The sequence below is a fragment of the Lissotriton vulgaris genome, chromosome 4_1 (assembly GCF_964263255.1).
Source record: "Lissotriton vulgaris chromosome 4_1, aLisVul1.2, whole genome shotgun sequence".
NCBI classification, from domain to species: domain Eukaryota; kingdom Metazoa; phylum Chordata; class Amphibia; order Caudata; family Salamandridae; genus Lissotriton; species Lissotriton vulgaris.
This window is the reverse complement of record NC_141691.1, coordinates 229501549-229573637: the sequence shown is the minus strand read 5'-3', so window position 1 is coordinate 229573637 and position 72089 is coordinate 229501549. Positions and strand designations below refer to the sequence as shown.

At 42.9% G+C, this 72089-nt stretch overlaps 1 protein-coding gene across 1 annotated transcript; it reads left to right on the top strand.

Annotated features, from left to right (window-relative positions):
• The first annotated feature begins 18273 nt into the window (after positions 1 to 18273).
• Positions 18274 to 63407, top strand: LOC147718608 (LON peptidase N-terminal domain and RING finger protein 3-like). Its single transcript, XM_086918570.1, has 12 exons — positions 18274 to 19251; positions 21610 to 21728; positions 22628 to 22750; positions 24847 to 25002; positions 27343 to 27574; positions 28359 to 28449; positions 30708 to 30822; positions 34244 to 34365; positions 38839 to 38997; positions 48134 to 48296; positions 50771 to 50920; positions 59578 to 63407. The coding sequence occupies exons 1-12, from the start codon at positions 18402 to 18404 to the stop codon at positions 59734 to 59736; spliced, it is 2439 nt and encodes an 812-aa protein (XP_086774696.1). The 5' UTR covers positions 18274 to 18401; the 3' UTR covers positions 59737 to 63407.
• Positions 63408 to 72089: the final 8682 nt, after the last annotated feature.

Below are 72089 nucleotides of genomic sequence, written 5' to 3'. Positions count from 1 at the left end.
GGGTGGTCACTAGGCATAGTACCGTACTGTGATTTTTCTGCTAGCTACCTACGTCCCCGCGTGAATTACACTTTTCTCAGAAAGTTTTTGTTTGAAGTTACTGGGGATGTAGAGGGGAGAGTGTGGGGTTTTGCAGGGGTGGGGAGATACCTGCGGCCTAGTTGGGGTAGGGCAGGCGTGGGAGGGCGATGGGAGGGGGGAGTTGCGGCAATTTCGAGTGCCACTTGAACAACAGGGGTGGGACAATATATTGTTTTTGGGGGGTTTTGTTGTTTTTTTGGCATAGGTGTGGCAAGGCATGGCGGGATCGCATACGTTCAGGACACATTGCTGGGGCCCATACACCGGTTACTAACATACAGATGACACCATCTGGGGAGCCCCCAGACACACTGGTGCTGATGACCTGGAATGTCAGGGGTCTCAATGACCATCGTAAGGTCAGTAAGGTCCTACAATATCTCTCCAGACACAGAATTGACGTTGAGCTCTTACAGGAGACTCACCTCCACCCAGACAGCCCTATATTACTATCCAGGGGTTTAATGGGTAATGTACACACTGCGGGATTCACATCACATGCTAGGGGGGTTCTGTCGTGGATTAACCCTGAGGCACCACTGAAGTTGACACCACTGGAGACGGATAGGGAGGGACGGTACACTATCTCGAAATGCTGTGGGAAAGGCATGGAGATCTGTATAGTGAATACCTACGGCCCTAACTACGACCACCGGGAAACAACCTTTACAACGCAACTTTTACTACGCACTACCATTACAACGCAACTTTTACAACACAACATCAATTACAACGCAACCATTACAATGCATGACACTACAACGCATACCACTACAACGCATGTCATTACAACGCAGTCATTACAACGCATACCATTACAACGCATAGCATTACAACATATAGTACCCTTACACTATACAACACTTACCCTACTGTTGCACCCCCTGGAGTTAGAATAGTAATTTTTACCCCTACACTATCCAACACTTACCCTACTATTGCACCCCCTAGAGTTAGAATAGTAATTTTTGCCCCTACACTATCCAACACTTACCCTGCTGTTGCACCCCCTGGAGTTAGAATAGTAATTTTTACCCCTACACTATCCAACACTTACCCTACTATTGCACCCCCTGGAGGTAGAATAGTAATTTTTACCCCTACACTATCCAACACTTACCCTACTGTTGCACCCCCCTGGAGTTACAATAGTAATTTTTACACTTACCTTACATACAATGTAATGTTAGCGTTGTAATGGTATGCTTTGTAAAGGTAGTATGCGATGTAATGGAATGCGTTGTAAAGGTAGTTTTTAAAAATTCATTGTAATGGCATGCGTTGGAATGGAATGCGTTGTAATGGATGTTGCGTTGTAAAAAATGTGTTGTAAAGTTATGCGTTGTAAAAGTATATGTTGTGACATCATACATTCACGACCACCCTGCCTTTTATTCAGATTTGACAGATACGGTGCTGGAGCGCTCGGGGGGTGCCCTTGGGGGGGGCGATTTTAATATGACAAGGCAACCCAATATAGACAGATCGGACGGCCCTGAAAGATGCCCCTCGGCTTCCGCCAGGTCGCTAGTGACTTCTATGACACGACTGGATATGTGTAGAGACACCAACACCCAACTCAGGGAAATTATACTCACTACTCTGCACCACATAATATCCACACTAGGATTGACTATTGGCTAGCCACTACTCACTTAACCCACAATGTGCAGGCTTGCACTATATTGCCACGCACATACTCGGACCATTCACCTCTACTGCTGACAATTTCCACACCTAAGAAGCACCTCCTACCGTTTGCTTTACACTTCCCACCTTATTCCCTGCTGGACGACTCCTTTAAGGTGTAGTGTAGTTCCTAGTTTCCCACTAGGCCCTGCGCATTGGAATAACATAAACAGTAGTATCGACGTGGAACTGCTTATATTCCAGGCCTCCACTGACTATGCTAAACTTAATTGGGTTGTGTTACCAACTAGCTCAGAGGTCACTGGAAACTTTCTTCTCTGCATAGGAAGTGATCAGCTTGCCTGGCACAGACAAGAAGGGATTCAGTTTTCCAACAACCGTGCAACATGACAACTTTGCTCCTCAGATCAAGAGTCGATCTCTAGGGTCGTGTGAAACAATAGACATGTATTTCACTCAGTCAGTCTAGTGCAGTTTACTTTCACGAGATGTAGAGAATAGAGAGACGGGCGTTTGTCAATAAAAGGTTAACATTTATTGAACAGTCTTTCTTCTCGTACAAGAGAAATGTATTGCCACAATTGCAATAATTGTTATTATGAAAAGTACGTACAGTAAGATAAGTATTGCGAAATAGAACTGTAAAAGCATTGATATGGTTTCTTAGCCATACAATGGTTTAAAAGTAATAAAACATATATACAGTCATATATACATTAGGCTAACATACTCAACTGGTGCTTCTAACTAAGCCTACCCCAGTGTGCCTGACCTAAGCCTAACACGTGAAAAGGGGAGTAAGTAAGTAGCTTTAAGTTAAGTTGGTTTTGCCAAGGTTTGTTTCAAGAATTCTCGTCTAAGGGTTTAGTCAACACCATACCTCTGAATAGAATGATGGAGGATTGGTATCTCCTTCAGGGGTCTCTCTCGATATCCCAGTCACCCGCGAGGGTAAACCGGAAGCGCCGGGACTGGATTTCTCTGTACGAGAAAGGCAGCGGCTTCTCTTCAGCGCGTCGAGGAAGGAGGGGGGACAGCGTCCGCGGGCAGCTGGAATCTGCTGGATGTCTTCGCAGAGGACGGCTGTTCAGCTCCTTAAGCGTACTGCACCATAGGTCGCGCTTTAGCGGCGATAATGGTATCAGCAGCTTCACCACCACAGGATAGCAGGCTGCAGCGACAGAGTGCTAGATTTACCAACACAGGGTCATGCAGGCAGCTGGCATCAGCAACAGGCAACGAACATTGCTTAAGGCAACGTTGGTAATATTTATACCTGACAGGTGCCGGGTTTGACGCAAGTTTGCTGGACATAAGACGTCAATTAAAGATGTCACTAGGAAGTGATAGTTATCAGTTGCTCATTAGAGTTCCATTACTAATCAAAACATAGCAAGCGGGAATTTCCAGGTTTGCTAAGTTTTTATCTTGTTGAAGAACTCGGAGTGTTATCTAGGAATATCAGATAGTGACTGCTGCTCTGTCATTGCACTAATTGGTCGCAAAGGAAGTAGCAGAGAGTCATGCTGGAATGTGGCTCTGTTCGTGTGAGGCCAGAGATGACTTTTCAGAAAATCGCACTTGAACGGTTATGCCAATATAGGGAATAAAGGGATTTATAGCCGAATAGGGGCATAAGGTCACAGTATCGATCAGGAACCTAGATTAACACGCAACACCCACTCCACGGGTTAATGTCCATCAAAATTACTAAAACTAAGCAATTAGATACATGTGTAACATTGCCCACCCCAAAATACATAAATGCATTCGAAATAGGCGTACTAGTAATACATGGAATTTAGGTACTGTACGTTTTTTTTTTAAAGCATAGTAATCATTCAAAAAATTATTGCATATGAAATCAATGAACGATTATGCATAAAGAATTACACATGAAGTATCTCTGACAGAAGAAATGCGAGATAAATCATCACATAAAAATGCATTGTAATAACATGTGTGCTAGAGGCTGGTGTAATGTTGTTATGTCTCTAGATGTGTTTAGAAATAGAAGTGTGAAGCTTCTGTTCTCTAAGAATAGTTTTTACGTTAAGCAAAGAATTGTTCGTGCCAAAAAAAGGTCAATATTAATAAAATTGTCCAATTCAAAGAAAATAGATTTCCAAAGCTCTTGGCAGTTATTGTTGCTCAAAACTGAAGGCCGAATTCAGAGTTCATGGGAACACTGTGTGTCGGAAAGCTTCTAAAAGTTATTGTTTCTCTGTGGGTGAGAACATCGTATCAGACAGGCTCTCAAAGAAATTGGTCTACAAATTCAGGTGATAGTTCAACCAAATTAGATAGCGCTGTAACTTGGCAGGTGTGAGAATGATTGCTGTCATCATATTCGGGAGCAGCAATGCTCATAGCTCGCTGTACCTGGGTGATGTTGCTTTTGTCACTCGCTCCACTGTTACCACTTGGCTGTAGTACAGGAGTCTCCACAAATGCCGTCATCAGGATTGGTAGCCGCTGGGGACAACACAATGCGTGAGCCGTTATTGGACTGAGCAAAGTATCGACGTCCATTGGTACTGCTGATGGAAGTGAAAGACAGATGTCCAACACGCATTCATCGCCGCAAAGCATACACCGTAGCACAGGTAAAATGCAATTTTGCCATATCGGTCTGAATGAAAGGAACCAGGTCATGTTTAGATCTCTCAGCCTGGCCAATCCAAGGACGTTAGTTATCCTGTCCCGGTAGTGCATTGCTAGGATTGTCTCTTCCATTCCCATGGGAGCTATGTCTGAGCCGAGGCTTGCCATAACGTAGCAGGAGGGTCAAAAATAGAATCCCTGCGACGAGTCCCAAAAATAATGGTATGCCGCCAAAAATGGAGTGCACAAAATTAGGAAAGATTCCCAAAATTGCCTGGAAGGGTGTTAGCAGTCCCGTAAAGACTGTCTTAAATATGCCTGGGATGCTTGTTGCACTAGACATGTTAAGGAGTTGGCTGAACATTTCTACGAAATGCACGGGGCAATTTGTTGATAAAAGGTCATGAACTTCAGTAGCCGTCCTTGCGACTAGAAGATCATACGTCTCTTTAGATGACGTTATAGGCACTGTTGTCTGTAAAAGTACAGATTTCACTTTGCTTAATGTATCAATTTGTATAGAATAGAGATTCAGACGAGGCCAGAGGGGAGTCACTATGTCTGGAGGCCCGCTCGGGAACAATGCTTGCATACAACATTTGACCATGGACGTTACTTCTATTAGATAACTTTTTCCTGGCGTCAGGCCACAACATCTGTGATCCGTTATAAGAATGTAACTCCCGTTTGCGAGTTGCATAAAGAAGGGCTCTATCTGAGTTGCAGATGTGACTAGCTGGTGGCATGAAAGGTTGTTTGAATTTCCATCACATGCTCCGTGTAAATTAATACCCTGACACAAAAGTATACCGCTTAGTGAATGTTTACAGTTGTCACCACTAAGAAATACATTTTTGTTGCTGTCACTATAGCAAGAATGAGTGTATGGTAATTTCCATTCGGATTTTACATATCCTTTACCCAATTGTTCATATTGGCCAGCAGGTATGTACTCAAGGCATTTTTTAAATCGGAAAGTTGTTATCGGAATTGTGATAATTCCGTGTATTATCCATTCAATGACAGGACTCTCTGACATTGTCAATGGTAATCTCTCGAGTTTTTCGATGCTCAGGATTGTATAGTCTGCTCCTTTCTGCGCCAAACTGATCTGTTTATCAGTAAGGTTAAAACTGGAAAATAATGACGTTGTGTTGATTAAACGCCAAGGCACATAGCCTGAACGAAGATTTTGCAGCGTCCAGCCTAATTCTATAATAGAGCGTAATTGAGACTGGCCATGTTGTAACATTAGCATGTCTCTGTCTATCACATCAAAGGCAGTGGATACAATATTGTCCAACGAATATATTCTGGAAGACAGAGTCGTTAACCCATTGTCTACCACAGAAAGTGATTTCTCCAAATTAATACGATCAATTTCTCGTATTTTTTCAGCAGTTTCAATTTGCTTTACTTTCCAAGCCTCGTTGTAAGCAGCATAGATGCTGGTCGCTATGAAACGCTTTTGACACTGTTTGCGTGGTCCAAGAATGAAATCGCGCAAATCAGCACCATCTTTTAATAAAGACAAGTGTTGCTTAATTTCAGCCAGTGTGGATGTAGTTAGCCATTCTAGGCAGAGTTTCCCTACACTGTATGTGGTTATAATCCCTGGATGTTGTCTCTGGGAGTATCTAGGGTCTAATCTGGTCATTTTTAACCCCTGTGTTTTATTCAGGAATCTATCTTGACAGCTATTTGTGTCTGTAGGCCAGATTAACCACTTTTTCCAATCAGGATGTGTTCTGTTGAAATGTAAAATTTGTGACACGTCTAACTCAATATATGTGGTTGTGTTCTCATCTATTGGCTTTGGTATAGACGGTGTTTTAAGGTCTTTGATCTTAGCTAGGCCAAGACAAGATGTTTGGTGTATTGTGTCATTTAAAAACAACATTTGTTCTGGTATCATGCAGGTTCTAAATAGTGCTTCTATGCCTTGCACCTGCCAATCTTTTGTACCCCAGATTGTTTTCGTTTCAATATTATTTTTCCAATAATCAAAACCAAATGTCATCATTTTGTCATAAAATGCTTCTGAATATATCAATTTAGAATTTGTCAGCATTGTTTTCATTCCGGTTTTATCTAACAGTTTGTAATAAAACGTTTCTGCATCACTGGTGTTAAACCCTGAAAAATATTTGAATTTCTCAAAAAATGCTTTAGAACTGCTTTTAGGTGGTGTAGAACAATGTTCCCATTGATTGTACATAAAAACATTTCTAGGCTGTGCAGATTTATGCAAGTAATGATCCCCATAGTGGGTGTAACAGAATAACTGCTCATAACTAGATGAACCTTGTAAATAATCATGATCTGTGAATCTAGCTGACATTACTAAATCAGACATCATGTCATTAATACTGTTAAAGTCCCAATCATCAGAGAATGTACTTGGTGTCACAAAGTCACTTAAGGAAACCTTTAGTTGATGAGGATACTTCAGGATTTCGACCGGACCATAGATCTCATAGTCTGTTTTCTCCCATACTACCCCACCAGGTATTGGAATTGCTGTGACATTTACTGTTGACAGTTCTCTTTTCTTCACGTGGGATGATCTGTGTGGTTTCAGGACTAGGTTGATGTTCTGACTTGCTGTGTCCATTGTAATATATTTTCCCTCAATGAATTTTCCCAAACACAGTACCATGATGAGCCAAAGCAGGAGGAAAAATACACCTAGACCGAACCAGAACTCTAGCCAAGGGGAAATAAGGTAGATTTCCTTCAGTTGATGAAAGAGTTCCGTTGCTTTTTCTTTAAAAGTCTTTTTTGTTTCTGGCATCACTTCGGGGTCGTTTTGATCTTCAGAGAAGTTGTCGAAGTTGATGAAATAACCAGAGGCAGTTCTGTCAATTGATGGGATTGTTCTTTCAATCTGTCTCTCGGTAGCACTTTCTGATGCCACATCATTGTAGACTGGTGTTGTTTCTTGACGAACTGTTTCAATCTGTGTTTCAAGAGGCACGAGTTCCATGGCATTATTGCATAGTCCTTCATTGTGCACTGCAGGCTGATCGAATGTGATTAGTCTTTCAGTTTGAACCTCTTGGATTGTTGCAAGTTTGGGTATTCTGTTGTTTCTTGGGAGTCCACTGGGCCTACTGTTGATTATAGGCCACATGCTTGTGGTTTTACCAGATCGATAGACACGACTCTGTTCTCCTTTTTACCAGCAAGGGGCGGTAGCACAACTGATCTTGTTCCGGTGACTGCCAAGACAGGTACTGCTTTTCTGTAAGAAGGCCCAAATTCCTTCTTAACCGCGATCTTTTCTCTGACTAGATCCCCAATCTTTGGAATCCAGACAGGCCTTGCTGGGGCTGTTGCGGGTGGTGCCTCGTCAGTGGTACTTGGCTGTTGCTTTAACTTTATGTTGCTTAATGATTTTCTTGTTTCATTCAGTTCCTGTAAAACAGCCAAACGATCCTTTACATCAAAGTGCGTTGTTTCTTCTTGTACCACTGACATCTGACTATCGAGGTCCTGAACTCGCATTCTAATTCCGAACAATAGTTCGTATGGGCTGAAACCTTTTCGAGAATTTCTTGGCATGTTGTTAAGACTAGTCTGGACACTTATTAAATGTTTGACCCACCCAGCGCCTGAACCTAATACCTTCGCTGTTATAGATTGCTTTATGTCCCGGTTTTTTCTTTCTACCACACTATTCCCTTCCGGGGTATGACGGACAAGAATACCGCAACCCAATTCCCATGCTAGCCATGGCCTCCTTATAAGCTCGAGAGCTGAAAGCAGGACCCTGGTCAGAATGGAACGTGGTAATTGCGTATGTGCCGATATGGACTCGCAAATCTTTTATAACCGTTCTAGCGTCAGCCGAGCGCTGGGGGCCTCATTTTTTTTAAGTGCTTTTCGTCTTAACTAATTAATAGGACGCAGGTTGGGGTGCAGGCAGCGTTACGCTCTTTCTGACTGGTAGCCGGTAGCAAGGTTCGCTACTGCGATCCCTATTGCAGTTTTCACAGTTGTTTGCATATATTTGGTGTTCTACACTCATTCCCGGCCACCAGTATACTGATTGTAATTCAGTCAGAGAAGCCTTAATTGTTTGGTGTCTCAGACCCAAACCCATATGTGCGTCTGCTATTAAAAATATTCTCCTGTTCGTGTTTGGAATTACTCTGTCCCCCACTCCAGGGATTCGAGCAAAAGGAACGGAGTTTGCATCGATTATGTATGCATAATTGAGTGGATAGTTTATGGGTAGTGCTGCACAGTCGCCTTTTACGGTCGTTTTTACTGCCAGCATGGTTTCCCCGTCTATGTATTTATCTGTACGCTTTTTTGTGGCTACGGAAGCCGGGTTAGTTGCTTCCGCGGTGGCTGTATTAGCCAATGAATTCCCTGCAACGTGAACGCCATCACGTTGAAGACTCTGTGCGTGAATCACGTGAGTCTTTTGTAGTTCTTTACTTAAAAGAGCTACCTCGTTCCAGAGCATTTTATGCTTTATTGTGGCACCAGTGTCATCTTTGTAGTCGTTTTCGATCCAACTCTGCAGTTTATTGTTGTAAGAATTGACGCAAAAATGAGAATCGCACACTATAAGTGTGGGGAATTCGCGTTCTGCATTTTCGAGCGCCATCTTTAAACATCTAATTTCAGTTCTCTGAACCGAACAGTACTTTACTGATTCAGTTTTTGTTATTTTCGGTTTGATTTTACCGCACCGCCAACGACATTTAATGATCGCACATGCTGCGTCGTAGGATTTTCTCTCTACGTTGAAATGCTGTACAGAGCTATCTGTATAGATTATACAGGCATATAGTGGGAGAGGCAGAATTTCGATTGGCAGAGGATATTCTTCTTCATACTCTAAATCATTCAGTTCTTCGTATTGCGGGGCGAAATAGTATTTCACGTCTTCCGCTCCTAGAGAATCTATGCACTGTATCCATTTTGGATCCAGTGACACTGTAGGCAGGTTTACTGGGCTGAATAGCGCCTCGAAGGCGGATTCCGCTGTGAGGATGTTAATCCTTTTGCCGTGTGCTAGTTCTGGTTCATTTGCTAATGCGATTTGCACTGCGTTCACAGTTCTTTCTGTGTGACTGAATGTTTTTTCTGCTTGTGTGTACAAGTGAGATTTAATTGAAATTGGTACCTTTTCTCCCTCATTAGAGGTTAGGTATGTGAATCCGCATCTTCCTGGGATGACTCGGATTACAATATCACGTGTGTTGTCACGTGTATCTAATTTTGTTTTTGCTAACATGTCTGTTTGCAGTGATCTCAAAATTTCTGTGTGTTTTTGAGTCCAATTGATTTGTTTAAAATCAGGTTTTATTAGTTCGTAGAGAGGTTTAACCCTCTCTGCGTAATTTAGGATGTAAGTTCTTCCGAAATTCAGAAAACCTAGAATGGATTGTAAATTCTTCAGCGTTTTTGGAGCTTGGAGTACAGCGCACTTCTCTAAGAAGTTGTCCGCTAGGCTTTTCCCTTCACTTGATAATTCGTACCCTAAAAACAGTACTGTCAGATGGGCAATTCGGGACTTTTTAAAGTTGAATTTGTAACCCTCTGCTGCGAACCCAAGTATAATGGTGTTCACTCTTTTCAAGTGAGTATCCAAGTCATCATCTGTGAGATAAATATCATCTACGTAAGATAATGCTTCATCATCATAGATTTGTAGTAACTCTGTTACCCTAGCTGAGAATAGTCCTGGGCTGTTCTTGAACCCCTGTGGGAGTCGACAGAATTTTTTCTGCGACCCAAATGCGGAGAAAGCGGTCAAATATCTGCTTTCTGGTGCAATGTTTTGACAAAAGAACCCATTAGATATGTCTAATGTCGTTTTATATTTTTTCCTAACTATGTTATTCATTAGGGCTGCACTATGCGAGTTTTGTACTGCAAAAGTTTTGCAACATGTATTAAGATGTCTGTAGTCCAAAACTAGACGATATGAATTGTCTGGCTTGGAGACAGGAAACAAAGGATTGTTCATTTGAGAGGTGCATGTTTCAATCACCCCCTGGTATTCAAGTTGATCTAAGATCTCCCTGACCTGTTTTTTAGCTTCTTGCTTTATGGGATACTGCCGTTGGGCAGTTGGTTCACTTTTTAGTTGGATTTTGTGAGGAGAGTCCTCATCCCATCCTACATGATTTTTATACAATGCAGGTGCCTGGGCTACTGCCCATTTCCGTGCATATGTATATTTTTTGTGAATCGGTATGTGATTCGAGAAGGCAGGCATAATCACTTCTTCGCCACGAGGGCACTCCCTGACAAACTCTGGGGGCCAATCTTTTTCAGCTAACAGAATATCATAGCCTTTTGAGAGCTTATCCCAAAATAGACCCTTAATTTTCCTAGTCTTATCACCCTCCATACGCAATGTTATTTCGTATATTTTATGGGGCTCGCTAAGTCTGGTGTCGGCAGTTTCAACCTGAATGTACTCATTCGTGTCCACTGTCTCCAGATGACTCATCAAGTTCTTGCGCGCTATACTGATTTCTGCTGCACTGTCCAACATTGTCAATGCCCACTCCCCGTTTTTCAACTGTGTCCTCAGTATTCTCGGCATGGTTGATTACTCTAATACTGGCTACCTTCTTTTTAGGAAATTGAGATTTTTTACTCTGAGCAGGTTCCTTGTCTTTGGACTTGGTGTGCTCTCCTGGGTCTGACCGTCCTCTTCTTTCCGAATTCTGTGGAGAAGATCGAGAGGGACGTGTATCAATACTTTGATATCTATCAGGTTTTTTCAGATTATCCCTATTTCTAAGGTTATATCTTTTCTCAGAGGGCTCCCTCTGGGGAGACTGGCGTTCTCGAGTCGGAGTTCTTTCCCTCCGTCGAGGAGACCTTCCTCTGGACTGGAAAACTTTTTCCTTGGGAGTGGATTGTTTATTTCCATCCCAGCTCTTTTTAGGAGTGTTTAAATTATTTTTAATAAATAATTTTTCAGGACTTTCGAGCAGTTGGGGTTTTACTGGTTTCCCACCCAAGCTGTCTCTACCTAATTCTTCATAGCATTTTTCTATGATTTTTGCAAGCTCAACAGGATCTTTTATATCTGTTTCCCTTACCTTCTGGCGAATCGCCACAGATGCTGCTTCTCCTCTAATGTTGGCTAATAATATAGCCGAGACCTGCTTGAAGTCTTTCAGTAATTTCATACCTAGATTTAAAGCGGGCTCTGGACCGAATTCATTTTGAATCTGTTTTAACACTTCTGGTATTACCGCCATAGACGGAACACCGTGTGTTTTTGTATAAATGGAAGCAAAGACTGTACCCCAAGTGTCGCAGTCCTCCACGTGTGGTGCGATTCCCATAGGAAGGCAGATGGTCAAGATTCTGTGTTTCTCTATAGGGGTAGTATCAGGAAATACTGCCTCTATTTGAGTGATTTTCTGTGCTAACCAGAAAGGAATTTGTTCCCGTTTTACGGGTGTTTTACCAAGACATGACTGTATGTTCTGTGGTGTAATTTTATTTGTGTTCCCCTGGTGAGGGGTCAGCTGGTGTGAATTAACAGCTGGCTGGATTGTTGCAGTCCGCATTACATATTGGACTAATTGCCTATGTATTTTTATTAATGTGTTTAGCTGTACTAACAGCTCTTCCTTAGACATTCTTGCAATGTCAGGATGTGGTGTGTAGCTGGCTAGAACCGGCCACGTTGCTCCTGGTCTACTTAGTGGACCGAGCCTAGTTATGTGATTATTGTGTTTTAGGGCGCCATTAAACCAGAGCAGGTGCTCTTGAAATTTAAGTGGGATTTCAATCTCCTCGAAAGGAGCGTACTCTCCCGGAGGTTCCTCTATTTTGTAATAGTGAAACTCTTGTGTTGCAGCGTTTGCCGCTGGAAAGTTTATCCATGAATAGAATACCTCTGTCTGCCGATACTCGTGAGCCTCTATTACGAAAATTACTGTACCACCTTGAGGTGTCAGTCCATTTTCTATAAGTTTTAAAGTTATAGATCTTCTTAAGTGAACCGGGATGATAATAGCATCCGGGTCTGCTTGTTCGGGACCTTGCTGAGTCGCATCTACTGTGGCCCCAGAGGTTCCGTTGTTTTCTACTGACATTTAAAAAAATGCAGGTTTGCAGAGTAGGTCTCCAAGGAGACAAAGATTAGGTGCACAATATTTTGGAACACTGTATCCTTCAACGTTGAATAAACCAGAGCTTTACATAGGAATCTCTTCCTACTAAGGTCGGGCGGATTTTAACCTTTCACCCACTCCAGACGTCTATTGGAGTATTTACGGGAGAAAGGGGTCTGTGAAATATGCACGACTGAGTTACTCTATAAGTCTTGCGTTAGTTTATCGCCTTACCAAACGTTGGGCGCCATTTAGTGTAGTTCCTAGTTTCCCACTAGGCCCTGCGCATTGGAATAACATAAACAGTAGTATCGACGTGGAACTGCTTATATTCCAGGCCTCCACTGACTATGCTAAACTTAATTGGGTTGTGTTACCAACTAGCTCAGAGGTCACTGGAAACTTTCTTCTCTGCATAGGAAGTGATCAGCTTCCCTGGCACAGACAAGAAGGGATTCAGTTTTCCAACAACCGTGCAACATGACAACTTTGCTCCTCAGATCAAGAGTCGATCTCTAGGGTCGTGTGAAACAATAGACATGTATTTCACTCAGTCAGTCTAGTGCAGTTTACTTTCACGAGATGTAGAGAATAGAGAGACGGGCGTTTGTCAATAAAAGGTTAACATTTATTGAACAGTCTTTCTTCTCGTACAAGAGAAATGTATTGCCACAATTGCAATAATTGTTATTATGAAAAGTACGTACAGTAAGATAAGTATTGCGAAATAGAACTGTAAAAGCATTGATATGGTTTCTTAGCCATACAATGGTTTAAAAGTAATAAAACATATATACAGTCATATATACATTAGGCTAACATACTCAACTGGTGCTTCTAACTAAGCCTACCCCAGTGTGCCTGACCTAAGCCTAACACGTGAAAAGGGGAGTAAGTAAGTAGCTTTAAGTTAAGTTGGTTTTGCCAAGGTTTGTTTCAAGAATTCTCGTCTAAGGGTTTAGTCAACACCATACCTCTGAATAGAATGATGGAGGATTGGTATCTCCTTCAGGGGTCTCTCTCGATATCCCAGTCACCCGCGAGGGTAAACCGGAAGCGCCGGGACTGGATTTCTCTGTACGAGAAAGGCAGCGGCTTCTCTTCAGCGCATCGAGGAAGGAGGGGGGACAGCGTCCGCGGGCAGCTGGAATCTGCTGGATGTCTTCGCAGAGGACGGCTGTTCAGCTCCTTAAGCGTACTGCACCATAGGTCGCGCTTTAGCGGCGATAATGGTATCAGCAGCTTCACCACCACAGGATAGCAGGCTGCAGCGACAGAGTGCTAGATTTACCAACACAGGGTCATGCAGGCAGCTGGCATCAGCAACAGGCAACGAACATTGCTTAAGGCAACGTTGGTAATATTTATACCTGACAGGTGCCGGGTTTGACGCAAGTTTGCTGGACATAAGACGTCAATTAAAGATGTCACTAGGAAGTGATAGTTATCAGTTGCTCATTAGAGTTCCATTACTAATCAAAACATAGCAAGCGGGGATTTCCAGGTTTGCTAAGTTTTTATCTTGTTGAAGAACTCGGAGTGTTATCTAGGAATATCAGATAGTGACTGCTGCTCTGTCATTGCACTAATTGGTCACAAAGGAAGTAGCAGAGAGTCATGCTGGAATGTGGCTCTGTTCGTGTGAGGCCAGAGATGACTTTTCAGAAAATCGCACTTGAACGGTTATGCCAATATAGGGAATAAAGGGATTTATAGCCGAATAGGGGCATAAGGTCACAGTATCGATCAGGAACCTAGATTAACACGCAACAAAGGAGGAGCTGGCCACGTCCATTGAGCTGTTTTTCAACACCAACGTGGGTACAGTCGACTCGTTCTGGACCGTATGGGGAGCCTTTAGGTCATACAACAGGGGGATCGCCATTTCCAAGCATGCGGTGTTGCTCCAATCGATCCGGGGTCGGCTGGAGACCCTGGAGAAAAAGCTAAAAGAACTGGAGGCTCGGCGCCTAACAGACTGTAGTGATGCACTCACGCAGGAACTTGCCCGTACATTGCGCGAATATCATGAAGAGGCAGACTTTGTAGTAAAACACCTGAGAAAGTACGCCTCTGCGAGAACCTACGGGGAGGGGGGGAGCCCCGGATCGGTTCTGGCGCAGTTGGCCAAACAACGCAGAAACAGAGTAGTGATCCCGGACACAAGGTCCTCACCGATGGACGACCCGCTCTTCAAGGATCAGGTAGTAGAAAAGTTCCCTGAGTATTACGCAGCTCTGTATGCCTCCATTGGGTCCGCCCCGGAGGAACGAATACTAGACTGCCTCTCCCACATTGAACTGCCATGGCTGTCTAACCTACACCGGGAATTTTTGGTGCGTCTGATCAAGTGGGAGGAAGTCGTTTGGGCGCTATCTGCTATGAGGGCTGGGAGCGCGCCGGGGAGCGACAGCTTAACCGTAGCCTTCTATAAGGCATATGCTGACCTTTTGATACCTGGGTTGCTCACGCTGTTTGAGGACATAGCAGACTCCGGAGCAATGCCCCTCACTATGCGATAGGCGATATTAGTTGCCATTCTTAAACCGGGGAAACCCCCGGGAGATTGCTCCTCGTACCATCCACTGTCGTTACTAAACGTCGATGCGAAGATATTTGCCAAGTTGATAGCAAGCCTTCTCAGTCCCATAGTTAACTTGATGGTTGCCCCTGAACAGGCAGGCTTCGTGCCCAGTCGCAACCTCACTTGTAATCTCAGGACGGTGTTCGCAGCTCTCTAGCATACGTGCCCTGAGGTCCTTGCAGTAGCAGTCTTTTTAGATATGGAAAAGGCCTTCAACTCTGTCGAATGGCCTTTTATGAGACAGGTCTTAGACCGAATGGTTGTGGGTGCATTGTTCCTTCAGCTTTTAGTGGCACTGTATACTTCACGCACGGCCCGCATCCGGATAGGAACGCTGACCACAGACCCCATACAAATCAGCTGTGGCACGAGACAAGGATGCCCCCTATCCCCTATACTCTATGCACTCACGGCCGAGCCTCTTGCATGTGCCCTACGTGAATACCACGGGCCCAGGGGCATACTAATCCCCACATACAACCTGATTGTGTCCACGTATGCGGACGATACCCTCTTATATGTTCGGGACCCGGAGGCGCATCTTTCTGCGGTGCTACGCAAGGTGGTCCTGTTCAGTTCTCTATCGGGTATCCATGTGAATTGGAACAAATCTATTATATTCCCACTGACACCGGCTACGAGGAGGGTTGAGCCGGAATACCCACTTCAGTGGACTACTGAAGCAGTGCGATACCTGGGGATTCGTCTGCATACAGACTCGGATGTAGTCTTGAGGGCGAACTACAGCGTGGCCATCTCCAAAATGGAGGATGATATTGAAAAGTGGATCACTCTGCCATTGTCACTGATGGGACAGGTTTCTCTCATGAAAATGATGGTATTATCTTGTTTCCTGTTCCTGTTTAGCAATACTCCTATGGTGCTGTCCAATTCATTCTTCCAGCAATTACACTTAATGATTCGTCTGGCTTGGGCCGGGATACAGCCAAGGGTGGCGTGGAAAATTCTTACTCATCCGTATGCAGAGGGCGGCCAGAATTCCCCAGACCTGGAACTTTATTATCGGGCTGCACAAAGCGCGCATGCCTACCACTGGATTCACGGCCCAGCGGACATCCCGCATATACGCATAGAATCTATAGTTGCGACCCCTGTCCCCCTCCTTGCGTTGCTGTCCTGACCACAGGATCTCCGTACTGGTATTTTAGACTCGCTGAATACAATCACACATGCTTGGCACCATATGATGGGCGAACAGTCTTGCAGCCTGCTGTATGCCCCGAAGGCTCCCCTCGCCTGTTGCTCTTGGCTGGCCCCATGTAGGGACAAGGGGGTGCTGGCTGCGATGGGTTCATTGAATATACACAATATGGGGCACCTTTTCTCGGAAGGCACCGCACGTTCATGGGAAGAGTTCGAGACGGAGGATGTTCCCCATCTGCTGATGCCGCGTTTTCAGTTTCACAGGATGAGGCATGCGCTTTAGGACCTGCTAGGGGAGGAAATGACGGAGCCCCCGGTGGTTACGGCATTAGCTTACATTATAAACGCTAAGTCCCCTGCTAAATTGGTAACCAATCTGTATCGCATTGCCCTCTCAGAAAGAACAGCGGAGTATGCTAAACCTCGCTAGGCATGGCAGAGTGACTTGGCTATAGACTTGACAGACGGTAAATGGCAATACTGCTGCTCAAGCACGAAGAGAATATCACTCAATGGCCGTCACAGGTTGATAGATTTTAAATTCCTAAACAGGGTTTACTATACCTCGGAAAGACTTCACAGATACGGTCTACGAGAGAGCCCTCACTGTGATAGATGCAGAGCGCGGATAGCATATTTCCTACATGTGACATGTTTCTTGCCCGGGGATCACATCCTTTTGGCGCAAGGTATATGAGGAAGTGAATAGGGTCACGGATTCAACTCTGTCTCAGGATCCCCTGTTGGCTATTCTGGATTATTCTAAACCTCTCCAGAAGGATCGTAGAAGTCTGGTCGATATGGCCTTCCTCCTACCCAGAAGGTGTGTAGCGTTCTCTCGGATGCGAGGCCCTGTACCGACACTGTCGCAATGGGCTAATGAAATGATGTATTGCGGCACGCAAACCGAACTATACAGCGAACTGTTGCCCCCACGTAACAGACCTAAGAACTTTTGGTCTCTGTTTCTAAACAAGAGGCCCACACAGGACACTTCAGATGAGGAGGGTGCAGACACATATACACGGGTGGATGTTTTGACTGGGGACACATCATTTCTTTAGTGGAGGAACTACACCAAGTGCTCCTTTCGCAATGTGGACAGGTAGCATATATGGAGATTGACTGGACAGGCCCAGGGTAGGGTCCAACGATTGAGATGCTCTGACCTCTGTGGGTCTTTCATTGTCATGCTAGGATGGTCTACACTATTATTGTGTTTATGCAATGGGTGCTTTCTGTTGAAAGTTTGCTTTAATACTCAAACGATATATGCATTATCCAATGTCACGGTTTGATGCCAATGTCTTCTATGCCTGTTTATTTTCTGAAATGCCAATAAATAAATGTTTTAAAAACATAAAGTAGGAAAGATGTGAATGTCCCCTACTGCTCCACAAGTCTGTGAGCATGCCATGTATTACTGTTTCCAACAAGCCACGTGCCATGCCTTTCCTGAAGGCGCAATTCACAGGCAGGATGGCAAAGGTAAGTATGTGGCTTTTCAAGAGGCAGCTATTGTGTTCCACGCTTTCATTTAGGGCTGGCAGCTCGGATAACACCGGGCAAGACAATTGTCTGCAGCTGGATAGCCTAAGGAAAACTGATGATGCAAAATGACACAAGAAATGTTATATTTCACAAAACCCTTTGTTATTTAAAACCTATGTGGGGTTCTCCCGACTTGATAATGGCTATAAGGTAGGGCTTTGTAAACGCCGTCACCAGTACTCCATAAAGTTTCATATATTTTTGAGATTTCCATACATAAAGTGTGTTACTCTACATCAATTCTTGTATAATCTATAAAACCCCTGCCCAAAACATGAGCCTGCTCATTCTGGCAAAGGTGTGATATGTAAGGACAGGCAGCCCACTGATGCCTGTAGCGCTTACCTCACCGGTTACCTAAACAGCTCGCACAGCAGTCAGGTGGGTCTGAATGCTTACGTTCTCAGCCCAGCCTGGCTTACAAAACAGCAGTGAAGCCATCACCACCTTTTGTTGCTAAACCGCCAGCGGTTTTATAACCTGTCGCGCGCGGCTCCTAGCTGCCCAATGAGGAGCGCCGCCGCTGGTCACGTGGACGTGTTTTATGTAACTCTTCCACAAGCGACGGTTATTTAGAAGCCCGGTGCGATGCTGCTCGGCAAAGAGCACGGGTGGCCGCGCGATAGGAGAACAGGCGATCCCCCACACCTCCCGCAGCCCTGACGATGAGTCAGGAAGACGGCCAGCTCATGCTGGAGTTCGCCGCCGAGGCTTTCCAAGCGGGCAACTTCGAGTTGGCGGCCGAGATCTACGAGTGCCACTGGAGGGAGCGCGGAGACGCAGCCGGCTGGGACTGGGAGCTGCTGCTGCGTACGGCCGATGCCCTTTGCGGGGCGGGCAGGGTATCTGAGGCCTTGACCCTGTACCAGAGGGCCGCGGCGTGTGGGGAGGTGGGAGCCGGCCGCCTGGAGGCGGTGGTGCGGGCCCTGGCTGAGAGCGTACGGAGCCGTGAGGGCGTGTGCGGAGAGCGGCTGGAGGGCGCAGCTGAGTTCCTCTGCCCGCACTGCGGGGGCTTCTTATGCGACCCGGTGTCCCTGCCCTGCGGGCACACTTTTTGCCGATGCTGCCTGGAGAAGGACCCTGCGATGGTGGAGGTCGACCCTACGAGATGTGGCCCCTCCGCAGCAGCGCAAGACCTATCCGTGAGTCACACTGTCAACTGTCAACCTGGCGATGGAGGCCACACCCCCGCAGAAGAGCAGGTCAATCATGAAATGGACTGTGAGGGGAGTAACGCCCCCGCGGGGCAGGAGAGCTCGCGAGGGCTCCTGGCCGAGGACTCTGAAGAGGGAGCTCCCCCAAATTCCCATCAGACTGTGTGTCCTCTGTGCGGGGAGCCCGTAAACCCGAACACTGTCCGCGCCTACCGCACCAATGTGGTCCTCACCCATCTGCTGACCAAGTGGTACCCCTCTCGGGTGAAGGCCCAGCATCTCAGGCACGAAGGAAACGCTCTCTATAAGCGGAAGGAGTTGGCAGCAGCCCTACGAAAGTACGACGAGGCCCTGTGTTTAGGTAAATGCAGGGGACATTTATACTAGAATTTGCAGCTCAGTGGTGCTTTTACATGCGTTACCCGTTATATATGATGGTGCTAGGCAGCAATAACCTCCATTTCACACTGGAGTTGTTCAGTCTGGCCAAAAATACTTTGAGCTTCCCTGAAGCATCCACGAAATGTGGGAGGTGTTCCTACATAAGAGGGATATCCAATGTTTGTGCACGAATTCAGAATCCAATACCAAAGGACTACACACGATTGAAATTTAGAATAATTGCATGCAAAGTGATTCGATGTGGGTGTTGTGAAAATAAGACATTAATGGAGGTATGTTGGACGTCTCAGTTCTATACCACTCAGCAAGTGCTTAACTGTAAGGCTATACGACCTGGGCTGTAGTATTTCTCACAGAGGTGGCACAAGTTATCACATATTGAGCGTGCAATAAATGCAATAGTTTCTTGTCAGTACAATAGCAAAAGAAAACCCGTACTACTGATGTGAATTTGAAATCATACAGTAATTCAATTGCCGTATTTTATAGTTTACTGAAAGGCAATTTTCTCACATCCCCTGTGACAAAGAAATATGTGAAATAGTTACAATTGTTGCGAGTAAGAGGGCTGTAAATATATTTTGGGGGAGGTAAATCTGACATTAACTTATTTGGCCTATGACTGGTAGAAATCTATGTTCTACTTTGGAAAGAATGGATGTGCTTGTTGGTTGAACGTTTTCTACTATAGTGATAACATTTGACTGCTCCCTTCCCTTTCCTACCCTCTTTTTCCGTACACACATTTTCTGGTTCACACCTCTCCTTATGCACCCGACATCACCGTGCGTGTGCACAAAGTACCATATGCGGGCACAAGACCCTGGTTAAGAGAGAGGACTATTTTGACACATTTATGTTCTCATCTTATAAATGTGACAATTTTTTCTAGCATGGCATATTTTTCTCCCGCTGGCCTTTGGGTTATGTGGTGGGGACATGAATGTACACTGGGAAAGAAAAGTGGGTTCCCATTTCAATGTGAACATATTGTTCATAAACCTTCCCAGTTGTTTCCCGACCCAATTTGCTCACGCGCGCCTAGTACCAGAAAGAATCGAGTTAGCGCGCAGGCTGGATGTGAATATAGCACTCAAAGCACATATTTTCTGGCCCGATTTTCTTGCATTTAAGTCCGTACACCTAGAGATGTTTGTGCGTCTCCAAAAAGTACTGACTTCAAGAACATGGTAAGCATAAACTTGGACTCATAAAGAGTGCATTCTGTGTGAAGCTACCCTGCGCCTGCTGTCAGGTCAGATCCCAGGGTCGAGTGTCCGTGTCCAGGGATGCTCCATGCTCGGCACAGTACTTCCAGAGCCTAGGTGATGTGAGGTCGTGTGCCAGGTAACGACGGTGGCTCTAAAAATAGATGTGATAACCGAGAGGGACAATAGGAGCTCGCAGTGATAACTTTTCAGTGAGGTGAAACTAGGTCAGCAGCCCAGTTGCGTAAGCAGCTGCTCTGGATTCCCTGCCCGCATGTGAACTCGTTGTGTAACTCGCATGCTAACAAAGACATCACATGGGCCAGGCTCAGGAAACTGCCGAATTTTAATGACCACTAACCCGCATCTTCTGCGCTGCTTGTCGAGCAGTCGTCATTTCCATAGAATGACTACAGAACAGTACTATGTATCAGGGCCCAAAGTAACATTGATATATTTATAGTGGGCTGCGGAAATCATTACGTTGCCCACTTCTCTCTTGAAAACATGGCCACTGCTTGCTGTGTAAGATCGCTGAATATCACCGACGAGGCCATTTCCACGGATAATGGGAAGGCAGGGTGCTTCGTGGGTTAATGATCTGGTGTGAAACAAGGCAGGCCCAAGTTGTAAACTCGACTTCTCAAGATCATGGAATGGTGGATCCTGATAACAAACTCTCTCTCCCTGTGCTTCTGTACTTCTGTTTGCACGGATTATTGGGACTTAACAATAGGATGCTCTATGAAATAATGGACGTTTACATGGACAGTTTAAACCCCCTATTGATTCAGTATGTGTGCTCACGGACCAACTTCTGCACCGTATGATACTTATTGTATAGTAAGCCGCAGCAGTACATTGTTTTGGATTACTAAAAAGCATTTTGATTTCGTAAACTTTGAACGTTAACTGGTAAGGATGTCTGGTAATTCATTAGCATTGTTTATATTGAAGCTTTTAAACCGTAGTGTGCGAGCTGTGACTGTCAGCAGAAAAGGCACATTGTCTTTTCTAGAGATTATATGTTTAGAGGAAATTACGTTATTTGCTGTTCTTAGTATTGTAAAGGCAAACTTTCTCCTTTTCATGTTTTCTATTTATTACAGCACCATATGACCACGTGCTCCACAGCAACCGTTCTCAGATCAATATGAGTCTGAAGTGTATTGAAGCTGCATTGCATGATGCTGAAACTGTGTGCAGAATCCAGCCATTGTGGTTAAAGGTGAGCCCATGAAGAAGGCAAAGGTTGTGTTCATGCCATCACTTGCCACCTTCATTAGTCTCTGCGCCTTTGCACTTTTCATTGTATGACCTGTTTTTTCCCCTTCCTCCACATTTTTAGTTTTAGTTGTGTCCTACCATTAAACTATTCTGTGTGGAATGTGTTTAGTAGTTTTTGAATTTGGCAAACTAGAATGAAAATGAGGGACTTGGAATCTTTGTGTAGAGATGACTCCATGCCAGACTGTGACTCTAAATATTTGTTGAGGTCCCTGCTTACTTTGTTGAATGTACTTTTAACCGTTTGGGATTGCCCTCATTATTTGGTAATTTTGGTCACCACGTTTTTCAATATGGGTCAAATCATGAGTCGTGATCACATGTTGTTTTGGGAGTATCCCAATTTTATAGTAATTAGTCAGAAAGTAGGTCAGTTTTTTTTTACTAAGTAAATGCAATATATAATTATCTGTTTCTAAGGGTTTTCTTAATCATTTGGTAGACAAACTATGCTATATTTGTTGCGTGCTACTTGTATAACATTATTTTACTTCCTATTTAATGAAAGAGGGACCACACCAAAGGCTACCTTTAATCACCAATTAAATTCAGTGCTTGGGGATCTCCTGTACTAAGCATTGAAACACTGTATACATATAGTAACTTTAAGACTTAAAGAAGAAAATTCTGCAAGTAGTCACACATGTGTGACTGATTTGAAAGCATTAATTTGCACTCATTGTAAAAGTAATGGACAGAACTTTAATTGCAATTCCAGCTTAATATCTGTGCTGAACCCAAAAAACGACAGCATATTTGGATCCACGTATTTCATCTTTTCCACTGCTGAAAACTCCGTCTAGTGGAATGTAAATTTGAATTGTGTATTATTATTTTTAGGGTCATCTGAGAAAAGGCCATGCATTAGCCAAACTTGGGAAGACTGAAGAAGCTCTAAGAGAGTATTTGTTTTGCCTTGCCTTAGACATGAGTAACAAGACTGCTAAAATGGAGGCCCAGAAGGTGAGTTTTCACTGTCCCTTTTGTAGTGAAAAAGTTAAAGAAATTGATACTAACTCCTAGCATTTTGTTATTTAGTCTGTTTATGAGGATTTATTAGCCCAGGGCTTTCAGTAGGCAGTTGGAACATACACTGATAATACGATTTTTGATATTTATATGTGTAAGTCTACCAACCTTCTTTAAACACTCTCTGGGCACCTCTGTTGCAGGCTACCTTTATTCAAAGTGTATGATAAGAAATATCCTCGCATGTTCAATCACTTTTGAAATAAATGTGTATCTAGATGAAAGTTAATACATAGACGATTACATGATATAATGAAAATAAAAAATAGGGAAAATATTAATCTTACAGACAAAAACCCCAACACGCTATTGTTTAATATTGGACCCAGAATTCCAACATGCAAGTGTTGGTCATACAAAAATATATGACTGTGAATAATACAACACAGTATTTGAGCTAGACATCTTTGTTCAGCAGTCTTATTGTAGGATAATTGACCATGAGTAATTTGGATTTGCTGATTAGCTGCTCATGGGTTCTTACAAAACATTCAGGAAGTAGTTCTCTAGCAAGAGTGAAGTCAACATTTATTGCTGCTCTGCCATTGTCTCCTTGATGTACTTTTCAGACTGTAGCTAATAGTGCAGGCCTGGATACTTTCTGATGGTGTCAATGTCTTTTTTGAATTCAGTGCTTTTTTTTGCTGTTTTGGGTTGCCAGTTCGTTGTGGTCGGATTTGTTGGGGCCACACAGACCACAGGCTTCAGCAATGTTTAAAAGTATGTTTTTTTTACTGTTAACTGCTGTCCTACTCTGCCATGGTTTCCCTGTTGCGTTTCTTCTGTTTACGGTGTAAATAAAAACATTTGTATGTGGCTGCTCCATGTTTCTGTTATTGTATGAAAAGTCGTTTAACACTGAAATGGTATGAACTTTTTAAAAATCCTTTTGTACCACCCTTTTTACCAGTATAAAATCTGCCCAAAGCACTGTTTTATGATGAAGAGAATGTGATTCAGGGGTAAAGCATAATTGATACTTTGCTTGGTTGTTTTTTGTGTGTTAGATGCTGCATCACCCATATAACACTTATAACGTAAGAAACTAGGGGTCTCATGTATGTAACTCTTTTGCAAAGAAAAGTCTGGAAACCGCAAAATAACAAGCTTTGCCACCACAAATTACTATTTTCTTATATACAGAACCCATCATTAAAAGTTAGAAAAGTCTGTCTGACTTGTATAAGGGGATTAGTGACCAGATACAAATCGTAAATATGAGGGGGCATGAATTAGGCGTTCTATTTGGGAGTTGCAGCGGAATTTATAAATTCTTTGTGATATTTAGGCAGCACCGTTGAAAGCGGTTGGCAAGCAGTCATCTAGTGTCCCACTCCCACACCTCCCCGCCTTCCTCTTGATGTGTTGCCAAATGGAAATTTTTTTTTTAAATGAAAAGGAAACCAAATAATTGCACCTATCCTTTTAATGTACATGGGCAGTTTTTATTTTACTTTATTTTTTGAAGATGTTTCTTGAATGTAAGGGCAAAAGGGCAAATGCAAGGATGGTTGGTGGCATGCTGACCCTTGGATGCCACCATCCCTACATTTACAACCATTCATAGGAATTCACAAATTTGAACCAGCCTCAATCAATACTCACTAGACATGTCTTTTTATGACCTTCCTGCAATTGTACAATTTGAAAGGCTAGCTATTAATACCTAGGTCTCTTCGCTGTTTTTATGGCCATTTACAAACCAGTCAGTGTGCAAACTGTACACACTAGTTTGCAAATGAGTTTTGTACATTGAACCCCTAGTTTGCTAGCTGAGAGGCTTCACGTTGGCAAATACCAAGATTTAAGAAGGAACTTATCTTTGTGGTATTAACAGCGATAGGCGAAGGAATTGATTGCATTGATGGTCTGCTTCATGGCATGCCTTAATATTGATTAATGAAGCAGCATTGGTGCGTCAAGTCGACATTTTCAGCGTCTTTGAACATATGTTTGCTTCTATTGTGACAAAAACGTGCAATTATATGCTGGAACCAAGTAAATGTGTTTTCCTTTTTTCTTTACAACAGCTCCTTCTAAACTTATTTTCACTCCTGTCTGGAACGTCTCAAGGACAGATACCAGATATCCTGCAGGTGTTGTCACATCATTCGAGGTTAAAAGGAAATATTCTGAATTCATGGTCACTGGGTGGTGCCAGCAATTACCCACATAGTTCGTTAAAGGTAAATCACAGCTTGTTAGCCATTTTCTATTTTTTTGCTATTTTTGTCGTCAGTTAAAATGAATGGGGGCGGGTGCGGCTTAAAGGAAAATAGGTGTTATATATTGTCTGTGACAAAGAACAAATATTTGTCATGCAGAATCCTCATTGGGTAGCACTAGTTTGTTATAATATTTGAATTTGTAACAGGAATGAAGATGTGCGTGTTATATTGTTGCCCATTTATCTGCTATTTATTTTGTCGTGGGGAAATATCTCCGCTTTTCTAAAACGGAGGATCACTTTATTCTCTTTTCTACTTTGAGCAAGAGAGCTCCATTATTCTCTTATTGCAGAACTGTGGCTATTTTATTTTTGGTAGAACATCATTTAGCTTCATGTCATCAAGTTCCTAACACTATAGTAGACGGATTTTGTAGCGGTCTTCCATTTAGTACTTTGACAATGATAGCCAACATAAGCTAGGGGGTTACATATGCAAACACATTATGAAAATAATGAGAACCCTAGCAAGGACTTGCTTTACATTGTCTCTGATTCAGTAGATAATATACACATTACATGTCAGAATGCATGTTTTATTTGTGGTTGTATTTTGATACAATTATTTCTCCAGACTTCATACTCAGAGTAACTCGCATGTTAGGTGTGAGAAGCATAAAATTAAGGATGAGACTTTCTTACTCTATAGTTAAAACTCTGGGTGTTAGGCTAACATGCCTTTTAGATTCTTGAGAAATCTGCCTTACTTTCTTACCCTATGCAGTTTATACTTGTGTGTTTTATAAATCTGTTTCCTTTTTTTAACGTCCCAGTATTACTCTACACAGACGATGCCGTGATCTTGTCCAGGACCCCCATAGGTCTACAACGCCTGAAGGACAGGTTCTCGCTGTTCATCAAGGATAGAAAGTTGTTGATCAATAAATCCAAAACCTACATTATGGAATGTGGAACAGGGCGAGGGAAACCCCATTCCTATTTTATCAATGGGCACAAGGTGCAAACGGTGGATACCTTTAGCTATCTTGGCACCACATTTTTTAAGAACTGTAGCTGGACTAGTGAGCTTACCAATGTTCGGGCCAAGATGGCGAAATGCGCCCATGGGGTACCAAATTAGGGGACAAACGGATTAAAGACATGCTAAAAATCTATCAATTGAGATGCCTTTCCATTGCCCTCTATGGTGCTGGGGTTTGGGGACACGTCACGGCAGAGAGCCTACAGGTGGAGGAAAATCTCTTTTTAAAGAGACTCCTGTGTTTGCCCAAATCAGCCTCCAACGACCTGGTGCAAAGAGAGATTGGGATCCAATATCTTTCAGATCTGATTGCTTTAAGACCATTAATGTTATGGCGTGCTATTTGGTTGAAGGAGGAGACTTCCCTAAATAGAGCCATCATAAGAGATTGTCTCTCTACCGATAACCATTTAAAGATTCCTTGGATTAAATTTGTCATCAATAGTTTTTCAGAGATTTATGGTCTCGATATAAGAGAGGATAGCTATGTTGCTTCTAGTCTGTCCAAATCCGAGATGAAGACTGCCTTCATGAGCTATAAGTCAGAGAGGCGGGGGAGGGACTGTGGCAATCTCCCCACCTGTGTGCACTATGGAAGATATTGCGAGAATGTGGGCTACCAACCGTATTTGAGTCATGTCACCAGAGCTTCCCTCCAGTTTGTCTTAACGAGACTAAGGTTTGGGATCGTGCACCACCTGGTGGCCTTCCCCTGCAACAAAAAACATCCGACTGGTCCGTGCCCATGTGACAATATTTCAGCACAAAGCACTATGCACTTTCTATTGCTGTGTAAACTTTACGGTAACTTTCGTTCAGCCTTTTTAAAACCCATCTTCATCAAGTTTGGAGTTAAAAATGTACATGATACCATGAAGTTGCTTTTTAACATGCCCCACCCCGACGTTTCCTTTTTTACCACTACTTTCCTTCTTCATGCTATTAAGGCAATGACTAGTATGATTTTTTAACTGTTTTTAACCATGTATTCTGTACTGCATTTTCTACCATGTTTTTGATTGATTATTGTTTATGTAATGTAAATGTATGTGCTTTTATGGACATTGTCTTTATGCTCCGAATAAAGCCTTATGAAATTAAATGAAATGAACTGATGCTTTCAGAGGCAGTATTACCTATTGTTGCCGCTTTGCATTGTATCAGTTGATCCAATGGATAGTAGAATGTTGCATTTCTTATTCATAACCCCGTGATAGGAGGACTCAGTGTTTGATGCATTATTTAGGGACCACACAGTCGCAGTGTCTCTGTATCCCAAGTACCATCTCCTAAAGATAAAATGTTTATTTCATCTAGGTGATCATGGAGCAGAAAAGGGATTCGAAAATCCAAGAAAATCCAGTATCTACCAGTTGTGATCTAATGAATTCTGTACCTAAGGAAAATAAGATGAGCTTTCTGTGCGTTGAAAACAAACAGTCTTTTCTACTGGAGTCTGCGAGCCACAACGTCTTAAAAAGGAAACACTGTTCCTATAATACAAATGACACAAGGAGCTCAGAAATACCCAGCAAGCATATGAGAAAAGGTAACTATGTGATATGCATGGTGCTTTCTTGGTACTTGCCTCATCCTTTCTTCCCTCATTATCTTGCACCCAACCGGTCATCTGACATTGTTTTCCTCATCTCCCCGTCCGTGTCTCCTTCCCTCCCCCTCCTTCTCCCTCTGTGTTTCTTTGATTCAAACTGATGTAACTATGTAACCGATAATTCGCTGATTTAAATGATAACTATGTATCCTGTAACTCACTGATACTCATGTAAAGCGCTCTGATACCTCCGGGTCTAGCCCTTTTATGTATTTACCAGAACAATGGCATTTGAATGCAAATTTTTAGCACGTCCCAAGATGATGTATATCTGAAAGGTAGTAAGCATTTGAAAGCTACAATTGACTAACATGGCGTTCATATATGTACAGTTAACCCCTCCCCTGCTGGTGACGGAACCACTCCGTCATCAGCCACGGTCGTGCTGTGCTGATGACGGAGCGGTTCCGTCACGGCCCGCTCAGAACGCCTGCGCGGCGCGGATTCCGAGCCTGCACTAAACGTTCTATTGAGCGGGCGGGGCCGCGACGAAACCGCGCCGTCATAACCACAGCGCAACCGCGGCTGGTGACGGAGCGGTTCCGTCACCAGCATGCGCCCACCGCTTTTCCGCCCGCCCCCTTAGCACTGCGGCGGAATAGCCGCCGCAGTGAAGGGGTTAAGAGACTGCAGCCTTGTTTAAATGTCAATTGGAAAATATTGATTTGTTGGGCCTATTCAAATATTGTTATTGAAACGGTTTGTCAATTTTGCATTTTAGACGTACCTGGTACTCAAAGCTCCGAGACAGAACAATCCATGCCAGCAGAATGTATTGACCCAGCCGACCTGGACTGTTCATTGTGCATGAGGTATCAATATCTGCCTGCTGAGCGCCCTGACCTGTATTTTACACTTGGCACAGTTGATTTCCTTGTTTGTTAATTATGGATTCGAGACTAGTTTTTCTTTACAACCATTACTCAATGAATATGGTGTAAAACTAATTCAGCAAATATGCACTGTAATGTTTGAAATAATTGTGCAACAGTTAATTGTGTCCCGGAAAGCGCAGATTACTGAGCATTTTAAATCAATTTCTTTTACCGATATGTAGGGTCGCATTTTCTGTTTATTATTATTGTGATCGTTTTTTCAGCCTACAAGTATATAGATCATCACCTCTCAGTTAAACCGCTTTGACCATTCAATAGTCTTATGTCAAAGGTCAGAGTTCAGAAGTGATTTACTGCAAAATGTAGAGTTCTGACAGGTTACGTTGCCATCATTCCCAACACTGTTGGCTTTGCATAATGGATGTGATTGGAAAGCTGTGAAATATAAAGATACCATCACAATATTTAATCCATATAGTTCAGACTCCTTGCTGTCTTTGCCGATATCAGTTTGCTACACGTCTTCAAATTGCTCTACTATTGCCTCCATTATACATGAACCAAGGTGTACATAGTTTTCTGCCCTACGATTATTGGTGGGTATAATCTCTACACCACCTACCATGGTATTACCTGTAGCATGCCTCGGTGTAAACAATGTAGGGTCAAATTGGCATATTAGTCGATTGTGGTCACTGTTTAGCCATTGGTCTAGGACCATATTCACCCAAGCTACATTAGCATAAAAAAGTAAAGCATAGTTGCTAATGATTGGCCTTTTGCCTGAATGAAGCTTTTATCTGCTGGAGAATCTGATTGAATCTGTATATTTAAAGAATATAGGTCCCAAGCAAACATACATCATACATAGGAAGCACTTCCATGCCTGCTGTTTTTTATGCCAATATCAAAAGCAAAAGGGGGAGAGTAGAGGTAGGCTAGAGTAGGGACCTGTCCTCCATGGCACTATATAAATAATCAAGAGAGGCACCCTCTAAAGGGGAAAGGGAGATTCTTTACAATATCTTGCAGGAGATACGAAAAGAAAAGGTTTTCTTTTTCATAAAATCCTCACCCACCCAAGTTGCCCCTTGGTGGCATGCTTCATCATTGGTCCATCCCTGTCCTCTACGGACAGGGGCATGCTGCTACCAACGAATACGCAGGAGAACTGAATTGTTAAATATAAGGGGGTCCCTATACACCTAACCACATATGATAAATTTAAAGGGAGGGTTTTTTTGTTGTTGCAGAAATGAAAAAAAATACAAAATTTGTGGTAAAAAAACAAATGTATTCCCTACTTCAAAGAAGGTACGTTAAAATATGGGGACGTGTGAAAAACCTTAGGCGTCAGTACCTATTGTTTCCCTTTATGGACAATTAGTTTCATGCCTCTCCCCAAGGCATTTCGTCAGGACCTAGAAGGAAAAATGATGTTCCCACTCGAAGTGTCACAATTAACACAATTATTAATAAGAAAATGGTCAAAATAAATATACAGCACCTAATTGGCCTGTGTTAAATATCAAAAAGAATTATAATGCGATCATCATTGGGCCCCATGAGTCCATCAGTGAGTATGAGGGACGCCTGTAGTCAAACCTCCGTCAAGGCTACTCCCTCTCTGTAAAACCTAACCGTGCTCGACCGTGGTTCAACCTTGCTCGAACTTCAGAGACATGGTCGGGCACGGTCAGGTTTTACAGAGAGGGAGTAGCCTTGACGGAGTAGCCATCATAAACACTTTGTTATGCTATGGCTAGAGGATGGCAAAGGTATTCTGCCTATAGCAGTAGTCCCTCTTGATATGGAACAAGCAGACATATTTAGAGAACAGCCATATTTGATATTGTCTTGCTATCATCATTACCCAGTTTTCAATCACAATTAGCTTAGTAGCACAGGAGGCCATTCTTGAAGCGTCAACATTTTACGTGTACAATTGCAACCATTTTGTACAAGTTCATGTGTTGGAAACTGAATTAAGTATGCAGATTATATGAACTATGATTATAGTGTTGATGAATTTGATATAAACACATATTCAAGTGCCAATAAACAAAATGTCTTAATGGAAAAGGGTGCAGTGTAAAATAATTAAAATGTCTTTTATAACTACCTTATCTTTGATTAATGCAATTCACCTATTGATACATCTGCAAGCAAGGCTAGACAATAGCCTAACATTCTTTCCGTTGCAAGATATTGTTGTCTTCTGTTTTTTGCTTCAGGCTGTTTTATGAACCAGTCACTACACCCTGTGGACACACCTTCTGCCTCAAATGCCTTGAACGATGCCTAGATCACAACTCAGCATGTCCCCTCTGCAAAGAAGACCTTTCTAAGGTATGGCCAAGCGAAACTGAAGTTGCCATTGGACCAAACCTTCAGGTTCAAAGTAAACCACCAGTTTTCATTATTAAAGTGTACATCTAGATCGTATATATTAAGAGTACCTTACTTCCAGCCGGTTACCCCAACTAGCTATCTGGTGACTCTTCTGCTATGGTGAACATAGAATTGTGTAAAATCCATATTACTGCTCTAGCTCTTTTTCAAAGTACAGAAACAGTAGATTGGGTGCAATGCTATGGTTTGTCATACAAGAAGGGATATTTAAAAAAACACCTGTGATGAGATACATCTAGCAAGTTTTTCAAGAAAAGCCTAAGGAGCGTTATTTATGCATGATGTAAGATGTGAAAATCGGCTTGCAGTATGTCTAGCTTATTCTTGAGCTCAATGATTTGGGTATTTTTAAAGTACAGTCACCTGTTTACTCTGGAATTAGTTTAAATATGAATGTAACTGATTACAATAATACTCCCTCACATTTGAGCATCTTTCACAAATTGAACAGTTTTTTTCTGCATCGTAGGGATCTTTATTAATAGTCATAAACCTTAGAATAATTGCCCACTGCAATCCATGTTAATATATTTATCCATAAATTCATAAATGGGTTGTGGATGACCATTTAATGTACAGCAACTTGAGAAAACTGGAGCTTATTACATGCAAGATTGTTCCAAATATGTAGACTGACTAACTTGAAAAAACGTGCCTCAAAACATCATTACAGTATCTAAAAACTTTTTGAAACGTTGTGGGATAGGCTTACATTGATGAAACATAGTGAATAGTTTCTGTCCCTTAAAGACTGCACATGCTCTCACAACCCATTATGCTTTTCACTGGCAGTTGCCTCACAGAGCTGGTTCTTTTTTCCAGCTCTTATGAGGAGGATCCCAGAACACACTGGAGGTTTAACACCTCTGTTCTGTAATATTTCACTCCGAATTTGTGTTTTTTCAGTTTCACTCAGCACATTTACTAACTAACTACGTAGCAAACATGTTTTTTTATATTTATTTAGCAGACTTTTTTTCTGTCACAATGTCTTCCTTATTTGAAAAATGCACCTACTGTGAGAGAAAGAAGTCAGGTACTGACCTGCATAAGTTGTGCATGCTAAGCCTGCCATATTCACATTCAATCAAAGTAATTTGTACAGTGGACGGCTACCTCAGCAGGAAGACAGAAGAGTTGGATTGGGCGCCCATATCTACACTTGATTAAAAAGCCAGCTTGTTTAATCTTTCCTGAAGCAGTGTTCGGACTCTGCCATGCACAGATGAAAGGCAAGCAGTTCCAAAGCCTGGCCGTTAGTACCAAGAAAGACCTGCTTCCTCGTCGAACCTTGGCAAACATCGGTATGCACAAGAGTCGCAGGTGATTAGATTTCAAGGATCTCTGAGTTTATTTCTCAGGTATCTAGACCGTTGCCCCTAATGGCTCTGAATGCCAATGTCGGGGCTTTGAACTCAACCCTCTTAGCAACCGGAAGCCAATGAAGCTGCTTCAAATTGGGTCTGGGGATGTGATGATTCAAGGGTACCCGGCGAATCAACCTGACCGCCACATTCGGTATCATTTGAAGTCTATGGGTCAGGAAAGCTGGAAGTCCCAGATATAAGCTGAAAGCGTAATCCAAGCGCAATGTCACAATCGCATGCAACACGATCTTTGGCAGGAGGTGCAATAGTTTCCTGACTGATCTTAACTACATAAAGCAGGAAGATGAGATCTGCTGTACAAAGGTCAGAGTCAAACATGGTCCCTAAGTTTTTAGCTGAATTGGCCGGGTTTGGTGGCAGATTCAATTCAGTCGGCCACCAGAGACTAGATGGAAGGGGGTGCCATCTGACTGAAGAAAAGCACCTCCGTTTTGTCCATGCTCAATTTCAAGAATTTGGTATCCATTTGACAATGCCCTTTAAACACTCTTTGAGGTAGAGAAAGGCAGCTTCTGAATATTCTCTATCGAAAACACAAGTTGTGTGTCATCTCCATACGAAACAACCTTCACACCCCAGGTCTCAATAAGGGTGACTAAATGGGCCAAGCAATGATTGAAAAGCAGTGGACTGAGGGCCGAGCCCTGTGGTATCCCACAAGCCACAGGTTTAGGCGAAGACGAGAATGGGAAAATGAAGACTCTGTGAGTTCGATCTGCTAAAAAAGATTGTATCCATGACATCACAGTACTCTGAAAGCCAAAATGGCATAATCTATTCAACAAGGTAGAATGTGCTACCGTGTCTAATGCTGCTGATAGCTCGAGATTCACTACTATAGCAGAGGCACCGCCATCCAGAGCCTCTCTGACAGTCTCAGATACTTCCAGTAGAGCAGTCTCCATGCTGAAGCCTGCACGGAAGCCAGATTGGGTGTCGTGAAGCAAATCATTAGCTTCAACAAAGGTAGACAATTGGGGATGAGACAGTTTTTATAATATCTTCTCAGGTAACAATGAAATAGGCCTAAAATTGCTTTGCACCCCAGGGTTCACATAACTCACATTATTGTGTAATCTAATGGGTTTTTTCTCCTATGTCTATACTTGGCTATGGAACCTGTTACTCGTATGTAACTGTGTGACCGGTAACTTGTTGATCCTCATGTAAAGCGCTCTGATACCTCCGGGTCTAGCCAGCGCTATATAAAACTTTGCAAATAAATAAATACCTTCACAAGGCGTTACTGCCAAGAGAGGGATGATTTCCAATTCTCTACTCTAATCTAGCATTTATGACACTCAATAAAGATCTTACTATGCAGAATAAATGATTGCCTATTTGTAATCCTGGTTCTGAAACATGGGAATATTATTAAAGTTGTAAAAGGCTTTAAATTCTCCCTGGGTTCAACTAGGCCATTCGAAACAGTAGCTGCTTCATAGTTTATCATATACTCTTTATCGTACCTCAGAAAGAACTATCTCTTTGATGCAGCTGCCAGTACAAAGTAATGTGAATAGTGGAAGCGCCTGGAGTCTTGAAGGTTATTTACCACCCATCTTCAATGTAAGCCTATCAGGCTGAACTTTTCCCTCAGTGTTAGACAAGTACTCACAATTTTGCATTGTTGGTGCTACAGTGAAGTCTCAAGGCTGAGTTTTTGGGAATTTGTCGATCTAAAGTTCAGAAAAATCTTGTCTTTGCTGGTAATTTATGGGCAAATGTATTGATATGAAGTATCACGTTCGCAGCGGCAAATTATTCTGTAATTTATGACTTCATGAAGATTGACATGATGCAGAACCAGGAGTATAAGTAAATAACCATTTTTATTGAGTATACATAACCTATAGTGAGAAAATTTAAATCGCAAAGGTTTATTCTGAGTTCCTCAGTGTGTCACCAGATCTTTCTTTCTTTTTTTTTGTTTTAAAGTGTTATATGAGGGTTATGCTTTTTTGTTTCAGTACCTCGCATTGAGAAAATACTGTAAAACTGAATTGATGGAAGAGCTGATTGCCAAATACTTGCCAGATGAGCTCTTTGAAAGACGAAAGGTTTATGAAGAGGAAGTTGCAGAGCTTTCAAAGTAAGTAAGCTACAAATTCAGATTGGTCTTTTTAAAACTGTGATATAATATACATGGTTTGTGGAGGGACTGACCACTTGTTAATCAAAATACTTCACATTTCTGTAACAGGCATTCATGCTGTGAATGGTGGTAGGAGGCTGCTAGGCATATTCTGGGAGTGCTATTAAAGAACCTAGTTAGCTATGTGTAATAACAAGTCGTACATGAAAGCAATCTAGCAAATTAAATGTGTTACTTAAAAAAGCGTGTTGCAGAATACACCATTGCCCTATTGTAATGTGCGTGCTGTAAAATCTTTTCTATTTAAAATGTATTTTGGGTGTACATTCTGTGTGTAAGCAAGAAGTTGGGCACTGAGTAAAAATGTCTAAGGTTTAGTGTAAGCATATTAGAGATGAAGGGAATAATATATTGGTAAATGGTACAAAATTATACTAGAAGATTTCCCTGAGTGCAAATAAATGCGGATACAATGGCTTTGTAAACGTGTCACAGTATTGCCCCCAATGTCATCAGTGCTCGGAACGTGAATAGCAAAGAATTTCGTACTTCACAGTTGTATTCATCAGTATGGTCTCCTAAGTACGGCATTTATTGCTTCTTTCATCTTTGAAACATGGAATCCATGGGGGTGTTCACAAAGCCATTTATGAGTATGTGGAGTAGTATACCTCTGGTAATATTTCACATGCACTTAAATGCCTTAGCAAATTGACCCCAAAACATATACAATGTGAATATTTGGGAAATATGAATCTACAATTAGTATAACGAGAGATAACTTTGCCCTCTATGAACTTTTACAAGTATGGAGGTTGAACATTTTTGGCTCACCTTACAAAGGTATTTATGTGTACACAAATTAGTACTTCTATAGTACTACTTCACATAGTCATAAATGTTACATTATAGCTGGCCTTTGAAAATTGGGCCTGTTTCAGTGTATGTAGTACAACCATCCCAGCTCTTATCAGCTACCAAAGTGTCTAATTTAATTCACATCCGAATTGCTTAAAATTCCTTCCTGCAATGTGTAACATAACCTTATGAGACTCACCTATATAGCAATGTGTTTTGGGTGCCTTTGGCCAAATAAACGTTGTAATGAATAGAATTTTATTCTGGTTTGCGAACTAATTCTTCCTAGAATAATCTGGTTTTGGCTGCAAAGTGACTTGAGTGATTCCTAACACAGAGAAGCATATATTCATCATAAAGTGACTTTAAATCTATGTTGACTTATACTCCATTTAGCATTTCTCCATGGTAGGATCCTTGCTGAAATTCACCTACTCTGAATATCGCTGCGTCCCTGGGGGCTTCCAGAATAATTCATACAAGAGAAATCTCTCTATATACAAATCTCGCCAATCCTTTAACAATTTCTATACCTATGAAATGAGGCACTTTTTCATTTTTCTGTACACATAGGTGCCTTTCCAATAAGCATTCTCGACTGTAATATGACAAATGAATCTAAAAAATATGATTTGTTTATTTTTACATTTTGAAGAAAAATACTGCAGTCTTACTTTTTTGAGAAAGAGAAAATGAAAGAAAATAGCTGCATTTACACAGAGATCCCTTAACTAATGTCAGAAGAGAAACTGCACATTGCGTTTCATACTGCAGCTTGACCTAGGTATTCTACGAGCCAGAACTCGAGGCAGTTGGGTTCCAGTACATCTTACTGCACTTAAAGAAAGGATACTTGAACACAGGCATCTTCACAATTTTGATTAAAAATATTTTTTTTATAAATGTGGGCATTATTAGAGTTTGGCAGAATGGTACTCCATCACATATGTGAAGAATATCCAATCTGCCTTAAGTGCATTATATCTTCATGCATTGTATCGCAATGCAGGCAGCCCCCTTTTTCCACTGAGTTTGAGGCCTTCCTTATCTTTCAATGTCATCCTGGATATTTTTCAGCAAAATTAATAGTCCTTCCTTTTATGGCTGCCAGGGAGGCATAGAATACAGAGAGGTTATGACTGTTTCTCTACAGTGCATAATGCACTTGTAATATGAAAAATAGGATAGCTATTGTATTTGTGATGGAGCACTCGTCTGCCAAACTCTAAATCAGGCTCTTTTTTTTATTTCCTGGAGTTTTATTTCAGGTATCAGAGCGTTATACACAAGCACCTTTTACGTTGCATAAGGACACATTCATAGCTTTTGGACATTATTTTCTTCAGTTTTGAGACTCCCAGGCTTTTGACAGTGTGCGAGAAAGAAACAAACAAAGGATCCATACATGCTTTCGTTGTAGGTCCACAACCATGGTGTCGCCAGTAGATTATGGTATTACTTTTCAGGAGCTTTTAGCTAGAGGAAGTACAAAGCTAGGTATAGCTTTTGAAACTGTGCAGGGTATCTCTGCCATAATATTTGAAACCGTACACCAAGAATGTCAGTTGATGCTCCTTGTTCCAGGAATTCTGCAGCCAGTCATGAATATTTTTGAAACCCCGGCAGCTCATTAAGCCGCCACTCATCATCGTCTTTTCAAAATATACAGGAACACTTAGCATGAACCTTCTTTAGTTAGAAGTGATCATCTTCCAGATTCAGTAGGGAAGAATGGTTTTGGAACATCTCTGATACATTAAGAGCAGCAGGCCCTTCAGCCGTGTAAGCCGATGTGATCACTCACTACAGTGTACCCTCATTTTGTAGATTGTCTTCCTTCTGAAGATAATTCTGATTCTTTTGGAAGTACTTACGAAGGTAAGCTGGTGGCTAACCGAATTATTTGAACTTCGGCAGATGTTGAGTTTTCGCAGCATATGATTTCAGCCACAAAGATCTGCATGGGTGTACCTTGCAGGTCTCAGTCCTGATGCAAAGCAAAATATTGTGAGTCTATCCGTTCTCCAATACTTCGTTGTTTGGCTCCCATATTGATTGCAAGATGCTTAAAATAATACCTCATCTCTAAGCCGATTGGCTTAAAAGGAAAAAAAAATGTGTCTACATCCAGGTATAAGCACTGTCATCATTATCATCAGCAAGAACAACAAGACTATTATCGGACCTTTCAAAAGCAAGCCTAAGCTAATCATCAAAGGGAACCTTCCAGGGGGAGGGGCACTATAAAGAAGCAAAATAAACTGTACTCGAACATTTCTTATGTAAAGAGTCCAGGAGAGAATGATCTTTGATTAATAGCCTTGATTGTTTCAGATCAGACAGTATTTATTCAGTTTCATCATGAACATGTGATTTCCATAAAATATTAGAAAGTTAATAAGACGCTTCAAGGTGGATCTAACACACATTCCAAGATATTAAAAGCAGTTGTATCTCCCTTGTTAATAAATATTCTAGTTTTAAAAAATACAAGGCTGTAACATGGAGAACATTTTGCCAAACATTACTGTGTAGACTCAGATGCAAGACTAGATGCTCAAGTAGAACAAGTATCACTATTCAGTCTGGCTAGAGCAAATCCTTCTGAGCTCATTCTTGGGTGTTTCCTCTTATTGTTGCCCCCCTCAGTGAGCTTGTTATTCTACTCAGTTACAAGTGTTAGCAAGGATTCTACGATGTGAAGAAGCTACTTGCATATAATACTGGTCTCCATCACAGGTATCCTTTCTGATTCATAAATAGCCTCCCTCTCCAGGAATCAGGGGGCCAGGTCATGAGTTCTGTGAGTTGCGCTTTGTTAGTTTGACTTTAGTGCAGAACATCAAATGAGCTGCAGCACAATTCTCACAAGCTGTGCCTCATGGGATTCTCGCAGACTTAAATGCATATTATAGATATTTTCCTTACTTTAGTTAAGGGCTCTCTGTGCCTATGCCTCTATTTTATTTCATTTTCCCTCGTTCAAAAGTACAAGATAGGGATATTTTTTCTTTATAAATGGAAAACTAAATGGAAGAACAATATCTTTATTTTAATTATGCATAGTAAATCTAAAATACTGTTTAGAAAGTCACTTATGTGCACAAAAAAAACCGGTCTAATTTCCCTGGGGTGGGCATTGGTTAACATATGGTGATTGTATAAAAAGAAATTTCTCTTGTATACAGTGTTTCGGAATCCTGCACGGAGGAGAAGCTGTTCAGTGTTCTTGAATTCAACACCTATACCTCTCATGGAGAAATTATATCAGATGGTTGTAACTTTTTGCATCTGAGTCCAGGGCATGCAGACTAGTTGTCACTTGTCTATCTTGTAGAGACTGTAGTGCTGATAAAAGCATTTCTAGAGTTACCAAAACAGAAGTTACAGTGGAAAGAATATATAAATGACATGGGAGTATACTATTTATTTAGTCAGCTTGTCTTCCTTTTTTATAACTGGCTTTGTTGGTGTCAGATTCTTCTAAAATCGAAGTGTAGAAAGTTCATAATGTCGAAATGTAATATTTACTTGTGAAATGGCACCACATTTGTAGTTTGATGTGATAGTGGATGTATAGGTACTGAGATTTATTTTTATATTTTTTTAAAGCTTAAATACAAATGTGCCTATATTTGTCTGCACGATGGCCTACCCCACTGTGCCATGCCCACTGCACATATTTGAACCCTGTTACCGGCTAATGATTCGAAGATGCATGGAGACTGGCACCAAGCAGTTTGGGATGTGTATTAGCGACGCTGTGAAAGGGTGAGTGCTTTTCCATTATTCACCATTTGATTAGCTTTTTTAGGTGCCAAAGTTTTCTGAAAAAAAACATATTTAATACTTACTGTGAAGGAGACTGCTGCAAGTGTTTACTGCAGTGGCATGTGTCACTACAGAAGTAATCTACATACAAACTGTTCAATAAAAAAATAAAATTTCCTCCAGAAGAATCAAGATTACACCCATTTGTTTACTGGAGCAATGACATTTCAGTGTAATTTCTCAAAGTGGTTTGGATTTTGCAGCATCTAGGTGTTAACGGACAGGTTAGAGAGTAGAATTAAGCAATTGTGATACTGTGTTGGAATTAACTCTGCTCGCAAATGGGCCCAAGAATCTAGATTTCAATAAAGCCTCCGATAAGTTACTATTAATAGGGGAAGATTATGGAAAGCAGCTCTCACTTTATATTGATATTAGTCTGTTGATGTTGTCGGAGGTGTTGCATAAATACACTGTGAGGACTAGTCCAAATGAGTAAAAAAAACTACGAAACTGCAAAATTTCCCCCCCACCCCCTAATACAATTTTTACTCAGAATGGGCTCAAGAGGCGATCTGTTCTTGCACCTACTTTTTTAATCTGAATAAAGGACACGTCTCATAATTCTTGCGATCAGCAAGATACTTCCCCCTAAATTAGACGCAGTGCATGTCAATTTCTAAGATTGTTGACAACCTCATACTGGTGGGTAATACTCAAAAGAGACTTTATTCGGTATATTTCAACCATAAAAGTGCATTAAAACATACAGTACATACATCAAATTTCGTTATAAATCCAGATGATAAAAGAACTGTATACATTACATACAATGGTTCATTCATTGGTCCAGACAAAGTCGCAGTTTAAGAGCCAATTTTAAAAATTCAAGAACTTGAAGGGCACTATTACTGTATAGCAGTTGTAAATATAAAAAGGCTGGTCGTATCTGTTTAAAATTCATTTCCTTTAAAAGGGCAATTAAAAAGCGTTTACAAGGGAATTCATAGTATTTACATAAAAACATAAAGTGCATCATGTCCTGTGGAGACTTTCCATCGCAGCCACAGGACGAAAGATTTTTACAGAAGCTCTCCTTTTTAGATCTAATAAGCAGATGTTGAAACTGGTTAAATCTAAATCTTGTAAGCAAGAACTTGTCGTGAGTGCTGAAAGTGCCGAGTAAATAAGGCTCTGTTGTCAAACATGTTTTAACCATGATAAATTTCCTCACACTAACTTTTTGTAGCTCAACACCCTCCCTCTCAGCCTTCTTACGCTGAAAGAACACCTGCTTGACTAGGTCAATGTCCGCCTTCCCAATTCCTGATGGGTGTTCAAACAGATCAGGGCGGCCCATCTCAGTAAAACATGTTTTTAAGTACTTCAGCCAGGGAGTGCCTGACGCGTTCTCAAGAGCCATGAAGTCATTAACAATTAAATGTGTTAGGGGAATTTCTTCACATAACCACATTTTCAACCAACATAACAGAGGTCGTAGGGACAGGATATCGCTCAAATACCCCACTCCTAGTTCCTCATGTACCATGAAGTTGGAAGTGGAGGCCGGAACACACATGAGCCGTTTGTAAAACGAATTTTCTGTGGTCTGAAGTTGTTCCCCAACCATATAGCCCCAGAGCTCACTCCCGTATGCTGCGGTTGCTACAGATTTTGCGTCATATAGTTTAATCATAGCAGCCGTAGGTTTTTTACCAAGCTTTGACGCGAAGTTAAAAATGGAGGCATTGACCTTAGACACATCACATTTTTTTTAGCAAGTTGCGGGGCCCAAGACAATTTGGAGTCAAAGAGTACTCCTAGGTAGGAGAATGTACTAGAAAATGGTATAACTGCCTTATCTAGTTTGAAGGTGTATTGTCTCTTTGGCTGTTTCCCCACCTGCATAATGAAAGATTTGGAGTTGTTCACTAACAGATCTCTATCTTCCATGAACTTTTTGAATGCATTAAGTAGCAATTGAAGGCCTTTTTCCGTTCTTGCTAACAACACCGCATCATCTGCGTATAGCAGAACGGGGATGCTTCTATTCCCCACTCTGGGACTATCTGATTTCACCTCCCGTAAAACACCATCCAACTCATTTATATAAAAGTTAAAAAGGAAAGGGGCTAATATGCAGCCTTGCCGTACCCCCTTCCCAGTTCTAAAATCATCGGTTACTGACAGGTCTTGGCAATACCTTATATTTGCACTTGTATTGTTATGGAGGTCAATCAGAAAGTTTATAATGTCATTGTCCACTCCCTTATCCCTCATGGACCTCCACAGCTTCCCCCTGTTGACACAGTCGAAAGCTGAGGATAGGTCCATGAAGGCCAAGTGGACTGTGCCCTTTTGGACAATGGTATATTTACTTAGTAATAGAAAGAGGTTCAGACATTGAGTTGTGGTCGAGCGGCCATTACAAAAACCATATTGGGCGATAGACATGATATTGTTGTCCCGTGTCCAATCAGAGAGTCGCCGCAATACAATTCTCCCCACAAGTTTTGCCATGGAATTAATCAGGGAGATAGGCCTGTAACAGAGGGGGCTATCCCTATCCCCCTTTTTAAATATGGGCACAATGGTGGAGAGCCCCCATGATGGGGGGCATCCCACCATTGCGGCTGCGTTGATAACTGCCACAATAATCGGGGCCCAGAAATTGGGATCAGATTTAAAGAGATCCGGGGGTATCCCATCCGGGCCTGGTGATTTGCCCGCTGTGAGCCCCTCTATTCCCACCAAGACCTCTCCTATACTGACAATCATACAAGGACCCCCTAAAGTGCGTTCAAAGGGTACCGCATTAGTTTCACATCCCCCGTACAGTTGTTTAAAATGTGCAACCCATTCCTCTTTTGTAATAACACATTCTAACCCTTCCCCTGAATCTTTCACCAGGAAGGGTTTCTTAAGCACCGCCCAAAATCTAGCACTATTTTTCAATGTTTGTGGTTCCAGGATCTCAGCCCAGGCCTCATTCTTCAGTACCTCCTTTCTTGTAGCAATGACTGATTTATACTCTTTACGTGATCTCTGAACTAGTTCCTTGATGCGAGGTTTTAACGACAAGGCCGCTCTGAGATCACGGGCCGCTTTAGAGCATTCCTTATTGAACCACTTCGGGCCCTCCCTCCCTCTACACGTTAGAGGTTCTGTCATTGAAATAGCTATTTTGTCAGTTAAGCTCTGAAAATCAGATAGAACCTGGGTTGGATCAGAATCAACCTGAGTGCATCTAGCGATAATATCTCTACAATTAGTTTGGATGTTCTGATATATGAGGGCCGGGGTGCACATAGACCATTTTAGGCGGCGCCTACCATCAGTTGCTGTTACCCTACCCTTACCCAGGTTACGACTTGCTCTAGCCACCCAGGGCCCCCTTAAGTGTATAGTCAGAGGGTTATGGTCACTAAATGGGTTATTGTCTATGGAGAATGAACGCACAAACACCTGCATGGGCACGGTTAACAGCATGTAATCAATGAACGTCCCCTTCCCATGCCCTTTAAAAGTTCGGGTAAGAAAGCGCTTTGAGGGGTCACATAATGCCATTGTATTGGTGAGACCATGTTCATTAAGTAAGTTATTAAAACAGGCCCCCTCCACGGTGTGCTCCAGGTGTAAACCATTTATTCTGGGACAGTACAGTTCCTGAAGGTTTTTCCCTAGGGGGTCACCACAAGGGTGAGTATTAAAATCGCCCATGATCAGCAAATTATGTGAACAGTCCCTAATTGAGGTACCTATATAATCACCTAAGGTTTCTAAGTTGCCATACCTTGTGGCATTGTTAATAGAGTTATAAAAATTGATCATACCAACCTTACAGTTGCCCGCAGATAAAACTAGACCTTGTATACCAAGGTTACTTGATGGCCTGCTAACAATTGTACATTTCAGTGCTACCGATATAAACATTACCATACCCCCCTTTGGTCTTCCCCGAGTTACTGATACAGCAGGTACAAAGTATGCCTTATAACCTTCAATATACATATCACATTTTACTGACCAAGTCTCTTGTAAACAGATAATTTGAAAGCCCCTAATGTAAGTTAACCAGCTTTCATCCTGCATTTTGTTTTCTAAGCCTGCTACATTCCAATATATAACATTATTTTTTGGTGTAGTTGGTGAAATCACCTCTATCTGTTGTACTGAAGGGGACTGTACGGTACTCTGACCCTCCGAGACCCTCAGTCAGTCGCAGGCATCCAGCCCTGAGAGCATTTCGAAGCGGTTATGTATGGGAACATTGTACCCTCTATTGTTCTGATTGTCAGCATTAAAGTTTGCTACCGGTGTCCGCCAGCCATTAGCGTTTGCTGCCGGTGTTTGCCAACCAATCAGCCCACTAATATTGTTATTGTACATATATGGTGCTACCGGAGTTGGAATCTGAGCTTGTGATATAGGTCTGTACCCACGAGAATTATTAGGGGGATTTTTAAGGGAGTTCTGGTCAGGCACATAGAAGTTTCCCAGAGGGCGCACACAGACACTGTTTACATTATAAACCATGAGGAAGCGCGCAGTAAGACCGTGGCGACATGTTGGGGGTGCTGGAAGTTAACAATCACACAATCCCCCGTGGTTGATTTCCTTGAGGGTCCAATCCAATTGACTCTTTCAGTAGATATAATTTGGTCGTAAAAATGAGATGGGTAACCACAGTTTTTATTTAGCCATGCCACTGTTTTGTTTTTTAGGGAGTCATGGGATTCTCCATGTGGTTGGGCTGGTACTTCCTCATAGCGCGGAACATTAGTTAGCACCACCACATATGGGACACAATCAGGCGGGAGATTTACGTTCCTGAGTCTGGCCCTCTGTGGGGCCGCTACACAGTTACCTAGAGGAGCAGGGGCCTGATGAATCGGCTGGTTTACTGGAGCTGTGGGTGCCACAGCCACAGCGCCAACCAAAGTTTGAGGATTTGACTGCCGCTTCTGCTGCACACTCTGTCCCCTGGCTACGTTCTCCTTCCCACCCCCAACAGGGATAGTTTTAGGGGTTGTCACGCCTGGTGCAGGGGTCATATATCCCGCCACCAAACTGCCCAGTCTTTCTACCTCAGAAGCTACCATGTCCAATTTGGACATTATTGGAGTGATTAGATCTGCAATTTTGGCCTCCAATTTTCCTACTATTGTATTTATTAGTGCTTCTAGATTGGTGTCAGACAAGGTCACCTTCCCTCATTATTACTACCCTCTTTATTAGTTTCTTCCAAAACCTGGTTGCTTGCACTGTTAGTATTAGTGGCTTTGGAGTTATTGGGTGGATTAGTGTGAGATTTAGTTTTTACAGACTTTCCCCCGCGCCTCCCCTGAGTCTTTCTGCACTTCCTCACTGGTCTTTATGGAGAAGGGACCTCCACTAGCTCTTCTACTGCTGAGTCTTCCTCCGAAGTGACAAGCAGGTCCATGGGCTTCTCAGAGTGCACCTGTGCCTTTACTACTACGCTGGGGCCCTCTGTACTGTGTGTGGCATGTTCTAAGGTGCCTTCTGGACCTTCTGTGGTCACATTAGACACGATATCCATGACAGGGGGAAGACTTTTGCTGCCTAGTGAGGCCCTGCGTTCATTGTTGATTAGCGTAACTTTTTTTACCAGGAAGTTGTCCATGGTGCGTAGGCCCGATGTCGCTGGGTCCATAGTAATTGTGGGCATGTTAGCAGGTGACAAGAAGGCTATATTAACCCAATCTCAAGCAACAGTTACCCTACAGCACAAGAATGAAATAGATTGAATTATGAGCTATAGAGAGTCTTACTTAAAAGTTCTATGTCCTTGGAACCAGGGTCCGTGGCCCGTCCCGTCCTCTTCCGGCCAAAGAGGGCCCGCCCTTTGCCCGGGCTTAGCCCGGCGTCCCGCTACGCGAGAGGCGATCCTTAATAAGGGGGCGTTTCGGGGCGGGGGCGTGGTGTCCAGGGGGTGTGGCGTAGATTAGTGCACTGCGCTATGGCTCCTGGGCAATGCAGTCCCTGGCGCTTGCTCCGCTTCCCCCAGGCTCCTCGTCGCTCCTGATGTCCCCGGTCTTTTCTGCACAGGAAAGATGACACGGTCAGCCCCTCGCTCCCTACGCGCAGCAGCACCCGCGAAGCGGGTGCTGCAAGAAGTGGTGTGGCGTGGGGTAGCGGTAATCCCTCAAGGGAGAGACTAAAGGGCAAAGCAAGTTCCTCAAGCCACGATTCCCGCACCAACAACCGCAGGCATCCACACAGTTTATGGGTAATACTCATATTAGTCTGTAACGCTTCTCAAGTACTCTCTTTAGATAGTTATTTTAACAGTGTAAATGTGAATTTAAAGAAGATAAAAATACAATTTTAGGGAGAGGTTTGTAAATGGACGTAAAATTCGGAGCATAAAGGATGGGAATGGCTGAGCATTAAATTGAAGTGATTGTCCTGGGTCGAACAGATGGGTGATTGGCTGCTAAATAAGCGAGAAGGCTGGCATACGAAGATTCCAAACCAAGTACCTGCTGCCCTTGCTATCTGTGTTGCACCAGCTTGAGTGAGAGTGCATACCACAGAGGTGCTGCACTTATCGCTCAGGAAGTCACAGGATTGAGCGACTACACAGAGGTTTGGTCCGTGCCTCTGCAGAACATTTCTTAATCTCATGCTGTGGACATTTCCACTGGAGGCAGGGACCTGCATCGGGTATCAATAGATGCCCAGTTGGTATTTCTTCTGTAGTGAGTTTCCTTTAACCCTAATTAATTTTGGGTGGAAGTGCTTCTGATTAGCACGTCTCATTGTAAGTTTAAATATCTATCCATTAGGATCCTGATGTGACCCAAACGACATTGCGCTTGGAAGGCAATGTTCACATTTTCTACTACTTAACCTTTCATTGCTTCCAAGGGAAAAGCAGAAAATCAAAACTAGAAATGGAACAAAAACTGCTTGGTTTTGCACAAAACAGAAGCCCTTAGCTACTAAATGACTATGTCATTCAGTCCGTCCTTTATATTTAACTAACAATATAATCATTTGCCTGCATGACTCAAATAGGAGGACAAGGTTACCTTTAAGAACTGTTTCACAGCGGTTGCGTAAAGTGGTGGCAAATTGCTTTCTATTTATAAAGAGACTGAGAACAAGGTGTCCTTTTAATCCCTAACAAAGTAAGAAAGGGTGTTCAATGCTACAGTGTTATCCAGGCTGAGTTACTTTAATGCTGTTCTGCTAGATAAATTGATTGACAAACTTAAGTTAATACATAATATGACAGGACACCACCTCCAGAGCCGGCCACGTATCCTTTCTTAGACTAGGTATATTGGTTAATGTTAGAGAAATGGATTGTGTTCAAATGTCTCTGCCTAACACTGAGCGTTCTACTGAAACTGACATTATGACTTACAAGATAGGCTCTAACATCAAACTTCACCATCTTCTAGACAACACTCAATCAGGAAAACTTCAAGAAGCTTCACTTGCTCCCCATTCACAAGCACAGCCAATTCAAACTTCTCACACACATCTGCAAAGCCCTACACAACACAGGACCAGAATACCTGAACAGCCGCAGACACTTTCACAAACCCACCAGACACCTACGCTCCCCTCACCCGCACACACTCCAGCATTCACAAAAGCAAAATTGGAGGTAGCTCATTCTCCTACATCGTACCCAAGATATGGAACAACCTCCATCAATACATCAAGACCTACTCCTCACTTCTTGAGTTCCGCAAGAAGCTGAAAACCTGGCTTTTTGTGTAGTCAGCTTAGGGGCCACAGACCTATACACCGGGCCAAGTGCCTGGATACCCTCAGGTGATTAATGCACTGTGCAAATCAACATAACATAAACTGTGTATGCCAAATACATGGTTGCGACAAAATTCTAAGGCCAAACTGGAGAAACCTATGTGTAAAAGAGAACGTTAAAGTTGACAGGCCTTTTCTGTGCAGGCAGCCAGGTAATGGAACGCTTTTGCATAATCTCTTAGATTGACATTTTTAGAAAAACCTGTAAAACATTGTTATATAAAAGATGAGGATTTTGCATGCGCTTATTTGGTAGCCTATGTTAATGGTCTGTCTTGATGCAAAGACAACCTTTTGGAATATGCGACGCCCTTCTAATAAAATAACATAACAAAATACATTAATCTTATGTGATTTCAAGTTTTGCATTCCCATTATAAGTAAGGGTTTAAAAATTCCACCATGTAAAGCTGTGTTAGTTAAAATTACATGACTGGCTGAAGGTGCTACATGGCATAGAGACATTTGAGCGCGAAGGACCCCTGTTGACATACTTTGTGGAAGTTCAGGCTTTGACCCACATCACCTATTAAAGCCAACATTGTGTTTTATCGTTTGTTAAACTTCAAGTAGTAGTAGTGCAGTGAAAGCCACCTCCCTTTATGGACACATGAAGATGTAGTGTAACAACAAGGAAAGCTTCTGTCCTAGCCAAAACTGATACAGATCAGGCAGCAGTGCACGTTTTCCTTCTCCATTGAAAAGGTGTAGAAGAGCAGTAGAAGCAGTGCAAATCCTCCTTCATAGAGATATAGCTCAGGGAGCAGCAATTCAAGATACTCTTCATCCCAGAACAGGCACAACAATGCAAGGTTCCATCTTTCGCAAAATATGCAAAAGTCATTGATTAGTGGCTTGTAAGTTACACACAGATCTCTGCAGTAAGTGTTAACCCACTGAACAGAGTTTGAGTGGATGAGTAAATGAATGCACGAGTACTGCTGCCACTCGCATTCAATTGTTTTTCTCTTCCAATATCCTTGATATCGGGTTTTCACCCTAAATCTCACTTTCTATGGTGTTGTGATGCTTCACTTGTATCCTCATGCCTCTGCTCTGAAATCTTTGGGTTCTCCAGCGTTGGATCTTTCATAGATTTACATGCTTCGAATATTCCATAACATTGGGGAACAATTCAAACGTGACTTTATTAATGAGTCTTTTGGATACTACCTCGCACCTCCCAGTTTTCTTATGTGGCAATCATCTACTCTCAATAGCGCTTTAGAAAGTTCGTCAAAGTAAAGACAAGTCTACAAATACAATATTTGCCACATACCGAATCCTAAAATGTATTCAACTGATGCCTCTAATTTGTTTTGCATTTCAATAGATTTGCAGATTATGGCTGTATGCTGGAGATCAGAAATGTAGAATTCTTCAATGATGGTCGCTCGGTTGTAGACAGCATTGGGAAAAGGAGATTTAAAGTAATACAGCATAGCCAGCGTGATGGCTATAATACTGCAGATATTGAATACATTGAAGACAAGAAGGTGGGTGTGAAAAGATGTTTAAAACCATAAGCTATATCTCTAACTTTATGTAACAGAAATATCATGTGCTCAAATAATTCTAAAAGCTATATATTAGAGACTTTTAAGTAATACATTTAGTGTGACTTTTATACGTTATTTGATTACACGATCAGAAGGCTTTATAATTAGAGGCCATGTCAACCTTGTGGGCATCAAATACTGTGCCATGCCATATACTTGCAGATAGTTGTAAGATGTTCATTGTCAAGTAGAGTACTATTCTCAAAGATGCCATTAATATCTATTAACCACTGTACATATTCAATACTTTAATTATGTCATAACGAACATTACGTTGCCCTCTTTCTAGAAGAAGGATGTTCACAATGATATGGCATTAACAGGACCACTGAACTAGATATTTACCCTGAAGTGTTGGACACTTTGCTAAAAAAAGAATAGCCTACATTCTGTCTCCATTGTGAATTCTTTTGCCGATTTTGCCCTAACACCGGCTGCTGAATGGCATTTTCATGCATTTTGCACCCTTTTGGAAAGTTGTTTTTTCATGATGTTTTTTTATGTTGCTTTTCTGGAACTGTGCCACTACTGTGTTATATTTAAAGGTTTCTGTATCTCATACAATGTTTTCGATTCAAATTTAAGTCCAGTACAACTCTATTATCTTTTTGGGGATCGCTTTGAACCATTCCAGTAATTCTCACCTGGATTGTTTCTAATCCTTTTTTTATCTTCTTGCATATATGTTTACTAGAACTAGGCACAGTACTCAAGGTAACTTAATTGATTGATACAGTGGAAACACAATATTCAATTTTTCTTTCCTTGATCACCTAACGTTTCACAAACTCTTCATGCTAGCATTGGACAAATGCATTCATTTTGGGAAGGTCACAGGCTCAAACCCCATGAATATGCTCATCCTATCATCCTTCAGAGGTCGATATAATGAGTGCTATTGAGTTGGATAATAAGTCCATGCTATCAGTGCCTGGAAACCAAACAAATGGCGCAGTGTACCATATAACTACTAATGCTACTAATTATTGTTACTGCCCTTTTACGCTGTTTGGAAACTTACGGTAATTGGATGTGATAACTCCAATGAAACCTAAATCCCCAACACACCATAGAATTGCAAAGAGTGCTCTGACTTAGTGTGTTGACAAATCAAGATTTTACTATGTATCAGTATTTGCATCTGTACTTCTGTCTTCAAATTTCTAATAAAAAATTTCAACACAAAAAACCCGTTGGTTAACAAGACCCAGTTTAATTTTTTGATTACAGAGCGTGTAAGGCTATCTGTGACAAGGTATAATCAGATTTATTATTTTATCTCCTGTGCTGGTTACATCTTTTCCCTTAGGGACAGTACAGAAATAGATATCACTACACTGAAAAATGAAATGTCCATAGGCATATTTGTGGCCCACCAAGCCCTTGGATCACCACAAAGTTATAATTGTAAATTGTATGGTACAGGAATTTAGCTCTTTTAAAGAAACCCATGTTATCTTCCATTATCTGACGAGAAAATCAAAACATTGTCAATAGTGTTTTATTGTGGAAACCCCCGTGCATATATAACTTAACCAGGGTTGTCATTGTGTAGTACTGTTGTACGTTGTTTCTTTTATTTACACTGCAATACTTCACATGCATTGTCACTGTGGTTCTGGTTGCACTCCGTTTCACCATGTTATTGTAGCCAACGGATGTATGACGGTACAACGCGTACCGTTACAACACTTACCTTTACGACGCAGGTTTAACAACGCAAGTCGTTACAACAACTTGCGTTGGGGGCGCTGGATAGTGAATATTTTAATTTACTATTCCAACTCCAGTCACCGTGGATAGTAGGGAAGGTGTTGGATAGTAAATTAAACTATCCCCTATCCTAGCGCGCTCTCCAGTGAAAGTCGTTGTAACGACTTTCGTTGTAAATCCTGCGTTGTAACGGTACCACGTTGTAACGGTTCCGTTGTAAAGGATGTTTCCCTAGCCAACAGCAAACCATACTGCATCAGCTACAGCTTGAGGATCCAAGAGTTTTAGAGCCAGGCTTCTGTTATAGTACTCTGCTCTTGAAATGTTCATTGTATCGCTTTTGTACTGATAAAAAAAAAAATGTCAATGAAATGGGGTTAAAAAGTTTTGAAAAACACTCAAATAGAGAAGAAAAACAATAGTTCATGAAAATCTGCTACAAATAACTCTTATGTTGCACGTATTTCTGGTGTGTGTAGGTAGGTATTTGGATTATGTGTTCATTAGGTATGTTAATGTTATTTTCAACGTATTTATCTTTTTTGTGATTGTCAATAAGAACTTAAAATCTTGGTGCACAGATTATTTCACTCCAGACATATCTTGATTAGTAAATATTACTTGATAGTACTTCTATTTTTAAAAATCCTAAGGAAATCTTGGCGCCAACTCTAACCATTCATTTGATACTTTTTCAGGTGCAAGGAATGGATTGTGCTGAACTTCTCGCTTTACATGACTCTGTTTATGATCAGGCTCATACATGGTTCAACTCCCTTAAAGAAGCACTTAAGAGTCGAATTCTTGGTCACTTTGGTCCAATGCCATCAAAGGATCCTGACCCACAGGTAAATTTTATTTTAAGCAGAGATTATTTAAAATTTGAAATTAAATTCTGTCAACAATACCTTTTAGCCAATTCAGCTTCTTCCTGCAGTAACAAAGTGCCATTGAAAACCCTTAAGGTAAACTATATTTGAGCCACTAAAATTGTACTTTGCTGCCTCAGTTCTGAAGCTTGAGAAAAACAACTTTAGTGGCTGTGCCCCCTCACTTTGATCAGTGTTAAAAAAGTATGAGTGACAGAAAATAACAAAGGCTTGTTTTAAACGATCAACAAAACATAGATTGCAGAAATCTTGCAACTTTAAACCCAAAACAGAGTATTGGCATACAAACGAGGTTCGTTTTGGCATTTTGTAACACTTCTGACTTTTAGTTATCTTATTTATTTTGTAATATGCCCGCTCGTGAAAACTGCCACTGGTACGGCAGATTTGTAACTTTCATTTATAATTTATGGATTTAAAGCAGTTCATAACCTCTCCCTGGTGGGCAAGCCCCTTGAGCTCCCTGGCCAACACATGCAACCCCCCCCTTCCTTTGTGATCACAGATGTGTGTCATCATTCTGGCATTCGTTCTATTTTGTCTGCTCCAGCAATCGTACTAGATGCATTTGCTCCTGGACTCGATGAGTGCAAAATTCCCTTTAGTTCCAAATTGCCATTTGAGATTTTTATTTCAGTGCAGCAGTAGTATACTTCTGCCTCCACGCTTGGTCCTCATCCTTGTATATGCTACAATCTTTGGAGTTTAAAGAATGTAATTCTTACTGGAAGTGCAACGGGAACTCGGTCAGATGCTACCTGTTTAAATCTTCTGCCAAACAAGTCCCAAACACCGCAACCATCTTAAAGCACAAGAGTGGCCAGTTCCTGGCACAGAGAGAGACTCTTAACGAGGAAGTGGCATTGGACCAAAAATGTCTATATTTTAACATGCCAAAAGAACAGATGTTGGACGGAATGCTGAACAAATCAAACATTTACCCCTAGTCACAGATCTGGGTTAAATCCACCCCAAACTGGGATGGAATGGTCAGCAAAACAACAATGGATTTAACCCAGATTTCTTGAGTGGGATGAGGGTTTGAAAAGTTTCAGCACTCCGTCCATCATCTTGTTGTGTTTTCTAGGTTCGCCCCAATTGGCCAAGGGTATGTTCAGGCATGGGTCCCTTGCTCACTAGGCCACTGGATTCAAGCTAACCTGGCTGATGAGGTCTGATACCCCAAAACCGGTCCCAGGATGCTTGTTTCTGGTCCACAGAGGACCTGCCCTCGCAGTTCGGGCTGGACTGTTCACATGTGGAGAAGGGTCAAGAGTGATATGCATATGGCTGTGTCCAAACTGGGGTGACATTGTGAGCAAAAGAGCGATGGATTTAACCCACGTCTCTTGACTGGGGGTGAGTGTTTAAAAAATGTCTGCACTCCGGCCATCACCTTGTTGTGTATGCTATATTTCAACACGGTCACAAGGGTGCTAAGGTTTTGAGTGTGTAGCTCTTTAAAGAAAAACATGCCAAATGTAGTAACCTTCTTCCTACCATGCCCCGAGATCCTGTCCACACTCCATAGTTGAATAACACCTGGCTAGGGAAAATACCTTCTGATAGTATTGATGTGGGTTCTGCGTTTGTCTTCCAGACAATACGCCCAGAATAGGCAGTCCATGTCCATTTTTGGGACCCTGAGTGTATATAAAAGTGTGTGTTTCATTGATTTCATTTAAATAGTTTATTTTCATTGTTTCCTATGGGGTGTAGTGTTTACTGTAAAGACTGCCTCCAATGTTTGGTGTTGCAGTGCTAGTTGTTGGCGATGTGCGGAGCTTGCATTACTCCAAGGCTGAGCTGTATGACATTTAAGCCTTTTTGTCACCATCAGGTCTCTAGTAGAATTAGAAGTCTTTTTATGAATGGCAATTTTGATACCTTTATGTGTATGTGTGGTAGCTTGTCCCTCCCTAAACCACTCCTTCAGTTGTCCTTAACTCAACCCGCTTTTTAACAGTTGGTTAAATTTTTCCATCACTTACGAGTATGCAGATCTCTGCCACTGGGGTAGAAATCTCCTTATAGAAAGGATAGGAGAGGCAGAGGTGGAGGTGGAGATCTCCACCATGGGTATGGGAATTGCATTTTGTAATACATGAAATAGTACTACTGGCATACTACTTTACGTCCTCCATAAACGCCTTTTGTGAATCGAGCTCAAAGAGGTATCACTTACTAAATGTTGTCATTACCAATATGCAAATATTGAGTGATGGACTAGAAGTGGTGATGACCTGGTAAACAGCTCAAGCTTGTGAATCCATGAAAGAGCCTATGCTACAGGAGGTATCTCTCAATATCAGGCTGAGAACCTCCAGTAGATAGTGTTTGTACAGCAGTATATCAATACAGTAATTAACATTGATAACAAGTGGACAAACAATGTAAACAATCTCTAGCCCATCCACCTCATTATATGACCTGAGCTCCAGCCAGTCAGGTGGAGGAGCTCAGGGTTCCAACGCGCCACAGATTCTTCTACTGTCAGATTTTCTACTGCTTTGATCAAGTAACCGTCGAAATCCCTTGAATTCCACTAAGTTTCTTTTCTCCACTGTATTTTGTGACTGAAACCCACCTAAGAAATTGTCAAAGACTATGACTACTTCATTTTTCTGAAAGCTTGAAATGTCGTTTTTTGTATTATGGTGAATAAACCATCGAATAATTCTCTCAGCCATGGACACTACAGGGTATGTGGCACTGTGTATGGAAAAAGGTATACATGGGTGACCTACACACTAAATGTATTTATTGCTTTCTGCAATCTGGTCACACAGAAAAGCATTACCAGATATCTGCTGCTTTAACTCCAAAACCTTTAAACACTGAGAGGGTAGCGTTCTACGTCTACTCCGTGACAAATCACCAGGTCTTCAGAAACAAAGCTCTCTGAAGTCTAAAAATTGCAAGCATTAAGACTTTGGATCATTGGAAAGCTACTGGGTCTACTTCAGAACCCAGTATTTCTCCCTCCAAAAGACCCTGTGTGCAGGCCTCGAGTGAACAGACTTTTGGTCATGGTGAAGTTCCACCTGTGATGTCAGTCGTTTCGCAGGTGAAAAAGAATTCAAGGTCAGTGCCTCCATCATCTGCAACTATGAATTATACTCCATTGACTGAAAAAATGTCATTAGAGGCATTACCAAACTTTTTTAAGTGTAGGTGTCGTTGTCACCAATAGTCCCATCATTAAAATGTTTACAGTCGATGAGAGATTACTCTGTTTTGACGAAACAACTGTTGACTACGACTAATCCCCCAAAGTCTGCTCCTTCACTCAAGAAATCATCTTATCAATGAAAAAACACTGCCATCATAATCGTTGGCAAAAACGTTAATGATGAGGAAACCAATGCCTTTAACAAAGGCATTGTCAACGAATAAACCACCTCTGTCGACGAACGTGTCGTTGATCACCAAACCATCTTGGATGAAGGCTTCAACAATGAGGCAGGAGCCTCTGCCGACAGACACACAGGCTTCTACCGTCCAGGGGATAAAATCTGTCACATCATTCACGTCATCACTAGTAGTAGCAGTGACAACATTATCTGCAGTGTTAGATTTCACTACAATCACCACTGGTTTGCCTCAGATTCTGATTACCTCTGTTACCCTTCTTCAGTTGGTACCCCCAGTGACAATTACAGCAAAATCACCAGAATAGTTCCTAGATGATTCAGAACTGTCTCCTGCTCAAACTGACAGGATCTGATGAGGACTGTGACAGAGATCAGAACTACACTTATGATGTTATGTCAGATCGGCCTCCCAAATAGAAAGTCCACATGACTTGGACATACATTTTGTTCCAGAAAGCTCAATGTAATGGCAACATAGAAGAATTTTATGACTGCCTAGAGCCAATCTACTGTAGTGTCTCACACAAAAAGCAGATTCCACACACTTCTATCTTTCAAATTGTAGAAGTACCATTTGGAAATTTTTCAAGTTATGAAAAATACAATGCTAGACCTTTATAGAGGATTTCTGCCAAATAGACCAATAGCCCCTTTCATGATTCGCCTCTAGACTTGAAACCCAGACCACTGACGTGCAATGAAAGAACCTGCCACATCAGATAAATATTTCTCATGAAGAACCAACGGCATTGCCAAGAAGAGGTACAGGGCAAGAAATACCTTCTGAGCTAGAATGTGAAGAAGAATACAATTTCCTCAATCATGACACAGACTCCACTCTTGAGGATAAACAAGATTCTAATTGGGAAGTAAATTTGCGAACAGAGCAGTCAATACTAGATCTGGTTATCTGGCTCCGAGGGTCTCCCCACCAGGCGACATTGACACCTTTCACATTTTAGTGGGTAGGCCCGCTCCAAAATCTAATTTGCTGGCGGCAGTGGTAAAGAAAAAAAATAGTTTTGATTTCAAAGATGAAAATGGAAGATTAGTCAAAACAATTGCAGTGCTTGATTATATTTAGGAAGAAGACCTTAGCTGCAATCAAAACAGGAGCCAAGCTAATAGCAAACCTCGAAAAGAAATACAAAGCAGCTTATACAGCACCTGTGTGCTTGCTGAACCAGATCGATACAAACTCCATGATCTCGGCTGCAAGGCAGACATCACATAACCCAGCAACTACATGTTTGGTTCCGACAGACAAAGAAGGCTGGATACAATTGGAAGGGGATTGTTGGGTTCACCACAACAGTAGTAAAGATTGGCAACGCAAGTGAAGTCCTGTCAAGATATCGCTGACTAATATGGAATGACATATTACTTTTTCTCAACAAACTTCCAGAGGATTGTAAAGACCAAACAAAAACAATTCCCACAAAGTGAAATCACATCAGCTGCCCCCATAGATACAGCCCTAGGGACATCCAACACTTCCTTTAGTCAAATGGCAACAGGGCAGTTGCAGGCGATGTTCCTGGATACGCACCACAACCTTCTGACCAGAGTTGCAGTCAAACGTCATCAACATGGCCTTTAATGGTCATCGGTTATTTGTATTGCATATTGATAAGGCCTTACAGTTAATTAAAACTAATATCAGAAGAGCAAACGTCTTAAAAATTATTCAAAAGACTACCTTATTTTTTCTATAAAAGACAATAATATGGGCAAAGGTCTTACAAGCTCAGGACTTCATCCACGTTTCCTCCCTACAGACAGGGATTATGTAAAGAGGCAAATAGGAAACAAACAACAAAGTAAGAGTAGAGGCCTGTCAGCAAACAAGGGCCATGACAGAATATGAAGAATCTGATAACCAGAGCAGCCCACCTTCATCATCGTACATGCCAATGACAGGAAAGGTGAAGTTGTATTTACCCACATGGTAAACTATAACATCAGATGGATGGGGACCTGAAGTAATAGACACAAAACAATTTACATTGATGTCGCCAAATACACCTCCCATCAAAGAGAAGCATGACTACTTGGAGGCACTGCTCCTCAGAAATTCTATAGGACCAGTAGCAGAAACCAAAAAATCTGGTATTTTATTCCTTAACTGCAAAAAGAACGGAGAGTGGTGACCATCATGGATCTCCGAGCATTAAATAAGGTTGTAAAAAGGCAAACTCTCAAAATGTTACCCACTGCAATCGATAAACAAGAATGATTATATGGCATCAATATATATAGAACAGGGTGCTACAAGGTAGGTCCTGAAAGGCCGGATCCATGCCAGATTTTTTGCATATTCCCGTTTAGATAAATGTAGTTGTCTCAAAAATCTGCCATGGATCCCGTCCTCCAGGACCGACTTTGGATAAGCCTGATATAGAAGATGCATATTTCATTCTGCTGATCCATCAAAAGCACTGGAGATACCTCAGCTTCATAGTAGATGGACATCAGTATCAGTTAAAATCACTTCTGAAGTCAGTACCCAGGGTGTTCATAAAACGTGTGGCTCAAGTAGCGGTTTACTTGCCTTGTCAAGGGAGAAGAATATATCTGCACCTCTACAGCTGGCTTATCAAAGCACCATTGCCTCAGCAAACAGTTACTGCACTATCTTAACTAAGGACCTGCTAATCAAAATTGGGTCTCACACTGAACATCTTTGAATCTCTCCTAGTGCTAATACAGAAAATATTGTTTTTAAGGGCAAACATCTCTTCAAATCAGCTAAAAGTGTACCCATCGCAAGAAAGGATACAAAAAGCGTCTCACTGTGATTCAGGATAACAGTAAAGACATTCAAAGTTCTACTAGGGATACTTTCTTCCTGCATTTTACTCATAGTACTTCACTGATGTGCAGTGCAGACTGGGGCCACCTTAAGAAGGCTAGGACGCATAGTGGAGACAAATAAAAGGCAAATGAGATGACTACAGAGAGTAAACCATAGATGGATATATGAAAAAATACATGACTTCCTGGATGGAAAAACAAATGTATATGCTGACCAACACCTACTTAAGATTTAACTACAGTTTCATCTAAACACGGATGCCTTAATGAAAGGCTGGGGGGCACACATGATGGATAAGTCAGTAAGCAGAGTATGGTCATCAGAAGAACAAAACATACATAAAAACTTCCTAGAATTGAGGGTAGTCAGACTAGCATTGAAAGCATTCCTACCTATGATAAGACAAAACAATGTCAAAGTACGACCGGAGAACATGACAATGCTTTATTATATCTGGAAATAAGGAAGAATTCAACCAACTGTCCTAAGAAACACAAAAACTGTGGCAGTGGGAGTAAAACACCTCATCATCCGATCCATAAAACCAGTTCTGTATTTACAGAATGAGACAACAGATGCACTCAGCAGAAAGCACATGGAGATCCATGAATGGGAAATAAACAGCAATCAGTCAGATCGGATCTTCAAACGATGGGGCAAGCTGCAACTAAAACGGTTTGCGATGCCAGCGAATGCCAAATGCCAGGTCGTCGTGTCCAGACTTTCAGGTAGAATTGTTTTTGACACACTTGTTAGAAAAATGTATCTTCTTCAATTAAGCCACGGTTTAAAGTTCCAACAACTTTCCATCTAAATGAAAAAGTACATCCACCAACCTTTTTTTCTCAACCGCCTACAGCTGCAGAGAAAGCGCTACACATCACTAGATATCTAAAGATGGGTAAAATTATATCTGAAAACTAAAAAAGACATTAGAAGAACTGACCAGTTGTTTGTTTCTCATGGAAACACTAACAAAGGCTTCCTTCTGTCTAAGTAGATCATTTTAAGATGGATCACTGCATGCATTTTATATATCCATATAAAAGCCGGCAGATATTTGAAATGTTGGATGGGACCTCACTCATAAAGAGACATGGTGGTGACCATGGTGCTGTTTGCATGTGTACCTTACAAGTCATCTGCAAAGCAGCGATCTGGTCTTTGACCCACATCCTCAACATGCATTACTGTTGGGGTGTCAAGTCATGAACTGAAACGGCATTGGTCATGCAGTGCTGCGTAACATTTTTCAGTAAAGTAATCCCTATTTCCTGCATAAAGTAAAATAAGATGCTGCTTTGGTAATTATAATTCAAGCATGTGAATCTATGAACGATACAGTGGTGTAGAGGAAAACGTTATTTTTCTGTAACTACATCTCCACCCCTTTTAATGAGGTTAATGCATAATTGCTAACAAATTATGAGAATGTGGCAGTTGGAGCCTCTGTGATGGGTTGGAACCCTGAGCATATCCACATCCTAGGCTAAAGTTCAGACCTCATAGGGCCCCATGCATCAAACAAAAAACCGGTCGCTAATGGGCAGATTCTCAGAATCTGCCCTTTTACGACCAGTATTTTTGCATTTGGGATGCATCATCCCAAATGGAAAAAACGCAATTTAAGGAATTCCAGAATTTGCGATTGCTTAAATTGCGATTGCATTTAAGGAATCGCAAATTACGATTCCTTAAATGCAATGCATGATGCAATTTAAAATAGCAATTTTGCTATTAGGGGTCTCAAATTACCATAAAATGAAACGGGACGTAATTTGCGAAATCTTTTAAAAATGCACTGTAGTGCAATGTAGTACACACACACACACACACATGCCCTTGGGGCACATTACAATTTTAGGGGTGGAACAGGGTGTCCTTTTGGCACCTTTGCACTCTTAAAATTGCATGCACAATTTGCGAGTACCTAATGGGTACTCGCAAATTGCGCATGCAATTTCCATTCATTCCTTCATTGCAACCCTCAATTTTCGATTCGCAATTGAGGAATTTGTAGAAATCGCTATTTTTTTTAGAGATTCTTACATGCATAGGCTTTTGCGATTCCTCAATAATCGGGGAATCACAAAAGCCTACCTTGATGCATGTGGGGAATAATGAGATGGATAGGCTAGAGATGGCCTACTTATATTTGTCCATTTGTTTTCAATAGTAATTGTTGTATTGGTATAATACTGTACTTCCATTGGCCATCGTGGGTTCCTAACCTGACTTCAGGAGATAATTAAATCATGCGAATCTATGAACGATAACAATGCTTTGGAACTGTAGTTACAGGTAAGCAACTTTTTCGTCCTTAGTACTTGCCTTGTCTGCTTTGAAAAGATGTAAATATACCACGTTTAGAAATGTAAAGCTATCTACAGAGCCTATTTTCTGACACAATTTGTGTACCTCCACAGGTTAACCCTAATGGTCCCTCCTGGTGTTGGTGGGTTCTGGCTGTCCTTCCTTTGGAAAACAAGGCACAACTTCCATTTCTTGCTATGACATCACTGAAGGATCGTCTGAACAGCATTCGACGTGTTCTAATGTTTATATCTCGCAGTCGATCACGATGATGTAAAAAAATATGTTTTAGTGTTTTACAAGGTATCCAGTTTCAGTAAGATTTGCCAAATTGTTGGTGGCATAACAGGACTTAAAATTGGATCTAAAGTTATCTTCTACTTGTGATTTCCCTGGGTTCTCGCACTTGTTCATTTGTAAATACATAACAAAAACACTCCTTAGTTACTAACCTTTGAAAGGTTGCTTATCCATTTTAATGTGAAGTTGTGTGTAAGTTACATGATATCCTTATACATTGGTGTTTTCTGAACTTTGCATGGGCCCTGTTACATATCGTTGTTGAAGGTTTATATTGTAATTTATTTTTGCATAACTGTCTTTGATATCCCAATTGAACTTGTAATGTGCTATTTAAATTGTAAATTAGCGGCTTAAATCTGTATGTTGCTTGTTGGTTGACTTGTGATTCAGGACCAGCTACATACGAGGTCTGCACTGAAAACACTCTTTAGCCCAAATATGTGTTCGACCCATTCTTTCTTTCATCAGTGTTTGCTCTGTTGATAGAAACTGTGATTATTAACGCCAAACCATTCCAAATATTTAATTTTGCATGGCTGAATGTTTTTTTTTACTGTGACTTTCAGTATGGGTACAGCCCCCATTTGCCTAACTAGATACCACCAATGAATTCTAGTATCTTCACACATTTTTTATTTATGCATGGCTTCACTTTGTTGCGCAGTATCATTTTCTAAAAGCATGTACATTTTTTGAGTTGTATGCTTCTATAGTTATTTTGTAGAAATATCATGTAAAATCTAATGTGACTAATCTCCCTCCGTCAAATTACATTTCCTCTTCGTGTTATTTGCACACTGTAAATTACCGTATTATACAATTTAGCAATCAGTCATACATTAATTTGTGCTATGTATCTTATCTGGTATGCAGTTTGTGCGCCAAGTGAAGTGGAAAGAGCGTATGGATCAATTCCAAAACAACAATATTGCAAATGCAGCATCTCTTTGGTTGGCTAATCTTTTGTGATTTGCGTAATATTTCAAATAATAAGTTGTGTATAATTTAACTTATTACCACAAGAAGATTATCTGACACTCTGGTTTTATGGCAGTGATATTTTATAATCAGAAATCCTTATGGAAAACAGATTGTCAAATGCCAGGAGCTGTGAAGAAGCAATATTGCTCATTTAAACTGAGATACATATTTTAGCCTTGCAAGATACAACAAATATTTCTTCCTCGTGTAAAGTACACACAAGAAACTAATGGTATCTGAATTACCATAAAGTGTAGCTTATTTGTAAAGCTTTTATGGAATCTTTAACAGTGGGATATGTCTTGTACCTCTTTTTGTGCAGTATGTAGTAGGATATCGTTTACAGGTTTAGCATTAATATGATGCAGGTGCAATGTGGTTCATGCGCTTTGAAACAGAACTCTTAAACTAATGTAGTAGTCATATGATTTCCCTTAATCAGGGTTGCTTATATAAAGTTATTGACAGTTGTCATAAAACTGAATGTTCTCCCATTTGGGATTATAATTTAGATGCTCTTAAAGTCACTTTACAAGTCACAGTAAGCTTTCAGTGTTAAGGTTCATGAAGAAAATATGAACGTGCTGCTAAAACAAGAGAAGGGAACCATTTATGAAGAATATGGGAATATTGATAGTTTGAATGTAAGTCTCCATTATTCCAAGGTTAACTTTCTTCCTGAATGACTTACTTTGGGTGCCATTTTTTCTGTGAAAATGCAGTGTCAAATAGTACTTAAAGAACAAATACATGTTTTTGCACGTTGGAAATATGAGGGCCTGTTCAGTCAATGTTTTCTTCCATTGCATGTTTGTTTGTAAATCCCTGATCGAAAGTGCAGAAAAATATTTTTAAAAGACACACTTTTATATAACTAAGTGCAGTAGTAAATGTCTTGACATGGGCCAGCTATACCAAGGATTTGTGCTGGCACATGTCCAAAGGGTATAGCAGGATTCCATATTAGTTGTTATGTGTATACCTAGCTACCTAGTTTTTTACTTTGGGCCATTAAATAGAAGTGTGACAATTGAGGGCAATTGTACACAACTAAGGGGCTTATTTGCAAGCCCCATGTGCCACCAGTGCTTCACTTTTAATATAGGAGAAAGTGGCATACCGACAGCGCAAGGTCCTTGTAAATAAGGCCCTAAATGTTTTACAAATAGTGTGTGAGGGAGTCTAGGAGAGGATGTTGGGTACAGATGAGTCAGGGAGCTGAAAGCGCCTAACTAGTGTAAATCAATGTCATGGATGTCAATTCACCAAAACACCAGTGGTGGTGGAATTTACTTCATCAATCTTTGATGACCAATAACAACATAGGGTTCACCCCTTATCCCCCCTTCATTACTCAACAACCTCCTATATGCTGCCTGGGGATTAAAGCAAGCATGGCACGGAAACTAAATAAGCTAAGGCATTGGAACAACAGAAAATAAGAATGTTTCCTAGAACAATGCTTACTTTCTGTTCCTGCTGCTGCCTTCTCGACCTCCTGAGATCAGAGAGGAAATGGCAATTTTGAAGGTATCAAAGGGCAAACTAAAGGCAGCAGCTGTTACTTCTGGCACTCCTGAATTGGCGTCCATGGTCTCTGCGCTATCCTTTCCTTGATTGAATCCTAAAGTAGCCTCCCATTCATTAAGCCAGGTTGATAGGTCTGGCTCTGTACAATCAGACCTTAAACTATGCAGCCTCATGTATGTAAATTCATGGGGTGGGCCCAACTATGCAGATTTCCACATTCATAACTGGAAATCACCCATAATGTCTAAATGGCATATTATCAAGAACGGCGTTACAGTTATCGCCGTTTTAGCGGCAGGAAACTGCCGCTAAAGCGGCGATAATGGGCTTGATAATATGCCCTTGTCAATTCCCATGGAAGCCCATGTTCTGGTGGGAACATGGGCTTCTATGGGAAGTCACAAGGGCATATTATCAAGCCCATTATCGCCGCTTTAGCAGCAGTTTCCTGCGGCTAAAACAGCGATAATTTTAACGCTGTTCTTGATAATCTGCGCCTAAGTTTCTTTTGTTTTTTATACATCTGTTTTAAAACTAAGTGTTGTTTTAAAAGCCCCGCTATTGCACTACTAGGTATTCTTTTAATCCTTCCCCACTCTTTGTCCCCTCTCTCCCATGCCACGTTCCACTTCTTCACATCCAATGTAAGTATTAGAAATCCAATTAAATTAAAAACCAAACACGTTTTTCCTTGTAGGGTTAGTTAAAGGTAAAATGCATTAAATGCATGCAATTAAATTAAAAACCAAACACGTTTTTCCTTGTAGGTTTATTTAAAGGTAAAATGCATTAAATGCAGGCACCACGATATGCTATTGACTTCCTTATAGGCAAGAGACTGTAATAAAATTCAAATGCAATGTTTGTTCTGTAATCCCGTGAAGATACTGTACTTTGTGCCTTACATGCTGTCTTTATCTTTGAAAGATAATATATTTCTTTATGTATTGCAATTCAGTGAGTTTGGTTTAATAGCTCCTATGATCATTTGGGGTGAACTTGTATCAAACTCTTCTGCTTGTGTTGTTGTCAAGCTACCTCTGTTTTTTATTACTTTTTTACTTTTTGTTCATGTTGTCAATGATATATAATAATTTGTATTGACATAATAAAGTCAACGGGAATACTATTTGTGGTGTTGCTTTCATATACTTATTTTGCGGTGGCTTGAAAATGTGTGAATGAATAATTTCTAAATGTATGCTTTAAGTTAGTATAACATTGAGCCCTTATTCCACAGCTTTCCAAACTTTTCATGTTGGTGACACACCTTTTTGTGAAAAACAATTCAGGGACACGGTAACGTGAGGAAGCGCAGCGAGCGAGCCCGAACCACCTATGGTGGGTTCAGGCCCCACACACACATACCCCCCCCCCACACACACACACACCCCACAAAACCCCCCACACCTCCCACACTTACCCCACACATACCACCCCACAGACACACCACCCCACACAACCCCCCCACACACACCCCACATACACACCCACACAAACCCCTACACCCCCCACACACACCCCACACAACCCACCCCAATCAACCGTATGGTGGGTTCAGGCCCCACACCCCATACACACATACCCCACCCCACACACAACCCGCACACACCCCACCCCCCCACACACACCCCACACAACCCCCCACACACACCCCACACACAACCCCACACATACCACCCCACAGACACACCACCTCACACACACACCCCACACACACACCCCACACACAACCCCACACATAACACCCCACAAACACACCACCCCACACATACACACCCCACACAACTCCCCCACACACACCCCTACACCCCCCACACCTTACCCACCCCCCACACACAGCCCACCCCCAATTAACCGTATGGTGGGTTCATGCCGCACACCCCACACACACAAACCCCACCCCACACACCCACACCCCCTCACACACAACCCCACACACACACACCCCACACAACCCCCCACACACACCCCACAAACATACCACCCCACATACCGCCCCACAGACACACCACCCCACACACACACCCCACACAACCCCTCCCACACACACACACCCCACACACAACCCCACATACCACCCCACAGACACACCACCCCCACACACACCCCTACATCCCCCCACAACTTACCCACCCCCCAATCAACCGTATGGTGGGTTCAGGCCGCACACCCCACACACACATACCCCACCCCACACACAACCCACACACACCCCTACACCCCCCACACCTTACCCCCCACACAACGCACCCCCCAATCAACCGTATGGTGGGTTCAGGCCCCACACACACACACACACACACCCCCCCCCACACACACACCCCACACAACCCCCCTACACCTCCCACACACACCCCCACACATACCACCCCACACCCCACCCCAAAGACACACCACCCCACACACGGACCCACCCCACACAACCCCACCCCACACACACACCCACACATACCACCCCACATACTATCCCACAGACCCACCACCCCACACACACACCTCACACAACCCCCCACACACCCTACAATCAACCCTGCACAGGACAAGGGGGAGTTGGAAAGTTATCATTGTACCACAGATTATCTGGTGCGTGGACTATTAGTGTAGCAGCAGCACGCAATGCACTCTGTAGGAAACCACCAGAAGGACTGCGCTAGAATACAAGCAGATTTATGACAATTGTGTTCATCTTGGCTAAAAATTCCCCAAGAGCAGCACTCAAACTGCTCTGTAGATAGGACTAACACTACAACAAAGCCAGGAAGTTACCATCCCCAGAATGAAATCTAACTACATGCAGCCTTTTGAGCAGTATGTAAAGAAAAGAACATTTACGATATCGAGCTGAAAAAGGCCAGCAAACTGCGAAAGTACAAAAGATCTTGTACATACAAAGGCAGCAACAAAGTAATAAAGTTACTGTGTTGATCAAAGCAAGAGGATAATAGTAAAGAGAAAAAAAATAAACAACAGGGTAGTGATATAAAGTCAATACAATAGGCAGGCATATATACCGAAATCCACACACTGCAGCTACAGAAATGGAATGCGGCTGGGGTGACAGCTTCAAACGACAGTGGTCATGAGTGCCCCTTCTACGGGAGATGAGGTGGGCATCAAGGGTTTCAGCCCCCACCCCCATTAGCATCAGAGGGCTTCAGCCCCCAGTCATCCCCCGTCGCGTGTGGCAGCCCGGGACTGCTCACAGCCGCACCCGAGCACTTCACAGGTCGTTAAAGACCATGTGCATGTGAATGAGGCTTTGTTGTTGCTTCGCCCCTTCTAAGAGCCCCTGCAGCTCGACTCTGCCGATTCCCGGCAGAAGTCATCTCATTGCCGACACACCTACGGCTGTGGTGCGACACAGTAATGTGTCGCGCCACACAGTTTGGAAAGCTGTGCCTTATTCCCTTGTAACTGTGTAATTAGTACAATAATTCACATATGTTGCAATGAGATATTTATTGTTGCTTATAGGGTTGGTGGGAATCATTGAATACCAAAAACGAGCATTGTAGCCACCGGAAAACGAAGTCGGAAAAACCAGATAGAAAATACTACAAACTTGAGAAGCACAGAGGTTCCCATAGAGTAACTAAAGAAGATAACAGACACAGATTAAAACATTAGTCAAATGTAAATAATTGTTGATGAATGCCATGATGACAGTAATTATCTTCATCCTGCTGGAAGTATAATGGATGTATGCTTTCACATTTGTGTAACACAAACATAGCTGGATTGCAACCAAGTTATGTACATAGTTAAGGATGTATACATTTGCATTTCACAATGAAATATTTAATATTACATTTCTTATATAGTTACAATTGTAAGCAACTTAAGCACTAAACCGTTTTTGATATGGAATACCTTTTTTCAAGGGGAATTATTATCTTACATTTAGTTTTAATTTTCTTCCCTGGTGTACGTCATAGGCAGTGATTGCTCTGTACTAACAGTTGCACCATCTCATATGGTCCGGGATGCCCACCACCCCTTCCACCACCAATCCCAATGGTAGGAGACAGACAGTTTGAACTTTTGGAAGGCAGGGGGTCCTCACAACCGCCTGGCCATATTTATTAAAATATGAAACAAAATGTAAAACTTTAAATTAAAAACGTTTCATGTATCATGTACAAAATTCAACTTTCATTACATTTGATGAAGACATCTTAAGGTCGTCCGAGTTCCCGTGCGGGGTATCCGTAAGAAGGACAGCGTGGACTCCCCCCCCCCCCTTTCCCCGCACTCTCTTCCGCGGGAGCGGATAACCGGTCCCCGGGAAATTCGTGGGAGGGGCATATAGCCGTCTCCCCCTGGGAGGGGCCTATGGCCGTCTCCCCCTGGGCGATCCCATCCGTAATGGGAGCCACCCCCCGTGGGAGGGGCCAATGGCCGCCTCCCCCGGGCGCCCCCATCCATAATGGGTGGCGCCCCCCTAGGGACCTTGAAATCACTGCTCACTGATCATGACCTTACCACCACAGGCCAGATAGTTGACCGACTATCTGGCCCCCCCCACACCCCCTATAGGTCATGTCTCCTCAATCCCACTAGCCAAGCTATCATGTCTCCTATCAATAAGTCATTCCCCACACTGGACAGGTGTACCCCATCATCTGAATAACAGTGATCCCCCTAGATACACCCATGAGGTATGCTTTGAAGATGAGCAGAGTGAAACAATTTCTCCATTTTATTGTTGACCCTCTTTACCGAATGGTTCAACGCTGTTGTGGACACTCCACCCCTCCACACCCTCCTCGGAATCATGTGTGACCAAGCTATTGTACACCCCGGGAGCGTCTTTGCTAACCAACTAACTGCAGAAAGTATGTGCAAGATTAAAATCCTCTGCCCAACCTTACCAAGTCATTGCCCCCAATGTGCACTATGACTACAGATGGCGGTGACCTGTGCCGCCCTAACAATTCTACCACAAAACTTTGCAGTCGGTCAATACACAGGCCGCCCTTCCCATGGAAGGACACCCTGAAACCATATTCCTCAGATGTGTGGATCACATCACCTGTCTTGAATATGTCCGCGGCACGCCTTATGTATGAGTGGCCCACGACCCAGACCACTCGTCTTCCATTCCTTGTTCCTGAAGTGGTGGTTAGCTGATACTGGGCCGGTCCCAATTTCTGCCCTGCGTCACAGGAAACTGTAATCCAAACAAAAGACAACAAGCGTGAGTTCACTTCTTCAGTAACTTACAACATGTGCAGCCGCACGTACCATTTGAAACAATTCGAAGATCAGCGGCCTAATTGTTTAACATTGTCTGCTTGCAGACCCCCAGCCGTTGCTTCTGTAACGGCCCCTATCCTGAATGAATGAGTCCCAAAATCACTCGGGTTCAAGCCCGCAGCTGCAATCGTGATTGCCAGCACCCTCTGGAACTGAAACTTTGTTAACGGGGTGCCGTCAGCATGTCGCAGCAAGGCCCCCCCCCCCCACGTTGTCAACCTTTGTTTTAGGTAGGCCTCAACATGCCTCACTGAACAACAGGGACTACCTGGAGCGCGCTGCAACACAATGCTATTCCCCTGGGCCTCCTGGTCTGTCTTTGACCTGGCTATCGTGATCAGCAGGGAATCCCCCCTCACTTGCGTGTGGTCCCTGGGCAGACCCCCTTCGGTATCCCTTTTGTTGGCAGCCACTAGTTCGCTTACCCGCAGGGCCCCATAGAACGCCAGCGCAAATGCTGCCCGGAATAGTACGACCTCGCTAGGTGAGGAGCATGTCTCCTCCAGTTTAGCCAACAAGGAGGTCAATCTGTCAAATCCTATTGGGTGCCGGGTATCCTTTTTGCAACCCTCTAGGCGCCGCCAGCCGCGCAGCACCTTTCTGACTATAAAGGAACCCGTCGGGTCCCTAATCCCCTGGAGCTGAGCCATAAACGATATGGCGGCCTTATACCGACTGGCGGTTGCCACCGACCGGCCCTCCTCATGAAGTGCCACTAAAAATTGGGTAAAGGACCCCTCCTGACCCCATCTATGCTCCCATGCAGGGCCCAAAAAGGCGCAGTACGAGCGGAACGCCCCTTCATAAGCTTTCCTTGTCCTGGGCACTAAACTGGCTGCCACGAGGTTTTGTAGTCCGGGCGCCAATTTGCCATTATGCTTCGGGAAATGGCGCTGCCACTAGCTCCGCTGAGGGTAAACAATCCCTGAAAGCCTGCATTTTGAAACGAGAGAGCGCATCAGCCGCATTATTCAGTACTCCCGGCACATGTTTTGACCCGAATTGTACATTTAGTCTCAAGCATTTCAACACAATTTCTTTCAGTAATCGCAATATCCACTTGCAGCGTGCTGCCTGTTGGTTAATGCACTCGACCACGGACATGTTATCAGACCAAAATATCACAGAGCGGTTTCGGAACTCTTTTGGCCAGGCCGACAGCGCTACCCAGATGGGGAATAGCTGTAGAAAACCAATGTTGCTCGTCAAACCACTTGTTTCCCACCATGCTGGCCATTTCTGGGCCGACCATCGGTTACCAAGGATCGCGCCAAGCCCCACACTGCCCGTAGAGTCGGTCCATAAACCTAGTTCTGCTGACGAGGCCGGGGCTTTGCTCCAGACTACACGGCCGTTGAAATCCGCCAAGAATGCCAGCCAATTGAGCATGTCCTGGCGAACCTCTGCCAATAGCCCTTCCTTTAGGCCAACCATGGCCTGGGCAATCGATCGGGAGAAAGGGCGAGCCATCGGTATAACCCTCAATGCAAAGTTAAGCTGTCCCACTGTTTGCTGGAGTTGGTGCAGTGTCACTTTGTCGTTCCGGAGACATTGCCACAAGGAGGCCCTGAATTTGGCAATCTTCTCCGCCGGCAAATGGAAGCAACCCTCCACAGAGTCTAGTTCGATACCCAGAAACTCCAGGGAGGTAGTTTGACCCACCGTCTTACCTGGCGCCAACGGTACCCCGAAACCACACATGAGCACGCAGAAATCCCGCAATGCCCGTGCACAGTCCCGAGAGCCCGCTGGGCTGAGAAACAGGAAATCATCGAGATAATGCATCACATGTTGGTGCCCTGAGGCCTTCGAGAATACCCACTCCAGGAATGAGCTAAACATTTCAAAATAGGCACACGAGATTGAACAACCCATCGGCATGCACATATCCATGTAGTACTTCCCCTGAAATGCAAAACCCAACAAGTGCTGATCCTGGGGATGCACCGGAAGCAACCTAAATGCGGATTCAATATCCGACTTTGCTAGCAATGCACCGGGGCCTAGGCGATTCAACATTACCACTGCGTCATCGAATGATGCATACCTCACACTGCAAATGTCTGCATCGATCGCCTCATTAACGGAAGCCCCCCTTGGTGCAGATAAATTATGAATGAGCCTGAATTCTCCCGGCTCCTTCTTGGGAACTAACCCTTATGGGGAACACACAAAATTGGCCGTTGGTGGTTCACCGAACGGTCCTGCAACCCGCCCCAAGCGAACCTCTTGCGATTTTTGTGGCGGCCACCGGCGGGTTGTGCTGAATGGACAGTTGGTTTTTGCATGAGGGGGCCCCCCGAAAATCACCCACCGGGATCCTGAAGCCATACGAGAAGCCATCTCGCAGGATCCCGGCAGACACAAGATCAGGGTATTTGTTCAGCCAGGGAGTCAAAGCCAGAATATCCACGGGCGATTGTTTGGACATCCGAGGGACTGTGTCAATCCTGCTTGGTACCCCCTTTTCCTCCAGTACTATTGCCTCTGGATCGGCAGTTAGTTTCGGGGTGGGAGGTGTTACCACAACCTGCGCAGGCATGCCTGAACCTGCATGTTCCCTGCGGCCTGCTACACGTTCCCCCAACATACTCCTCGCTTATTCCCATTCCCGCCCGATCTAGACTGAGTATCTCCCCGTAGGTTGGTCGAAAGGGCTGTGGATGTTTCTGCTGAAAGGCCCTGGAGCCGTTTGCACTCGACCCTGATCCCCCTGCCGCGCCCGGCAGGAACTGCGCATGCCAAGATACAGTATCCAAACAATCCCAAGTCAGTGTTTCATTAAACTCTTTCGCTTTTCTAAATGCCACGTCATACCCTTTCCATTCTTCCCCTCCATACTTCTCATGGAAGCCCGTGATCCTGCTCTGGTAGCAAGCAAGGTCTCCCAACAGTTCTGGTGATCGCTCACCCATAATTGCAACAAAAACAGAGAAAGCCCTGATCCAGTTCATCATGGACTCTTCCACCCTGAATTCTGCCATCTTTGCCCTCCATACACTGGGGTGCCATAAATCCTTCTGAGTCTTGGCATATTCTAACTCACGATTGTCTGTCAACAATGAAAACATATTGATATATTTGTTTGCCCACACCATCTCCTTTGTTGCCATTGGAACATGTTGCGCCAAGCATTCCTGCCTTGAGGGTACAGCGCCCTCCCCTATTATTGGGAGCGATCTCTTACCGGCTTCTGTTGTACCTCCGGTCGTGTCCGTCGACTTATTCTGATTTTCGACCGCGGCCACGTTCGCCACCTGCGGAGAAATAGAAGGCACGTTCGCTGTCCCAGCGCCCCTTGTCTGCTTGAGCTACTCGATAATCTGCCTAGCTTCTTCGGCTGGGTCTTCTACAGCCGCGGATCCCCCGCTCCCTTCTTCAACCAGGGTAACACAGCCGCCAACTGAATCGCTAGTTCTGGTGGCATTTGGTTGTCATCCAGCGGTGTGATAACCACAGGGATTGGCAATCCCCCATCCGGTGTGGGTACCGGGCTGGACGCTGGTGCTACTGGGACCAGTGGGACCTCCATCGGGACTGGGGCCTCGCTAGGACCCGCTTTTCCCTTCCTCTTTTTCCCCTTATCCCCCCCTGGGGTAATGTTTGGCAAAGCAGGCCCCACGATCCTCTTAGGACGCCCTGAGGGCCCTGCTTGGGCCTCCACTTGTTTCCGGAGGGCCGCTAAGCCGCGACCCAGCTGGTCTACTTTACCAAATCTTTTGTCCATCGCCGACACTTGGTTCACCAATGTGCGCAGCATACGTTCCATCTCGGAGCTCTTCCACTCTTCTTACCAGGCATATCTGCGTGCTGTTTTATCTCTGCCTGTTTTCCAGTAGCGACTCGGACTCCAGCTACGCCTTGATGACAGAAACAGAAAAAACAACGATTACGCGTTCAAAAACTGCAGCTTGTTCCCTTGAGGGCTCACGAGCGACGAGTGGTGCAGCCTTCAGAGCGCAGGAACAAGAGGACGCTTGCCTGGATTCCCGCGCCTTTTATCTTGCAGCGGGAAGGCGGGGCAGCGTCCCCATCCCGCCCAGAGGTGCACGGACTTCCGGGCGGGTGTTAGGACAACCCTTTTAGGCGGCGGGGGCGTGCTCCAACCACGCCGCTATGGGCATACCGGCCGGGACACGCCCCCGCCCGCAAAGGTTTCCCGGGGGGATCGGGGCACCCAGCCATACGTTCGGGGTGACCGAGTGGTTTCCCCTTTCCAGCTGTTGCCTCTATCAGACCGATCCAGTGTTATCCTAGGTGGAAAAAGTCAACAAGTAAACTTTATATTCAGTATTTCATTGATCTCCATGTTTTCCAGATTTTGTTTCGTTTATAGTATATATCACCCCCTCCAACATCTTGCTCTACTGCTATAAATCATGTGTCTTGGTAGGAAGCGCAGCGGACGAGCGCAGTGGGCGCGACGATTGCGCGCCAAAGGCGCGCCTAAGGCAAGCCCGTCTGCGCCCGTCCGTGACAGGCCGGGACTAAGGGCACGTCACTCTGCCCCGCTTATCACCTACACCCCGGACCTACTTCGTAGCTACCAGGG

What these genes read in the sequence shown, in the direction of transcription:
- LOC147718608 (XM_086918570.1), top strand. Translation starts at nt 18,402, where the DNA reads ATGAGTCAGGAAGACGGCCAGCTCATGCTGGAGTTCGCCGCCGAGGCT. An exon ending in TCCAGCCATTGTGGTTAAAG is followed by an intron (nt 21,729 to 22,627) that starts GTGAGCCCATGA and finishes TATTATTTTTAG; the next exon opens with GGTCATCTGAGAAAAGGCCA. An exon ending in GAAGTTGCAGAGCTTTCAAA is followed by an intron (nt 34,366 to 38,838) that starts GTAAGTAAGCTA and finishes ATTTTTTTAAAG; the next exon opens with CTTAAATACAAATGTGCCTA.